Raw genomic sequence first — 72,089 nt, forward strand, 5'->3', positions numbered from 1 at the left:
GTGCTGGCCGCTGATCAGCACCCTTCAGAGCATGCCTGTTCGGACTGTGCTTTCTATCCAACACAAAATACGCCTCCAGCGAGTTTGTTGATAAGTTGCAAGCTGTTTGGAAAGTGGCATCAAAATACACAGGGTGGCTCTGCATTTTTTCATCTTCTTCAGCTGGACTGTCACTTCCAACCAAATGGATGCATCTGTATTCTGATGAAGCTCTAATGGGTATATGCTTAAGGGACACCTGGTTGATTTCTTTTTCTGTAAAAACAAAATTCTTTGTATAAAAGCCAAGACCTATGTATTACTATTGTACTTGGAGTTGATCGTGCTAAGCTAGGCCCCTCCTCTAGTCCCTTCTCCCTAAAATACCCAGACACATTCTGATTGCTGTTAAGAACCTTGGCTCTTGGCTTGAACTTAGGCTCCTCCTCTTATTTGCTGCACAACTTTGAATAAGTTACTTAATGCATTTACTTATTAGCCAAATGTGGATAGTAGCACCTATCTCAAAAATGTATTAAGCTCATTAAAGGACATAATGTTCTGCTGTGTGGCACATAGTAGCTAATAAATGGTAGCTACTTTGCTAATAGAACACCTATTGACATTTGATGATGTGCAAACAAGGCTTTGTGGTCCTCGGGAAGTGCTCTGAAGGGATTGTCACACAGGCCAACAGAGGCAGCCACCCAACCACGTGCTGCCTTCAGGGGGTCAAGGTCTCTTCCCTGTTGCATGCTGGGCCTCACTTCCCAGGCAATCCTTTACAGAACAGAATCTTATGCAGTCTGCCTGGGCCTCCACTGCCTGCCACCGGCACAGAAGGAGGAAATCCCTTCTGGGGAGACGCTGTGCACAGCCCCTGTGACCCTGTCTGAAATGTCAGACAGCAATTTGATGACACCTCCCATCTCTTCCCGTCTTTCCCACTCACGTCTTTCTCCTGCAACTGTAATGTCCGATGTCCTGCCTGAACCTCGGAGGCTCAGCTCTTATTTTTGGTCAAGTAAACTATAGGTGTTGGTCACACTCCTAGTCCTCCTAGAAAAGCATTTGCGGAAGGCCTTGTTCCTTGTATTTACCTAGTTTGCTTCCGGAGAAATAGTGACTCCCTCCTTCGCCCATTGTTGATAATCTCGGGGCTGGCTGTAGCCAGGACTGGCTGTGGCCATTGCAGACGCCGTGCAACTGGCCAACCACTTACATTTCTGTGGCCAGCCTACCACAAGGGCAGGCCACGATAATACCCAAGGAGATGGTGTTTTCTGACTGTCTTGGTATTGGTGAAAAAAAATACTTGATTTCTAATGTGTTCTAAAATTACACAAGTTCATTTTATTTAAACGTATAGAAATTTATTTTAACGATGAATCGATTTCAGTGGACGAAATGTGTTGTGACCACCTCCTATTCATCCCATTCATGAGGGAAGGGTTCCTGCCCTAGAGTTACAGGGACTGCACCCGCACACCTGCCACTGGACAGACAGCAGTTTGTCATACACACTCCCGACCCAGGGGAGGACACTGCATGTCCCGCAGGGCCACACGGGGATGGCGTGAACAGACAGAAGCCGTGGGAGGCAGTTTGTAGTATGGAGAGAGTGAAGTGAGGCCCGGTTTCCCGGGAGGATGTGGCTGGCCTGGGTGAGTAATGCCCCCAGCTAGCGGGAGCTGAAACTCGCCCCTTCGGGAAAAGAGGAACTGCCTCTGGCTTCCTCGATAAGGAGGGTTGTTTGGCTGGGGACCTTATCCCCAGGTGCAGAGTGAGGAGGGGAGTTGAGCAGTCAGGGCCCTCCCAGTGTCACCACAGGTCATGGTAGCGCAGATCTTTGCCCGTGATGTCAGGCCTACACCAGACATGTCCACACTGTGAACCGACCCCTCGTTCTCTGGGTGTGTAAAACCAGAGCAGATGGATTTTCCAAAGATGACTCTCATCTGCTAAAGGACTTTTTTTTGCCGTACAAACTGCACAAGGCTGGGTCATGGTGGTACAAGGTAGGGCAAAAGTAGATTGGTTAGGGGACAGGGGCCTGGCCCGGAGCAGGTCTGGCTGGGGCCAGATGTAGTGTGTGGGTTCTTTGTGTAGGAAGGATTTCACAACACAAGCCCAGGTGACTATGAGGGTATGTTCATTAAAGCTGGGGACAATGAAACGAGGAAGGGCTTAGCATAGAAGCAGCAGCAGGAGAGCCTAGGGTGGGCTGCCTGAGCTCACTGGGAAGTCAGAGGAAAGGGGGCCTTGGGGACAGGTTCAGGGGCTTAGTCTGGGACAAGCTGCCTTGCATTTAGGAGATGCGTTCCTGAGGGGAAAGATGAAGGGACAGGGAATGCACAGGCTGCTCTCCAGGGAGAAACCGTGTGCGCTTGGTCCTTTGTCTTGAGGTTTTTCTCTCTTTATTGCAAGCTTGAATCTTAGGCGAGGCCTCAGCGGGGGAGGGTTCAGCAGAACATTCTTCAGTTCTCCAGGTATGCCCTTTCAGGGTCACGATTTCCTCTGATTGGTCAGTGACAGGGTCTTTAGTCACTGCAGTTGGTTCTGGCATCCCCCACCTGGTTTCACTGCTTTTCTGGGCCTGGAGTTGAAACATACCTGAGGCCCAGATGTTATCTCCAGGGAGGAGAGGCCAGGCGAGGAAAGGTCATCCTGGGGGAGAGCTCCTTGTTTTCCTGGTCTTCCCCCTGCCTGGGTGACCGTCTATACCTGGCGTCAATTGCTCTGCCACTGTGTTCAACTATGAGTCTCAGTTTCCCTATTCTACTCCCAAAAGAGTGTTCCTAGCTTCTCACTATGCTGTCTCAGGTCTACAGCTGTGAGTACATGAAAGAGAGTTTATTCTTATATTACTATTTATTAATTATTGTACTAGTTTCCACACGAACAACTGTAAACCTACTCTTGCTCCTCCCTGTATTGTGAGGAAGAAGCAGTTAGCTGTTTTCTCAAGACAATAGGACAAAGACATTTATTTTATTTCCTTTCCTGACATACGAATGCTGTTCTAGCCCTGCAGACATGGGGAGAAAAACACATTTTTCTCTTTCTGAGTGTAGATACCCTCTCAAAACAACAGGATCATTTGTAATTTTCTTATGCACCGTGTACCGGTGCTTCACAACCTCTTGAAACCGGAAAAAACCCCAGTGTTCCTGCTGCTTCTCACAGACTGCACACAATAAGCAGAGAGAGGGATTGAATCTTTACAGGCACTTTATTCAGATGGCCGGCGATCTGAGAAGACAGTGGTTTCATACCCTAACAGACCATCTTAAATTCCATTTTCAAATGGCCTTTTGTATAAGGAGAACAAATCATAGGTAATGGGTTTGGAATTCAGGGAAAAGTTAATTGGATTTAAAAAAGACAGCAGTATTCTCATCCTAGGCTGTGGTCTTTAGCTGTGTCCTGGGCAGTGGTCAACTCCCCCTGGAGCACAATGGCTCAGATACCATCTTGAATTGCTTGCAGTCCTCCTGAGTCACAAAGGCGGAACTGCTTATGGTTTCCTGGAGTCAAGGTGGGTCATACCTTCAGCTCCTGGAACAATAGCTTTCACGTGCATTGATTACTAAGCTTATTAGCTTATTACTTAAAGAAAAAATTTCCAGCTCTTGAGTCCCCTATCACAACTTCGCCCTTTGAGGATAGGTTATATAGCGCTCACCCATGCAACAGCACCCTAGGCAGCAGCTGACAAAAATCAGCTGGATCTGTAGGCAGTGTTGTAAAAATAAGTCAAGAAATCTAAAGACTGAACTAGTAGAGCAGCCAAAACAGCGTCCAGCACAGACACTGTTATTCCCGTATCTGTTCATGAATGAATGTCAGTAATAGGTATCATTAAAATGAACCAGCACATAGTTCAAAAGGATGAGGACATTTCCATGGAAGCCTGCAGGGCCTGCTGGCTGACACTCAAGGTCAATTCTTAAACTGAACCTTGTACCAGTGTTCTGGGTGCAGATCTTGAATCATCTCCATCAGCATCACTCAAGTTGGTCTCAATCTAGGACATACAGGTTCAGTTTGTCTAGGTCCAATAATCGGTGTTTCAGAAAGCCTCCCAGGCAAGTCTGAAATCTCCTGCTGTTTGAGAATCACTGTGCTAAAGAATGAAATATCTGCCTTTTGAATGTTTGTGTCCCCCTGAAATTCATATGCTGAAATCCCAAGTTGATGGTTTTAGGAGCAGCCTGTAGAAGGTCATTAGGTCATGAGGTTGGAGCCCTCAGGAATGTGTTAGTGCCCTTGTACAAGAGGCCCCAGAGAGCTTGCTGGCCCCTTCTGCCATGTGAGGTTCCAAGGAGAAGACAGCTGTCCATGAGGAAGCAGGCCCTCACCAGGCACAATCTTTCAGTGCCATGAACTTGGACTTCCCAGCATCCAGAACTGAGAAATACGTGTTGTTTATAGCCATCCAGGTTACAGTCTTTTTGTTGTAGCAGCCCAAACAGATTGTGACAGGAGGCAAGAGACCCCTCTTGTTACCAGCACAGGCCCACTGAGTCACCACTTCTTCCCAGGTGTGAGGGCAGGTGTTTTGATTCTCCCTCCACCTACCATACTCTTCTCGCCAGCGCAGGCACATGAATTTCATGATGAAAAGAAATGAGCCTTTGTCCTTTATGAGGTTTTTTAATTCTTAAAATGTACTCACTTTTATTGATTTACTTAAATCTAAGGCACACTAAATGAAATCACCAAAGTCTTTACATTTAACTCCTTTTTTATGGGTTTCAAAATTATTGTCACCTTGGTCTCAGATAGGGTCCCAGTCTGCTTATGGCATGCAGGCCTCCCCAGATGACATGAAGCTCTCCTCCACGGTCTTGGACTTGGTGTCCACATGGTGGAGAGATGCAGTCAGGCAGGCTGGAAGTTCATGAAAAGCTAGTTCTGCTTGAAGACCCTGAACTAGTCATAGTTCGGCTCCTCCCAATTTCTGAGAAAACCTAGACTCCTTTGTGGCGGGGCCGAGGCTGCTGTTTTCATGGGGGAGGGGTTGTGTCCTCAGTCCCCTGGGCTTCTGGTACTCTCTCCTCTTCTTCACCCCTAGTGGTGGCAGGCTAAGGAGCAGAAGGGTGGCGATCTTAGGCTTGACTTGTCCTCCCCAGTCCTATGGTATTAGGAATGACTTCTGGTGGGAATTGTGTCCTGTTCCCATCTCTCTCTCTGGACTTCAGCCTTGGGTTGGGACGCTCTGTAGCTTCTGTCCTGTTCACTATGTAGCCTTCACTCTGTGAGACTGAGACAAGGGGTCCTGCTATGGGACCTGTAACTGTTTCCACAACAGGCTGGCTGGTCATCTCTGGTTCTGCAATCACCACACAAGTGCAGCCCTCTGGGGAGACGCCAGCAGCTCCTGCTGATATGCTGAAAGTATGCACGCAAAGACCCCTGGGGACACTGTAGAAGTACCTGCATGGACATGCTGGCTCCACTTGCTGCTGGATGCACGAGGGCCGCTCCTGCCAGTGCTGTATGTGCCTGCCAAGTCTGTAGACTTGGTTGCCTCCATGCCCACGGCACCTGCTGTTGTGCCTGTTAGTACCACCGCTGCCCCTTCATCAGGCACTGCAGGTGTTGTGATTAAGAGAGTGTGCTTCCAGGAACCCAGTTTGTGCAGGAGGCATGTTGGGTTCCTTCCCCTTCAGCACAGTGAGAAGAGGCACCCCAAATGCCTCAGGGATCACGAGAAGCCTTTTGATAGTGACTTGATGGTGATCCCCTTACCCTTGGTGCTCCATGGTGGCCAGGCTGTGCCTCCCACACAGATGCACCTGTTGTGCCCACAGCTGGGATGGCCTAGGTACAGCGTCCAGCCTCCACTGGTGGTCCTGGGGGGCAAACAGGATTCTCCGTGAGCAAAAGATCTCTTGCATTTGAAGGGGACACAGAGGCAAGTAAAAGCTTCTCCAGCGGCAAGTGTGTAGGTGGGGCTGTTGTTTCTTGTGACTGCAGTTGGCTGTCTTTGCAAATGTCAAGGGAAGCTGCCTGGTTACCTCCAAGGTCTTTGCAGGCTGTGGCCTCTTTCTGGGTGTCTCAGCCACATCTGGCACACTCCTCACAGCATGCAGCTGTTTGGGCCAGCAGCAAGGTGTCAGATATTGCGAGGCTGGAGCTGGTGGACACGAGGCTCAAGGTCAGCATTTGTGCACCAGGCGCATGCTTGTGCCTGCGTCAGTCACTTCTCTCTTGACGATCTGGATCAAGTGTTCCGGGCGCATTCTTGAATACAGCAGTTTCCCGTGAACGTATTAAACGTGCTTGCTGCACTCAGCTTCCCACTGTGTATTAAGGTATTAAGATAACACGGAGTTGCAGCTCCTGTCTGTCTTCTATCAGGATGGCTGTGGGAGGCTCACCACACCTCTGTCACCGCACCAGCAGGCCGCCTGCCTCCCCAGGCCCTGCGGGCAGTGGCTGAGCTGCGGTTTTTGTGGTCCCGTTTTTGTTCTACAGTACCCGGGCAGGGACAGCTAGGAAGGGATCGGCCCTTCGGTGCCAGCTGGGGAGGAGTCTGGGGTGTGGATCCAGACTGCGCCCACTCTACATCACCAAGAGCCAGCGACGCGCTCAATAGGGGTGTCCCTGGCCAACCACACCGTTCACTGCGGCCTCCACTTGAGCCCCGCTCCTCAAGTGCCTGTCTCTTCCTGGCCTTCCACTAAACCACCCCGCGGACGCTTTTGACCCTCTACCTCCCATTGTGATCTTGCCCACTAATCCACCTTTTAACCGTCGCCCCTGCTCAGGGTAAAAGCATGACTCAACCTGCCTCTCCCAACACTGCGACCCTGCCTCGACACCCCACGCCCCTCCTTACCCCTCAGAAGCGGGGACGTAAGCATAGACACCACAACCACGACCCACCTCTGGGGTGGGGGCGTGGCAACGGCGGGGGTTAATTACAAAATCGGATTTCACACGTGGGCCCCGCTGCTTGGTTTTCCACTAGAAAATCATCCAAAAGGCAGGGATGTGCTTGTTCAGAATTACAACCTCTGTGCGCTGAAAGGGACTGTAGAAATCAGGTATTCCCATGCCCTTATCACACACAGACTTGGAGATACTTGGCCCGGGTATGGAGAACCCAGGACGCTACCTCTGGAGAAGACAGTTGGGGCCTCATGGTAAGCAACCTCATACCACCTCGGCAGCTGCAAACTATTCTTGTGCCTGTCAGTGGTGCTGTTTCTTCAGACAGACACAAATTGTTTATCCTATAAACAATTTGAAAACATTCTTTGAAGCAAGTTGCTTATGTAAACGACATAGATGAAAGCTTTGTCAAATCAGTTTTTGCTGGCTACATTTGAGCTATCTAGTTATACTTGGAACCAGATTACTCAGCTACAGCAAATTTAGGGCGGGTGGGAATGGAGTTGTTCAGTTACTGAAAATGCCTCTTCTGCTCCGAAAGGATTGCTCTGAATTTGGAGAAGCATTTTCTATGGGACAGGCCTTCATTTCTTTAGGCCCGAGTTGATGAGTAATAGAGGAAAATGATATGGTGATACTGATGAGGGAACTCAGTTAAAAAATGTTAGTTTTAGCTTATAGTTAGGAGGCTTAGTGAGTAATGCACGTATTAGGAAGCTGTTGTTCCAGGAACTGGAGTGCATGACTAGACCTAACAATGCAGGAGGACTGCAAGCAATCCAGATGGTATCTGAGCCATTGTGCCTCCGGAGAGAACGTCTAGACACAGATAAAGAATCACTGGCCAGCCGGAGATGAGACGGTAAGACCGTTTCTCAGGTATGTAGTCCGCTGTCTTCTCAGATCACCAGCATCTGAATAAAGCGCCCATGAAGAGTCAATCCTTGTCTCTACTTATTGGTTCTGGTAGTGACGGGCCTGGGCAATAAACAAGATTTTCGTGAGCAAAAAGATTTCTTGCATCAGAATGGGACGCAGCTGAAGGGAAAAATTTCTCCAGAGGCAAACGTTTCCAGTTTCATGTTCTGGCCACTCCAGTCAGGACAGCTTTTGGACTCTCCAGTAAGTGTGGGTTGTTTGGCGGGGAGTCCTGTGGGCTGCCTGGACTGGGGGGTTCTGGGGTGTACATTTGGAGACTCCCCAGCAGCTGCCAAGTGATTTTACTTGGGGAATCTCTTTCTCCAACTCTTGGGACTCCCTTTTGCTTTTCACGTTTGATTGACTCACTACACTTGCTGGTTCAGGATTTCAGTCCTGGGTGAGGACTTAGATTGGTCATCAGGAATAAAGGTACCTTCTGGTTTGTGTTTTATTACAGAGATCTGTCTGGTAGAATGGTGAGGGGAAGCCTCTATTCCAGGAGACAGCCCTTTGGAATGAATTTTTTAATTATATTTTATTGTTTATGCTATTACAGTAGTCAGAGTTTTTCCCTTTTTTCCTTTCTCTACCCAAGTCCCCAGCCCCACACTCCCTCAGGCAATCCCCACACTGTTTCCCAAGCCCATGGATCATGCATATATGTTCTTCGGTTACTCTATTCCCTATGCTGTGCTTTACACCCCCATGACTGTTCTGTAACTACCTGTTTGTGCTTCTTAATCCCTTCATTTTTTTACCCATCTCTCTGACCCCCCTTCCACCTGGCAACCATCAAAATGTTCTCTGTATCTATGATTCAGTTTCTGTTCTGCTCCTTTATTTTGGTTTTTACAAACAATTGATAGATATGTATTTATTGCCATTTTATTGTTCATATTTTTTATTTTCTTCTTCTTAAAGAAGACTCTTTAGTATTTCATATAACGTGTGTCTGGTGGTGATGAACTCCTTTAGCTTTTTCTTGTCTGGGAAGCACATTTTCCTGTCTTTTAATTCTAAATGATAGCTTTGCTGAGTAGAGTAATCTTGGTTGTAGGTCCTTGCTTTTCATCACTTTAAATATTTCTTGCTATTCTCTTCTAGCCTGCAAAATTTCTTATGAGAAATCAGCAAACAGTCTTATGCGAGCTCCCTTGTAGGTAACTAACTGCTTTTCTCTTGCTGCTTTTAAGATTCTCTCCTTGTCTTTAACCTTTGGCATTTTAATTATGATGTGTCTTGGGTTCATCTTGTTTTGGACTCTGCATTTTCTGGACTTGCATGTCTATTTCCTTTACCAAATTCAGGAAGTCTTCTGTCATTCTTTTTTCAAATAGGTGTTTAATTACTTGTTCTTTCTCTTCTCTTTCCAGCACCCGCTTGATGCAAATGTTGGTATGCTTGAAGTTGTCCCAGAGGCTCCTTACACTGTCCTCATTTTTTTTTTGATTCTTTTTGTCTTCTTGCTTTTCCAAATGGTTGTTTTTTGCTTCCTTATGTTCCAAATTGCTGATTTGATTCTCAGCTTCATCCACTCTACTATTGATTCCCTGTTAATTGTTCTTTATTTCAATTAGTGTATCCTATGTTTCTGAATGGATTTTTTTTTATGCTGTTGAGGTCCTTACTAAGTTCCTTTGGCATCCTTATAACCAGTGTTTAGAACTCTTCATCTGATAGATTGCTTATTTGCATTTTGTTTAGTTGTTTTTCTGGAGTTTTGTTCTGTTCTTTCATTTGGGCCATGTTTCTTTGTCTCTTCCTTTTGGCAGTCTCCCTGTGTTTGTTTATACATATTAGGTAGAGCTGCTGTGTCTACCAGGCTTGATAGAGTGGCCTAATGTAGTAAGTGTCCTGTAGAGTCCAGTGACACAACCTCTCCTATACCAAATTAAGTATTCCAAGTGTGCCCACTGTGTGGGCTGGGTACATCCTCTTGTATAATATTTGAGCCTTGATTGCTGTTGGTACATCCAAGGTCACCACTGATTGTGTTTTGTCTAGGGTCACACAGCATAAGATACAAAGTGATCTGTGGATGGCTGCTACTTGTGCTGGGCTTGGAGGTGTCTAGGTGAGGTCAAGCTGTGAACCAAGGCCAGCTGCTGCTAGTGCTTGGCCTGGGGCAAATTAGTGAGAAGTATGGGGTTCACAAAGGTAGATGCTACTTGTTTGAGAGAATTTAGGAAAATCTGAAGCATGGGCCAAGACAAGACATTCATATGGAAATGGAATAGCCACTGGAAACAGCTTGGGTGGGCCCAGAAGTTGGATGGGGCATGGCCTCAGGAAATCACCAGGGTGAGGCAAACAGTGTGAACCAGGTGGATGGAGTCTCAAATATGGTACCTGCTTGCTGATTCTGTGGCTCTGTGGGGGGAGAGATCAGAAAAGGAACAATAGCCTCTACCAGCACTTTTGTCTGGGAGAAAGCTGTCCCCAGCTCTCACCCTGATGTCAGACAATTCAGTTCCTCCCCATCTATTTCTAATGCCTTTCAATCTGCTGCCTCAGTGCTGGAGCTCAGAGGGAGTGAGTCCAAGTAAGTGTATATGTGGGGCCCTTTAAAAGGAACTGCCTGAGACTCCAGCAGTTTCTGTCTTCCACAGCCTCAATTCCCACTAGTTTTTACAGCCAGAAGTTATGGGGAATTAACTTCCTGGCACTGGAACCCTGGGCTGGGGAGCTGATAATAGGGCTGGGGCTCTTCACTCCTGAGATACCCTCCTGATTTTTATCCTCCACATGTGGGTGTGGAACTATCCATTCTGTGTCTCTGCCCCTTCTACCAGTCTTGATGTGGTTTCTTCTTTAATTCTCTAGTTGTAGGACTTCCATTCTGCTTGATTTCTGATGGTTCTGAATGGTGGTTGGTCTATAGTTTAGTTGTAATTTTGATATGGTTTTGTGAGGAGGTGAGCCATGTTTACCTATACTGCCATCTTGACTGGAAGGTTGGGCTGAATTTGGCTGATTGGTCGAGCTATGTTCATGAACCTATCACTAAAAAGAAAATGATTTTTGTCATAATACTGCCTGGTTTGTGTATAATCTGTACTTGGGAGAGTGCTGGCTGCTGAACGGGTCTTTAAATTACTATACTACACTGCAATTAGAGTTGTTTTGTCAAAGATCAGGGAAATGCCTTATGTATAGGCTTTTATGACTTTACATAATAAAGGTGCAGGATTAATAGAAAATAGATTAATGGTCCAGAGAAAAGGTTATTTGCCTGTGGCAGATAGCAGAAGCTCAGAAGAAAGGGGTCAAGAAGATGAGGGTGTTTGGCTCCTGTGAGCATGGTCAAGGGTGTCCATGGCCCCTCCAGCCTTGGGGGTGTCTTCCTCCTTACTGGGCTGAGGGAGCCAGAGGAGATGAGCCTGAACTTGTCTCTTCATCTGATAGATTGCTTATTTGCATTTTGTTTAGTTATGAACCAGTCTTCAAAGTTTATAATAACAGAGAAGAGAAAAAGACTGAAGTGACCACTATTTTCTCGGAGCAGATCTCAGGGCAATTCTGTTGTTGGGCAAGAGGCACCCAACCTCCATCTAAAATGCTCACCACTGATCAATGTGCACATTGCAAGGGAAAGGGGCCTTGGAAAAATGAGTGCCCCCAGTGGGTAAGTCAGAGTCTGAGAACTCGAGAGTTGTGCTAAGGAAAGGATACAGCTCCAATGATGAACTACAGGGCCCAGAGGTTCTATTACTACAACAACCCATTAAAGCCCCAATCCCAGGAACCTCAGGTAACAGTGGGAGACAAGTTGCTGACTTTTTGCTTAATAATGAAGCAATATAGTCCATGGTCAATAGACCTCCAACTGAGTGCTTGCGGCATGTTATAACTGTAACTGGAATTTCTGGAAGCCCTGAAAGCCAATTTTTCTTGAAACCATTAGAATGTGGGAGATACAATTTTAAGTACAAAATTTTTATATATTCCTGAGTGTCCAATTCCACTTCTGGGAAGGGACTGGCTGTCCAAACTTCATGCTCAGATCACTTTCTCTCCCTAAGAACAACAGCTCCCCCTGCAGGGCCCTCCAGAGCACACCTGGCAGTTCCTTGTGAAACCATGTGAAGAAGAAGAAAAGCGACCCTGGACAGAAGAAATTGAGAATCGTGTAAATCCCATTGTGTGGGCTGCTGGAAAGCCAAGGAGAGTTAAGTGAGCCTCGTCTATTAAAGTTGACCTCAAACCAGGGTTGGGTACTCCCAGAAAGAGGCAGTATCCTTTGGGAAAGAAGCCCTAGAAAGAATATAGCCCAAAGTTCAGAAGCTTCAGGAAAATGGACTTATTTGACCCTGCTACTCCCCACACAATGTGCCTATATTACCCATTAAGAAACCCCATTCAAGTGAATATTAATTTGTAGAAGATTTAGGGCCATAAATGACATTGTTCAGGACATTCACCCCACTTGTCCTGAATCCTTATGCTTTGGTGAACAGTGTACCTGGGGGCAGCCTCTGGTATTCAGTATTGGACTTAAAAGATGCCTTCTTTTGCATTCTGGTTGATCAAAACCCTCAACCATTGTTTGTCTTTCAATGGCAGGACCCAGAATCTCGGGTCAAGACTCAGTATCACTGGACAGTCTTAACAAAGGGGCCAAGAACTCCCCCATGAACTCTGGGAAGACCCTGAGCCAGGACTTAAAGGACCCAAAACTAGAAGGAGGAACTCTGTCACAATATGTAGGTGACCCCTTAATTACTGGGACATCATTTTAGCAATGTTTAATACTATAGCTACTTCGAACCATCTGGTATCTTGTGGCTATCAAGTATCAGAATAGAAGGCCCAGATTTGCCAACAAGCAGTAACGTTTTTTGGGTTTCTGCTTTAACCTGACAAATGGAGTCTTATTGGAGATGGAAAAGAAACCATCATTCAAATAAGAGTTCCCAATACTAGGAAACAGTTAAGAGGATTTCTGGGAATGGTAGGCTACTGCCGCATTTGGGTTCCAAACTTTGGGCTCGTTGCTAAACTATTGTATGAAGCTCTGAAGGGACCGGAATATAGCCCTTTAGAGTTGACAAAGGAGTGCAGTCAAGGCTTTTGTGTCCTTGAAGGTGCATCTGGCTTCTGCACTGGCCTTGGGGCTTCTGAACCTACTAAAGCCCCCCCCCCTTTTTTTGGTTGTTGTTTTTTGCCCATTCAATTATACTTCATGAAAGGCAGGGCATTGCTCTTGGAGTCCTCACCCAAATGCTTAGTGACGTTCCGCAACCCTTGCATACTTGTCAAAGAAACTAGATCACTCTGTCCAGAGGTTGCCAGCCTGCTTGAGAACTGTGGTAGCCACCTGTAAGCTCTTACAGGGAGGTAGGGAGGTGGGAAGTTTTCCTTGAGACATCCTATCACCATTTATGCATCCCAACAAAGTGTTGAGCCTTCTAGAGCAAAAAAAAAAAAAGAAAAGAAAAGAAAATGAAAAAAGAAAAAATTCTGGCTCACTGCTGGAAGAATGGGCAGGTACCAAGAAATTCTTCTTGACAATCCCAATGTTTCCTTCAAAACTATAAGTAAGTTAAATCATGCCTCCCTTCTCCTGGAGCCCGACTCATTCATGCTAATGCATGGTTGTGCTGAAAGAATTGATGAAGTGTCTTCTAGCAGAATTGATTTACAAGACCATACTCTAGAAGAGGCAGACTGGACTCTATAATGCAGATGGAAGCAGTTACATGGACAAAGGAAACAGAAAGGCTGGATATACAGTTGCGACTCTTGAAGGAATAACAGAGGCTAAGGCCTTATACCTGGGAGCCTCTGCTCAGAAAGCTGAACTGATTGCATTGACAAGGGCACAGGAATTGTCACATGAAGAGAAAGGGAATGTGTATATCGACTCAAGATAAGCTTTCCTAATTTGCATGCACATGGTTTGGTCTGGAAGAAAAGAAGACTATTAGCCTCCAATAAAAAGAAAATTAAGCATGCAGCAGAAAATTTAAAATTTTAGAAACCGTCCAGGTACCTTTACAGTTATGCACTGCCCCAGGCATCAGAAAGAGGACACCGAAGCGGCTAAAAGTAACAATCTGGCTGATCCACTAGAGAACGAGACTGCCAAAGGGACATTTATAATGGTTTTGGTACCTGTTCTAGACATGTCACCATTTGACCCTGAACATTCAACTGCAGACTTAGAGAAAGCTAAGAGCTGGGGTTTTGATGAAGAAGGTCCCAACAGTAGATGGAGAAAAAAAATAAGAAAGGAGACATACTGCTTCTTGAACATTTAGTAGAGCCATCATGAAGCATTTGCATGGGGCCACTCACTATGAAAGGGACTCATTAACCACGTGTATTAAACCATGGCTCACAGGTCCTGGAATTTCTAAAGCCATACAGCTTGGAGACCTCAGGCTTCTGGGAAGGCAGAGAAGGTTGTCAGAATGTACTGGGATGTGGAGGACCTAAGCCACCACCTATGCGGGAACAAAGAAGATATGTGTCACTGGCTGAGTACCTGACCATGAGGTTCCCTATTATCAGAAGCAACTGAGGCATAGCCACAGGCATCCTGCTGGAAACCAGCTGATCCTCACTGGCCCCCGCTTCTCCCTCGAGCCTTTCCCAGAAACAAGGCCCATAAATCCCCCAGACTTTCTGTTGCTGAATCAGCCATCCCTGACCAGAGGACATTGTCTTGCAAACACCTATACCCTGGACAGCTGGGACAGATCAGCCGGGTGACTCACCCTCCCCAGGGGTCTGCTACATTCCCTTAAAAACCCTTCTACCCTTTTCCTTGCAACCATAGTCTGCTCAGATGGATGCAGCCCTCCTTATTGCAGTCCCGCCTTGAATAAAAGCCCTTAATTAGACGTTTTGGCTCCTGGCCCTTTTTTCAGCTATCTTGGCTACCTGGCAAAGATCAATCACACCTTGAAGAAAATATAGCCAAACTGTGTCAGGAAACTCATCTCCATTGGGATCAAGTTTTACCTATTGCCCTGCTCAGGATAAGGGTGGCTCCTCAAAGTGAGATTCAGTTGAATCCTTAGGAAATTGTGTGTGGGCAAGCATCTCAGGCTATGATTGGGGTGGGAGGTATGTATATAGATCAAGAAGTAAAGGTAAAGAACTATGTACAATATTTAAGTAAAACCTTAGCTGTAATGAATGGTGTCACTTACATTTGAGATCTCTCCCACACAGGTTCGCTACATTCATTTGAGCCTGGAGATAAGGTGCTTCTCAAGACCTAGAAGACAGGATCCCCAGAAAGCCAACTAGAAGAGAAGTGGATTGGACCTTGGGACATACTACTCACCACCCCAGTAGCGGTGAAGTTGGCAGGAATAAAACCTTAAATTCACACCGGAATCCAAGTAAAGAAAAATACCACAAGAACAATGGACCACCGGACCGCAAGAATATCTGGAAGTCATTTTTTGAAAACAATGACATATATTCTTTTCATTACTTTTTGTTTAGCCTCGTGTCATGGAGAGCTTACTCCTTTCAAACAAAATGAAAATATTTGGGTATACTTAGCAAAAAATGTTCTAAACATCTCTGACTTTTGTCTTGCAGGAGGAATCTATGGCGAACAAACTTTCACTTCCTATGTTGTAGGTGTTTGTGCTCCCCTGGAAAGCCTTCGAAATTATACTTTGTTTAAGTATATCAATGAGACCATAACCTACTCTGATATTTATAATTTTGGACCTCTGGTAAATCTAAAGGACAGGGAAATGTTTTCCCTAAAGGTCACTAAAGTAACCCCAGCTGGAGAGTGTGCAACTTTTGTCAACTGTACTAAAGACTGTTTTGTGCTCTCAGCAGATATGGAGATGAATTGCACCACCACCACTGACGTATCTTATGCTTCTGCTCACGTTAAATTGCCTGCAGGGTGGTTTCTAATATGTGGAAGGACCGTTTACTCCTATGTTCCAGCAAACAGTTCCGGGGGACCATGCTCTCTAGGAAGACTGACAGTGTCTATGCCTCAGAAGCCCCACCCCACCCAGGATCCACAGGGACTCTCCCTTGCGTTTTATTGTAACGATGATTTGCACATTTTTAGCCCCACTGAATATATATATTTGATTACATTTGTAATGCCAGCCATGGTAACCTCTTTGAATATGGAAATAAGTAGATTATCCTGCACTTTGGCAAAAGTCTTGAATGACACATTTGAAGCCATTCGTGCCATTAGTCAAGAACTAGGACAAGCTGGAGAAGCGGTATTAGAAAATCGTGCAGCTCTGGACTACCTCCTTTTAAGACATAATCACGGATGTGAAGGATTTAAAGGACTCTGCTGTTTCAACCTGACTGATGACTCACAGCTCACAGAACATAAAGTAAAGCAAGTAAATGATGTAGTGTCCAAGATCGAACAAAACGAGGACTTCTTTGGTATTGATTTGTCTATACTAACCTCCTGGCTACCTAGTATTACTGGTCTTAGAGAGGCATTTGTTGTTTTTCTTCTTTTTATCTTTTTCAGTATCATAGCTTGTTGTTACATACAATGTGCCCCCTTATGTGGCTCTGCAATTAAGTGTACAAGACATGCTCAACAGCAAAATGAATACGTCCCGATGAAACCAATCTCAAAACCAATCTCACAGAAATAAGATAGTTAAAAACTAACAGTGGGGAGTGATGGGAGAACTCGAGTTAGTGTTTTTTAGCTTTCACTTGTAGTTAATAGGCTTAGTGATTAGTGCATGTGGAAAGCTGTTGTTCTAGGAACTGGAATGCATGACTGGAACTACCCTGACTCCAGAAGGACTGCAAGCAATCAAAACGGTATATTAGCCATTGTGCTCCATGGAGAAAATGTCAAAACACAAATAAAAAATTGCTGATTGGCTTGAGATGAGATGTCAGATGGTTTTTAGGGTATATAACCCGCCAACTTCTCAGATTGCCAACATCTGAATAAAGTGTCCATAAAGATTCAATCCTTGTCTCTACTTACTGGTTCTGGTAGTGACAGGCAGCACAAAGGCTGACTTTTCCAGTTTCAGTACCTGGACTAATAAATCATCTATGGCCAAAGGCACTGGTAGCAAAGCTCCCCTGGTAATAAATGTACGTGTGAGAAGCTCTGGTTCCCTCCACACCACATACGAAGTGTTGTCACCTAAGAAAGGAGGCAGAGGCAGCGTCTCAGGCCATGAATTTTCACAAAGACCAAGGTAGGAATGAGAGTAGGTTAGTTTCCAGAATTCTGGAGATGCGTATGATCTAGTCAGCTGGGAGTGAGAAGGGTCATCATCAACTGACACATGTATTTGAATATATTCCCAGGCTTCACATTTACTTCGAGCTCTAATCAAGTCATTTCTGACTACAAGGCATCTTATTCAAAGTTATTGTTTGTAATTTGGTTTTAAAGGGGATTAATGAGAATAATTAAGTAGAGACATAAGAATATGTGAATTATCTTACTGGGTTAGATACTTGGACCATCCCACCTGTGTTCTTATCGCCAGAAATATCGAAGTCTGGGCCGTGGGAAAGTGTTATTGTTTTCCTCGACTAAGTTCAGTAGAGTTTGACTTTCCTTAGTAGTATTTTAATGTACCCACAATTTCTAAATGTGCTCAGATATTTTGTTAATTTTTGTGACAACTAATGTTCCCATGCTGAATGAAGAGTCCTTTGTGTTGCTTACTTAATTTATTTCACTTAAGTTTGAAAGAACGTCCCTTCATCTAGCCATTTCAGTGTTGGAAAGGGATCCTTCCCTGGTCCAAGTCCCTAAACCATCCCGGCCTAAAGCATGCACTGGGTACTTAACAAAGATGATCCGTAATGAATATCACCCCGATGTGTTCCATGTTTTCTTCCTCCTAATTTTCCTCTTAACTTTCTCAACCACTAATCTGCTTGTTTTTTCTGCCATTCTGCCTTTGTCCTAACTCTACAGTCTATACACTTTTATGTCTTGGTTATGAACTCTTCCGCTGTCTGCAGTCATTGTCTTTCCTTTTTGGCCCTGGACTTGTGGACCATCTTGGGACATGGATCATCTGGCTTAACCTAGTTGCAGGTGTCTCCATACCTAACATGCTTGATCTCCTTCACCAGGTCAAAGGCCCTCCCCAGCCCACTCACATGCTCCAGTCTTTCAAATGAAATTATTACAAGTATTCACTTTATCCACATTACTATTTTATGAATTGCAATTTTGAATCCTTATGATTTAACTATATTAGTCAGATTCTTCAAAGTCACACAGGAGCTGAAAATGAACCAAACAATTGCACTGCTTTATCCTCCAAACCTGGTGCAGCCCAAGCAAGTGTATAATCCTGGGAATGTACAAATGAGACAAAACCACGTGGGAGGGGGACAGTGGTGGGGCCTCCACAGTATCTGATGGGCATGGGGAGCTGACCAGATTGCCAGGGCATACCTGAACTTTCCTAAAGAGTAAACTCACTCAGGGTTGTTCCCTAGTACTAGTGATTCATTTTCAAGTAAGCTGATATACAATTTTACTTCTACTTATTTTTCTTAAATGTAATTATTAGATCATGTTGTAGGAAGCCATCTTAAAGATTTTATTCCACATCCTTCATTCCATGGACTTCACTCTCCCTTCCAGCTCTGGCCCAGGTGACCATCACCATCCCAAGCAGAAGGTGAGCATCAACCCACGTGTTTCTATGTGCAGCACCAAAGCTTTCTTACCCTTTATTTCAACAATTTTTTAAATTGAGAACCTGTTGTGTGTTCTAGGCACTAAATGTCCAACGGTGAATTAATTAGTTTATTACAGAAAGTTCCCCTTGTAGAATTTATATTCTTTGGGAGAGAAAAACGATAAATAAGGTAAAACATACAGTATATTAGGGATAAACGCTAAAAATAACAGGAAAGAGAGAGAGGGAGAACAGGTAAGTCGCCCCCCACACAGAGGATGTCATTTGCACAAAAGTCTAAAGAAAGAGAGGAAAGTGGCCTTGAAGATATCTGTCACAGAGCATATGAGGCCAGGAGAACAGAAAGGACCAAGGCCCTGATGAGGCAGGTGGGCCTGGAGAGCAATGAGAGTGGGGAGACCAGCAGGAGGTTAGATCAGAGAGGCTGGAGGGCGCGCTACATCAAGTACTGACTTCTGGGACAAGGTCAGGACCATGGATTTGTTTCTGCTGTGTTTCGAGGAACATCCTGTTCATGTTTTAAGGTGATTACTCTGGTTGCTTTGCTGGTCACAGGATGAAGGGGTGTGAGACAAAAGCAGAGCCCAGTTAGAAGGCTGTTGTAGTAATCCAGGGGAGAGTTGCTTGGCCCAGGGTGGTGGCAAGGGAGAAGTGAGATGGGGTGAAATTCTGGATAGAGTATGACGGTAGAGCCAAAAGGACTTCTGGCCTAGCACATGTGAGGTGTGAAAGGAAGAGAGGAGTTGAGAATGTCTCTAATATTTTTTGACCCATGGAGGCATCCTACCAAATCTCAAATTTTCAAAGACTTTCTGATATTCTCAGTTTAGCAAGCATTTCTAACTACCAATTGTAATAATAGATTCTATCCAAATTATTGCTTTATAATTTTCAAATAAGAGCTATATTTGCTATGATAGACTGTTATATTTGTTTTCTTGATTTATATATACAGATATACATGTATGTATATTTTGCTGAATAACTTTATATCTCTTGCCAATTGCAGAATTACTTCTCTTAACCTAAAGAATGTCAAAACCAGTCGTATTATTTTATGAGGAGAGATGCTGGTGGCATAGGCCAGCATGATCGGGGCAACGGGGGGTTGCGGGGATGGAGAATACAGCGAGAAGGGGTCAGATTCTAGATGTATTCTGAAGGCAAAACCTGAAGGATGTGCTGGTATCCCAGATGGGAAGTATGAGAGAAAGAGGGGAGAAATGAAGAAAATAAATTGTCCTAGTATGTTAACAATAATATTTTTTGTCACTAGTAAGAATAAAGAATATTAGGTGATATCATTAATTTGTGTGACTCATTCAATAATGATTACGCTGTGTCTTCACAGTGCCCTCGGTGCTAGAGACACATCAGTGAATAAGATGGGCAGCAATCCCAGCTCTTAGAGGACAGAGAATGTAAAATATAGACACACACATACATGCAGTGTCAGGTGAAAATACGTGCCAAGGGTGGGGGCACAAGGGAGGAGGATAGAAAACGCCAGGGGAATGCATATGTAGTTAATTCTCAGAATTCTTTAACTAATATATGGGATTTATTCACATGTCTATTTCTTTTCTTTTAAAGATTTTATTTATTTTTAGGGAGGGGAAGGGAGGGAGAAACATCAATGTGTGATTGCCTCTCATGCGCCCCCTACTGGGGACCTGGCCTGCAACCCAGACTTGTGCCCTGACTGGGAATAGAACCGGCAACCCTTTGGTTCTCAGGTTGGCACTCAATCCACTGAGCCACACCAGCCAGGGCCTATTTCTTTTTAGCAGCTTGATACTGAGAAATACATTCATTTTATCAATTTGACTACCAATAAAATACAATATGGGTTTCACACTAAGTGTTTCTAGGTTCTTCAGAATGTTAGAAATGAATTCAGCATGGTGCCCCTGGTGAGGCTAGTGCTCCTTGAGTAGTAAACTGTGCTTGGTTAGACAGTAGTCATGGCAGGCAACTGGGCCTATTAGACATCTACTCAGCATGACCTCTAGGCAACCTACTCAGGTTGTCCTCATTAGGGCTTTTCTCTTAGAACACCATTATAGCAATCTTATACTGTATTTTTAGCATCTTATATAAACTTTCCCACAAATGCCCAAGTTATATAATCAGCCCCCCCCCTCCTTGGTTTTCCTCTAGCTTCTCTCGTATTTACAGTAGGGGCAAGGAAGTGTGTTTCAGGGGTGGCTGGGTAAGGGGGAATCCCTGTCCAGTGATGGAAAACATTCATGTTCCACAGATGGGTGCCCCCTCCTCTGGACAGGGCTGGGCGTGTACCAACACACTGTGCTTCCTGATGCCTTCCTCTTCCAGTCCCAGCCTTCACCTTCTGCAGTTACATTCTCATCAGGTGTCGTGTTGCTGTGTTCCTGAGCTGGGAGACTCTCTGCCTCCGCCCATTGTGTTTAAATAAACTCCTAGGGCTCTGCTTCAGGGGCAGAAGCACCTGATAGTTCTGGTTCCCTCCTTTTACAGATGACAAATGTTCAGGGAAGCCAGGTGGCTTCCTGACTGGTGTAGAGGCACACACTGTAAATTCCAGGTCTCTGGATTCTCTCTCTGGTAGGGCATCTTTAATTAACCCAGCATTTTCTCTGATCTGGGTTCTCAAGTATATAACATGAGGGGTGTGAGTGGAGGTCTCTGAAGCCCCTTCCATCTGTGTATTATGTATAGATATGCTACTGGGTATGTCCTGATTACATTACACTTGAGTTACTATTTTCAATGCAGACTAGAATTTTACCAACTGAAATGAATCAGAAAGAGGACATAATTTTGCTTGGCTCTTAAAGCTTAAATTTAGTCTTTTTAAATGATAAGAATGTGAAGAAACAAATGGTAATTCACCCACAGCAAAAAAAAAAAAAAAAAAAAAAGTTCAAGCACACATCTTCGGCTGGCTGGTATTCAAGGAAGGCACTATGCTATGTTACTCTTTTACTCTTTTGTGGGAGTTTACCTAACTCAGGAAAAGTCTCCTTCTCGGGTGGCGTGGAGGGAGGGCAGGGCCACGCAGACAAGGATGGTGATAAGCATTTTCCAAATTAGGAAACAGATATGCTTTTCTTCTTACTCTTACATAACTGATCTATTTTAGAAGACAACACTAAAAACTGAAATGAAATACAAATCTCATGATTTTACTACTGTTAGAAAAGACACAAGCAAGTAATGCTCGAAGGAAAACAGAGGAGAGTCCTTCACCCCTGTCTTCCTCCTGCCCTGGGGGCTGTTTCACAGGCTTCTCCTTTCTCCAGGGCAGCCTGCTGGGTGAGTCAGAGACCAAAGTCCAAATTTTAGAAAAGGAACCAAGAAAGGTACTCCTTCCTCTCTCCTCTGAACTTAAGAAGCGGTGACATCTGAGGGCATACCTTCTTTGAGTGGCACAGAACGACAGGAGAGTGAACAGTCATGGGACCAGTGATTGTTTTGCCCCAGACTTCCGGATTCAGAGGGAAATTATGTAGCACACAAAGGCCACAGAGGCAGTACAGCCTCTTACATAAATAAGTTACATAAATGAGAACCAGTTATGTAAATGTATAAACCAGCAAACATGAATTATGGCCATTCACAAACACCAGGGAGAACACGGCAAGGTTCCTCCTGTAGGCCCATTTATTTTTCCCCCCGGTGATCATAATTGTACCATTTGATTTCCCACCAGAATCCGAGGTGGTTGTCACATTGATTCAGGAAAGAAACTCCAGAGGACAAAAGATACTTCCCATCATTTTTTGAACTATATATTGGGAAAGTCCACAATAAATCCTGATCTAAACTATATTTGATAAGAAATACATGCGTGGTCATCAGTTTGTACTCCTGGTGTAATTTATCATGAACACACTGAGTATTTACTATTGCACATTTTGCAAGTTGCTGTGAAGGACGGGAATGCATCGCACACGTCAATGTCCCTGTGCACAAGGATACTTGTTCCACCGATGATTTCAAGTCTCAAATGAGTATGCAGGCATCTCACTGAAGTCGTTCTTCTGCTTATTGAAGGAACATAGTCATTTCGGAGGTAGAAATAGATTCAAGGTTATGTACATGAATTAATTTCACTATTCCCCTCCTCAAATGATTAGGAATTGCTCCTTGGGTCTTAGCTGTAATACGATTCATGTTTGATGTGAATGATAAATTTGTTTGCATCTGTACCCTGTTGGTACAAGAGCCTCAGCTTTTCCTCAGTGAGCTTTTCCTTTGTTCCTATTGGGGAAATATACCTACATCTTTTCTTAAATTACACTATTTGCTCATTGTGTAGTAAAAACACATACAACTCAAAGTAATTTGAGCCCAACTACCTGTTCTAAATAGAGAGAGATGTTAAACGTTAGCTGGTTTCAGATGTAACGTGCTCAGGTTAACATTTCATCTTAGCAGCTAATTTCAAAAATCTCATGTAAAATATTTCTAAGATATAACATGGTAACATTATAGTGGAATCAGAGTTGTCTTAAAACCTCTGTAAAATATTAGCTGTGTGATTTTGAGCAAATAACTTTCCCTCTCTGGGCCATTGTTTTTAACCATTTGAAAAAGAAAAATTCTAAGTTATACCCAGCAATAACAATCTACTACCCTATAATCAAGTCTATACATAGTTCAACCTAGAGCTTCAAACTCGCTGCCATCAAATTTAAAGAAAAAAATTTTTTTTTTCTGTCAGCAAAACTGCAGGCCCTGCTTGGGTTGTAGCGATAGGGTGACAGTCCTGTGAAAAGCGTTCATCTTGGTGTTCCCTTTTTAAAACCCTCAGATACAGGCCTTAACCGGCTCTGGGGCAGTGAATGAGAGGTGGAGAGTACAGAGGAAACCTTGGGAACCTGTGGGCTTCCTCTCTGGAAGTAGGGATGTTTTAAATAACAAAGGCAGCAGTCACTTGGCATCAGACAAAACTGCCTGGCCCTCCTGGAGTCACCTCAAGAACTGGCTGGGGTATCTTGAGACAGGAAGCTAGCAAAATTCCTTGGTGAGTGGAATAGGGAAACTGAGACACACAGCTGAACACGATGGCCAAGCAGTTTACAGCCAGGTGCAGACACCAGGGCAAAAGGCTCAAGGCCCGCAGGAAGCAAAACTGGGAAAACAAGGACCTCAACCCCCAGGACGATCTTTCCTCGCCTGGCCTCTCCTCCCTGGAGATAACATCTAGGTCTCAGTTGTTTCAGCTCCAGGCCCAGAAAAGCAGTAAAACCAGGTGGGGGACGCCAACACCAACTGCAATGATTAAAGACCCCCTTCCCCTGCCACTGGCCAATCAGTGGAGACCATGACCCTGAAAGACACACCTGGATAATTGATGACTATTCTACTGAAACCCTCCCCTGAGACCTTTAAGATTCCTGCCTGCGCAAGAAAAGCCTCAAGACAAAGGACCCAGCGCAGGAGCTCTCCCTATGGAGAGCAGGCTGTGCATTCCCTGTCCCTGCGTCTTTCCCCACAGGGACGCATCTCCTAAACGCTAAGGCAGCTTGTCCCAGGCTGATCGCCCGAACCTGTCCCCAAAGCCCCCTTTTCTCTGACTTCCCAGTGAGCTCAGGCAGCCCAGCCTAGGCTCTCCTGCTGCTTCTTCTATGCTAAGCCCTTCCTTGTTTCATTGTCCCCAGCTTTAATGAACGTACCCTCATAGTCACCTGGGCTCGTGTTGTGAAATCCTCCCTACACAAAGAACCCACACACTACATCTGGCCCTAGGCAGACCTGCTCAGGGACAGGCCCTTGTCCCGTAACGTTATTTATAAAGTTGATAGACTCTAGACTCCAGGAGTCTCAAAGTCATTAGACCACCTTTGTGCCTTCCTAGGCCCTCTAACCTCTGCATGTCCATCTGTAACTTCGGCGTAAACTAATGAAAATGCAGCCTTGCCCCTGACAACTGGGACACTGCACAGGGAGGCCCCACGGGCCGGGAAGAGGGAGCAGGTTCCCCACTAGGGTGGGCGGGTATATCAGGGGAGGGATGGCAATTTGGGGCTCAGCCCCACGAAGACCTCTCCGCAGAGCAGCACCCAGGAAGCACGCATTCGGAGAACAGCCTCAGCAGGTGGGGAGCGAAGGGTGGAGAGACAAGGGGGATGGAGGACTCGGCTTTGGGAGCTTTGTTCAGTTACAAGCCACGCCCTTCTTTCGAGAGAAGCCAATTAGATCCCGGCTGGGGGATCATCTGACGTCGCGTCCCTCGCCAGGAGGGGCTTCGGGAGGGGCGGAGCCAGCCAGTCAGCCCTGGGGGACCCGGCGGTGCGGGGGAGTCCCGGAGCACTCGCAGAACCGGGCCCCACCCCGAGCCCGCAGGCCCCGCCCCCGGGGCTTCCCGGGCGCGCGCCGCCCCGCCGTGTCCGCGCGCCACGCCCCCCTGCTCGAGGGCCGCGTGCGGAGCCGCGCGCCCGGGAGGCTCCGGGGCCGTGGCGGCGGTTGGCGGCGGCGGCAGCGGAGCAGTCCTCCGCGGGCCATGTCTTTTCCGGCCGTGGCGAGGAGCTCCTTGAGAGGGAGTCGGGAGATGGGCCCCAGGCCGCGGGGCCGGGGCCGGTTCTGGGAAGTGGACGGCGGCAGCGGAGACCGGCTGGAGCGCGCTGCCGCCGAGTCGGAGCGCTGGGAGCTGCTGCTCCGCCGCGGCGAGCTGCTGGCCCTGGGCGGCCACCTGAAGGGAGCGCTGGAGGCGTACGCGGCGGCGCTGCGCCGCGGGGCCCCGGTCAGGCCCGAGTGCCTGGGCACCCTGGTGGACTGCCTGGTGCTCAACTACCGGCTCCGCCACGGGCTGGGCTGGAGCGCGGCGCGGGCGGCGGGCGCGGACAGCGGCGCCGGCGGGCTGCTCAGCTGCCTGGGCTGCCGGGGCTTCCTGAGCGAGCCGGTGACCGTTCCCTGTGGCCACAGCTACTGCCGCCGCTGCCTGCGGAGAGAGCTCCGCGCCCGCTGCCGCCTCTGCCGGGACCGGCTGCCGCCCGCTGCCGCGGCCACTGATGCTGAGGGCACCACCCCGCGGCCGCCGCCTCTGGCCGCCGCCATCGCCGCTTCGGGCTTCAGAACCAGCGTCGTCCTCAACCACCTGGCCGAGAAGTGGTTCCCGGGCCAGCTGGAGCGAGCCCGGGCGGCGGGCCGGCTCGGGGAGCTGCTGCACGAGGGGCGCTACCGGGAGGCCCTGGCCGCCGCCTGCGAGGCGCTTCGAGCAGGTGACGGAGCGGGGATGCGGCGCGGGCCGGGCCGAGCCCTCCCTCCCGTCCCCGACGGGCGGGCTGCCCAGAGCTCGTCTGCGCCCCCGGGAGGCGCCTCTGCTCCCCGGGGGCCGCCGGACTCCCGAGTGTCGGGTCTCGGGGGCCGCGAGGGTGTGGGAGGGGGCGGCGCCCCGGGGTGCTTCGGTCACAACGGGGATGGCCCTCCGAGCTGGCTGTGACGCGGCGTGGGGAGGGGCGCGCGGGCGCGGGGTTCCCTCGGCCGCGGCCTGGCGGTTGGGGGCGCGCGCCGCGAGAACGGCGGGGCCCGCGCCGGGCCGCCCGGGATGGGTGGGAGTGGGGCCAGCCCGAGCGGCCCCTCTCTTCCTGCCGCGCTCTTTCCGGTCATTGGCCGCGTGCCCCGCGGGGAAACGGCAGCCGGGACGCGGGGAGGATCCCCAGCTGAGCGGGGCTTGGCGGGCAGCGTTTACCTTGGTCTCCCACAAAAGTCACCGGGGCAATTGGAAGCCGCGGGAGGGCAGAATTGCATAAGCTGGAGGGGGGCGGCGTTGTGTAACGGGTGACGTCCGGTGGGCGTGGCGGGAGCTCGGCGCCCGCACCCATCACCCCGGGGCCCCGCGGGCCGCGGCGCTCCGGGCGGCTGTCCGAGCGGCCCAGGGGTGTTTTAGTCGTAACCTGAAAACGCCCGCAGGAGCGGTTCCTTTTGAGGGTTTCAGCCTGTCTATTTCAGATCATACTTATTTCATAAACACATTATGTGCTTGCTTTCGAATACACCTAGTTCATGGTCAAGATAAAGAGGTAGTCTCCTGGAATTCTTTGCCACGCTTCAGTTTGCTTTAGCATTCCTGATCAAGCTGTGGGGACTGAATGGCCTTTAGGTCCTTTGTCTGCTTCTCCTTAGCAGCTTCGGCCTCCTAACCTAGGTTAGTACTTTTCTTAGGTGGTTTTAGGCTCTGGAAGGGGCATGTTGCCTGACTTGTCTATGTAAAATGTGGAGTTCTGTAAATCAGTGGTTCTTTACCAGGGAGATTTTGCCCCTCTCCCCCAAGGGGACATTATCTGGAGCAATGTCTGGAGACATTTTTGGTTGTCACCCCGTACGGGATTAGTGCTGGTGCATTTAGCTAGGGATGCTGCTAAACACCCTACAATGCACAGGACTGCCTCCCACGCAATTGCCAAGCCCAAAATGTCAAGAGTGACACTGTTAAACCTTGTGTTAACTAAATAGACCTATTTCAAGCTTAGCATCTATATTTTCAGGAAAATAATACTTGGGGGAATAATCTCCAAGAAAATAGGCATCTAAAATATAAACTGATGTTAGGTAGTAGGTAAATTTATAAACTATGTAACAAAGTATTTTGTTTTGGTTCTTTTACCTTAAGTTACTTAATATCTTCAGACTTCAAAGTACAAGCCTGCTACATTTTCATACACTTTGACTATTTTTTATGGAGAGTAGGCAGTTATAAAATAGAACAGAATGTCAAGTCCAGAACAAAAGAGAACTCTTTGGTATACAAAATTCTGATGCAGACAACTCCACCTCTAGGCCACCGTCCTGATTTTAAAAGCAAAGCAGCAAAGCTAGGGCAGTGAAATGCCTTGTCCTCAAACTAGCTGGTTGTAGAGGCAGCAACACTACGCTCCAGTTCTCCTAAATCGTGGACCAGGGTCCATCCTGCCATTAGAGCTCATCCAGTGAAAATGTGTAACATAAATCTGTAAGAAGGGGTTTTCCTTGTCATTAGTGTAAAATAAAGGATGCAACTTATTGACAGCTCTATTCAATATTATGATTCTGCGATTTGACCTCTTAAATTAGGTGTTTCATAAGAATTCAGGTCTAATCCACGGAAGAACAGTTGAGCAACATTTACTAATTAATGTCTAGCTTTGCATTCTGTGACCAGTAATCCCTTAATTAAGGAAGATTGTGGCCCTTACATTGACGCTATTATTTTTTAATAGAAAAAGACTCTGAAAGGTCTTCTCTCTCTTTTTCAATTTGCATAGACAGCACCTGGGAATTTTTCCCATTCGAATACTCAGTCCTACTTTTGCATGACTAGAACCCAGGTCTCCTGCCTTTCACCTCGGTAGCCTGTTTTCCCCTCATTTTTAGGTTCTTCAAAAATTATTAATTACATACTTAAAATAAGTCTGAATGACACTAATGAGGACCACATTTTCATCCTTTGATTTTTTAGTTGTAAAATACAGGTATGTGCATAACATTTTATGGGCATAAACAAAAATATTTAGTAGAGTTATAAACCTATTTGTACAGTTAGCCTTTAACTTTCCTGAGAGTTGGCTACTTAGGTAGGGATTTGGAATGTATTTATATAATTGTACAGTTGTAGTTAATGATATGGTCATCGTTGGCAGTGAAAAAAGAACTTCACTCAATTCATGTAATTCTTCAAATGAAACAAATATTATTAACTAGAAAAAAATAATCTAGTCTATAGTTAGCCCACACACATTCAAATTTATCTCTGTCAACAAGAAAGAAAAGCTTGAAAACCTTTGCCAAAATCAGAAATTTCCCATTGAGATTACATAAGTTTCTGTTGAATTGAAGTATATTTAGGTAACACTTCATCCATTGATCTTTGGTAATAACTCTCAGATGTTTCATAACTTGCTGTCTTTTTAGTATTCAAAGATATTATGTAAAAGTCTTGTCTGCATTGAGTCTTTATACTTGAGTCTGTTGAAATGATCCCACTTTGCTATGCTGTCTTCTTTTAGTTTTAATGAATTTTTACAGACTTGCATCCTCCCTTTGTATGCCCTTCTTGCCCCAAAGAAGGGAACAGAACAGAATAATTTACAGTTTGGATGTTTTTTTTGTTTGTTTGTTTGTTTTAATAAAGGTCATACATGGGAGAACATTTTGTTTAAAATACTTTGAGGAGGACATTTTTGTGTTTAATGTATTTTGTCTTTATACAGTCCTTGACTATTATTGCCAAGTATTTTTAAACTCTTTACAGCATTTGATCTGTACAAAGAGTCCTGTGGAGCACTGCTGTCCTTAGAAGGAAATTAAGGCACTTCAAGCTAGAGGTGCAGTGTTGCCTAGTGGGTAGCACTGTGGGTAGCACTGTGCATGCTGGGAGCTGACGGCCTAGGTCTGAGTGCCAGTGCTGCCCTCCACTTACTCTCTGACCTTGGGCTTGTGGTCTGACCTCCCTGTTTTGGTTCCCTTATCTGAAAAGAGAGAATAGAATCTACTTCGTAGATAGGTACAAATAATAACAACCACCTAGGTCTGTTGTGAGAATTGAGTCAAAACCTGTAAAGCACTTTGAATGGTGCCTGACAGAGTAAATGCCCCCCCAAAATTAATTAAAATACAGTACTTTTTATAAATGTAAAAGTTGTGCTACAGCTACAGGATGATTTAGCTGAAATTGAAATCTAAATCTTGTGATGTCAAGTCCTGTCCTTTTCTCTGCCACATTAATAACGTGACCAGAGTGAGGGGTAAATCCTGGTTCTGGCTTGCACATGGTAATTAGTAGAAACATTTTAGCCTACATCAATAAAACATAGATAGTGCAAGGCTTTAGGCATACAAAGATTAGTCAAGTTATGGATAAATACTGAATACATTTAAGGAAAATATAAAAGGTTTTTAATGATCAATGAGGTTATGTGAAAAGATTTGAATTCAGTCATACTTTACGAAGGACTCGAAACATTGTATCAAGATCTAACCTCATTTTTCCATCCACTTTTGAAATATTTTGTATTACAACAATAATATTTATTGAGCACTTTTGTGCTAGGCAGTGTCCTAACCGTTCACATGCCTTATCCCATTTAGTCCCCACAACAGTCTTACGTCATAGGTTGCCAGCATTCTGTAGGTGAGAAGACTGGGGTTCGGAGAGCCAGGTGACCTTCCGAAGTGGCCCTGTACCCAGGTCTTCTGGATCCAGTGGTCATGGTCTTCATTATTATGCCGAGCTATTATTCTTGGACTTTATTAATCAATCACTAAGAACTTGTCATAGTTGGACTGTGATAACCAAGTCCTCCACACTGAACTTGAAAAGTAAAAGAAGCAAAGAAATTTGGTATTTTGTGTAGCCATTGAAATTTATGAAATAGCTCCACATATAAATCAAAGAAAACAACACTCAGAATGAGAAAAAGGATATGAATAGTGAGTTTTTATACTGATACATATGCACTGAAGAAATGCATGTATACTGGTTTTGGGTTTTTTTTGTATTTTTATAGGAAACAAAAACACAGCTCATGGAAATGTAAAATGAAGTTTTTTTTAATAAAAGGAGGATTAGAATGTATTGAAAACTGTTTATATAACTTTCTACGCAGTCATTCAGCTTTATAAAAAATAACTAAGGAAATAAACATGTAAAGCCATATAGATAGATGGTCACACTACTATTAATATTAGCAAAAATTGGAAGTAAAAATTGCAGAGTGGGGAATTCTTAAGATTGTGTATATAGTACAATACTTTGCAACCATTACAAATCAAGGGGACTTAATTACATTGACAAAAAAGCAGGTTATAAACAGTGTATGTGGTATATTTTATAAAACTACATTAAAAAGTACAAGTTATATGCCAATACTCGTTATTTCTTTGTGGTGGGAAAAATAATTTTAATTCTTATTTGTCTATATTTTTCAAATTTTATAAGTAGACAATAACTTTTATACTTGTAAAAAATATTTCTTGAAAATGAACTAAAGACAGAACCTATTAATAATCACACATATTCCTAAGGATTGGAAAAAGATGAAGGATCACTTAGGAAAGCCAGGCCTTGGGGGATACAAAAACAGGAAATAATGGAGGAAGCACAACAATAGATTTTAAAGTTAATGCTATGCGCATACAGTGAGGAAACAGCCGCTGTGGCCCGAGCTGTGGCCCGAGCGTTTGGCGTGTGCGAAACTACTGCTTTGGCTGTGCAGAGGGCCTTGAAGAGTGCGTTCGGCTCTTTTTAGGATTAAGAAGAGGTGGCTCTGATCTCTTTTTAAAAAGGATGGAGAGTTTGAACTCACCTGATTTTTTTCACTAATAGTCATTCAATATACTTATTCCACTGATAATTGAAGTTCTCAATAAAAACACGAACTATGAATAATTAGGGAGCAAAAGCTTCAAAATCTGACCCTCTAGTCCTGTCTTCGGGATTCTCGACGGTCTGAGTGTTTTGTGTTGAGCGGAGAGGGGACGTGGGTCGGAGCGGAGCAGTCTCAGAGGGGGCCCGCGTCTTCTCAGGCAGGCCTTCCCCATCACTCCCTCCAGCGCTGCGCCTTGTAACGAAGCCGAAGCCGTGTGAGCAGTGAAGGCACTGATGAAAGGGTGTGAAATTCAGTGGTTCTCAGTGTGCACTGCATCACGGATGGGGCGATGGGGGCGATGGGGACTCGCTGTGCAAGAACAGAGTGGGAAATTTTTTAAAGCTCAGGAAGGGGGCCAGGACTGCTGGTTGTGACAGTGAAGTCCCCTCTCTGGTGGTGCGGGAGCGGAGGCGGCGCTCGAGGCTGCTATTGGACGCACCCCAGCTGTGGGTGGGAATCTGCACCTGCTTGCCCAGCCTTCTTCTCGCAGCTCAGGGCTGCTGGTGCTGATGCATCTACTACTCACTCTTGGGCTGTTTTGGCACATGCTGCTCTCCCCTTTCTGAACTTCAGTTGTGCTTGTCAGGTCAGGATTACACGATGCTGTTTCACAATGAAAAACCCCTTCTAATTAGATAATAAGCTCCCCAAAGGCAGGGATGGAGTACAATCCTTTGAACGCCTACAGAGTCTAGCTTTGTGCTACAACTTTTCATTCTCGGTTGGTTAGTCATATCAGCTTTTGGTTTCCATGTTTTTTCTTTCCAGAGAGAACGATTTTCAATTATATTGCTTTAAGAAACAAAAGACAAAAATAGTCTAGACATGTCTTTCATTTAGGAAGTAAGAAATGTTTTCATGAAATATTAATTTTATTTTTCTTTAAAGATTTTCATTGGTATAAATTTGAGGGAACAGTATCATTTCAATTCTCAAGCACCAGCAATTGAAAAAAGTCTGTTTACTGTAATTTTTCAGTCGAGAGTTATCTGTAGAAAAGCAACCTTTTAAAAACTGGAGTAAACCGTGAAGCAGTTGAGTTTTGTAATAGTTTTTGTTTAATGAGGTATTATACGTTTTTCTGCCCTTCTCACAATTAATGCTTTATTTTATATGCATACTTGTTCGAAAGCGTCAAAGATGAATATCTTTAAAAGAAGAGTCGGGTTAGTCTGTATGTACTGAAAATTATTTTTTTACTTACACTTCCATTATAGAATCTATATACTTGTAGCAGTTGGTTATGGTATGGGGTGAACCAGCTGAGTGTCTGAAGTTGTGGTGGCCATTGGATACCAATTTGGTTTCTCATGTAGAGAGGTAGAGGATAGAGAAATTAAAAACAAAGTTTTTTCCTTGGGAACATTTGAAATTAACCTGTTTTGGAATGGCTTCATACCATTCTTGCTAATGGCAGGGATTAAAATTTTGACATTTTTAGAAAACTGACTCTCAGTCCACCTGTTACCTCCTGCATCAGGGCTGTCGTGGACCTCCTGGGACGGGCTCGTCCGTCCTCGTCACTGAGAATCCCACATGCAGCAGTGACGCATGCTGTTGTTCATCAGGAAGGGTTCAGAAACGAGGCTGTAAAAAATTTAAAATTTACCATAAACAGGCAAATCTAAAAATATCTAAGACATGTATTTTAAATTGTATAGAATGCCCTATTTTAAGAAAACATTTATTTTCTTAGAGGTGATTAATCATATTATAAAAATATTTCCAGTGATCTTACGAACCATAATTCTCTCCCCTAAAATAGTCTAGTCTACTTATGAGTTCATGTAACTTCTAGATAAAATTCACCGTGTACGCAGGTTGCACCTGTACTGTGCTTGGTTCATAACATCTGGTTTGGTGGTTATTGACTGGAATCAGACTAGGTTAATTGTTAAATCTAGTATGATGTATTTTGTGGGTTATACAATAATCTTTGAAAACTAATCAACCTTTATAAAATACTTATTTCAGAGCCTGGCAACTTGACTCTAAAGATTTACAGAGCTGAATCATATGCTGGTCTCCAAGAGTTTAAAGCAGCCATAGAAGATCTGAATGCAGTTCTCTTTCAACTGCCAAATTGGCCTGAGGTAAAATTACTGTTTTACATTTTGCATACATTTAAAAATTTCAGCTGTAAGGAACATGCTTTCATTTATGGTTATAAGTTTTAACAGAATGGTTTGGTTGGCTCAGAGTCCTCAAAATTTAAGTTCAATGAATTACAAGAAATCTTTGTTTCCTAACTAAAGAACATCCTGAATTCAAGGCACAGGAAAAAGAAAGTAGAGACTTCAGTATACAAAATGTCCTCAAAGAGATACAACTGGCTGTATTGGGAAGATGGATACGAACTGACCATCGATGCAGGGAGTTATTAATGGAAAGGGAAGAGGTCCTTGAGGCTGCAGAACTGAGTGGGGCGTCATGATGGGAACCAGATCATTAGGAGGTGATTTCATACAGTAGACGGGGGCAGAGAGGTTGCCTTGCCACGCAGCTTGAAAAAGACTTGTGGTGTGTATGTAATCTGTTTTACTAATTTCCCTATTTAGCCAATTGCCAAGGCAATCAGTCCATCTCCCATACATATTTTTTAAACTAGAGGTTGTGACTTCTTCCTCCATTCAGAACTGTGCCTTTGAAGACAGTATATTAAGGATGGTCCAAAAATTATTAATTAATTACAAAAATTACCTAGAATTCCATGCTAGCATGACAGGTTAGTGCAAGGCACATATATTTTAACAAATAAGAGGGAAAACGCTCTGCATGAACAGCTTAAGAACCCTCTGGACTTACCCCTGGCACGATGGAATTAGGACTGCGGTTCGAAGTCACTTTCTCAGCCTCGGTTCCTCGGTAAGTGCCTCTCCCGGGCAGTGTGTGAATACACCTTTAAAATGCTCTGAGCGCCAAAGAGACATTCAGGGTTTCAAAATGAGCATTTCTGAGCAGACCTTTTCTTTTTTCTTTACTTGACACTAATTTTTTTAAAAACAAGTCTACCAGAAAAGTCACGCGTGTGTGCTTGTACCGAAGGTCTACTTCAGGAAAGGAAAGGTGCTCCGTGCCGCCGGATTTCTGGGCGACGCCCTACAGCTGTCTCTGCAGTGCTTAGCCCTTGATGAAGACTTCGCGCCTGCGAAGCTAGAGGTGGAAAAGGTAATCAGGTTACCGACTTTAACAGTGCAAGGCTGGGCTAAAACACACTTATTCTGAAAAATGCTGATTGGAAAACTAGGGTAAGAACAGAAGGAATCTGTAAGTCAGATTTCGTAGCAATTCGACAAGTGGTTTTCAGGTTCTTATACTTAGTGTTTTGAGTTCTTACTGAAATCAAAACATTTCATTCACAAATATGTAAATGCATTATAGCTTTGTTAAATTTAGATGTTCCCTAATAGTCTGTTTTATCTGAGCCAGACTAATTACCCTTAATTAAACATAGTTGCCATGATGTTTCTGCTCAGGAATTTTTATTGGCCTGGTGTTTGCCTTTCATTTCAGGTCTAAACCTTTGCTTTTTATGGGTGCCAGGAGTACCGCCCCAGTCAAGTTGTTTTCCTGATTTTTTTTCTTCCTTTCTTTTTTTTTAAACATTTTTCTCAGTAGTCAGTATTCCACTTTCTCAAGTTTGTTCTGTAGTGCAGTAGTAGGTGTCCATTAAAAGAGAAAAGGGAGGGGCTTCTCTGATCAAATGACTTCGGGAAACATTAGGTTAAACCAAGTTAAACAGGTTTCTTCAAAGCTTCTCAGAGGTTTTGCTAATGCTGGCGTGAGGGTAGCATTCAGCGTTTGTCAGATTTACTCACAGAGCATCTGGCAAAGACTAGAGATTTTGAAACCGTTCGGGGGAAATCCTTACCCTAACTCCACTTCAGTGCCCGCTCATGATTCTCTCTTCAGTGTCCTCAAAACATTCCTCATCATTCAGTCACTTTGTTGTGTTTCTTAGAGTGCGGCTTTTTGTCCGGATCGTCTGGGGTGCGTGGTAAACACAAAGATTCCTGGGCCCACTGCAGACCTTTGGAGTTAAAATCTCTGGACCTGGGACATAGTTTAAGAAGCACTTCGACAGAGTCTTATGTACCCTGAAATATGAGGACTTTACAATTTTTCTCATGTCCCAAATGTCTTAGGAAGCGGGCTAACAATTGGCATATCCTCTATTAGGATTGTTTGCATATACATTTGAGCCCACTGATTTAACACGAATTTGTTAACCGTTGTGTGTTTTTCTACTGTTCTGTATTTGTTAGTGTTACCTCCCTGGTGAGACTACAGACTTTTTAAGGGCTTATAATTTTGTATTTTCCATGCTGTGGGATATCCTCATATGCCTGTAAATATTTCTTTGTTGGTTAATACAGTCAGGTGAATGCAAAATACCTGATACTTTAAAATATTTGTTTTTCCCCAATATGCTTCTTATAAATTGTGGTATAATTTACATGTAAGGGAATGCATGGATTTTATAATTCAGTGAGTTTTGAGAAATTATAAACCCATGTAACAACAGCCCATCGAGATGTAGAATGTCTTCATCACACTAGAAAATTCCCTCATCTCCTTTCCAGGAAACTCCCTCTCTCTCTGCTTCCAGCGGCAACTACTGTTGAGATTTCTGTCTCTGTGGAGTAGTTTTGCCTGTTCTAGAACTTAATAATACCTGGAATCATACAGGGTGTGCTCTTTTGTGTCTGGCTTTTTTTCCAACATAATATTTTTGAGATACACCCAGCAATTAAAACATTTTTGTTGTTCACTAAGTATTCCATTGTATGCACACCCCACAATTTGTGGTGTCCACTAATAGCAGTGACTTTCATTCGGATTGTTTCCAGTCGCCGCTATAGACATTCTTGTGTAAGTCATTTCGTGGACATACATTTTTATATCTCTTTGGTGTACACCTAGGGGCAGAGTGGCTGGGTTCTAGGGTAGGCATGTGTTCAGTCCATTTTTTCAAATCAAGGGAAATGTGAGAACATATACAGATGTTTGAATGTTTGTTCATTAAATGAGGCATTGCTTGAGTGCCTACCAGATAGGCACATTTACATTGTATAGATTTTCTTTTATTTATATTGTAATGACTAGGAATAATTCTAATTTTTTGTATTTGAGAGATAGTAGAGCTGAAAGATCAAACCTCCAAATTTAGACGTTAAGAAATGCTCTGCTGTACATATAAATACAGCTAATTTGGCAACCAAAAAAATAAAAAAAAAACCCTGTATCCTTCTCATGTCCTCTAGCCAGGTTCTTCCCCTGTCTTGACCTACCCCGTTTCTCTGAGAGTGATAGGTGTATTCCTGATAGAAGTGCCCAGAGATTTTGGTATTGCAGCTACCTCACAGGGTAACCACCAGCTATTACGGGGCAACTGCCGTTTGGTGCTCCCGGCCAGGAGCTGGCACAGTGACTGCCTGAGCAGGTCGGTTGTTCAGTGAGAAGCTAAATTACAAAGCTAATTATATGGAATTTTTAGAGTTCTGTAGTTAGAGGTCCAAGTTCTTTAGTTCACATAAACACTCTTAAGTCCAGCCTTAAAGTAGACATTGGAGGTGAGCCATGAACTATTTTGACAGGTGGGACTCGCTGATCTTCAGAGGTAATTATTTTCTGTTCCTCTAAGATCTCCTCTTTTTACCATCCTGACATTAAAAAGTCAGCCTTTATCTTGGATCCCTTCTCAGGCTTCCAGCTGAACCACTCCTGTGCCTTCCTTTGGAATCGCTTCGCTGAGACGACTTGACCCCATTGAGGCACACGTTGGCTTTGAAGGGCTGTTACACACATTTGGCAGTCCCGCTTATCACTTAATCTCCTCTTTCCCTGCGCATTAAAAATAATGCCTGCTATGAATTTTCTACAAATTCTTAAATATTAGATAACTTTTTATTAACTTGTCCTTAACCAAATGTTTTATATTTTTCATTATTCTTATAATAATTCTCTTACAGATTTTATTTGACTTATTATCACCTGAAAACTTAAAAGAAGGCCTGAAGGATTCTTCCTGGAGTTCGTTGCCGTGCACTAAAAACAAACCTTTCGGTTTCCCATCGGTGATAGAAGAGCCTCACTCTGCCAGCGAGCTTAGCCCAGAGCAGGTAAAGGGTGAAAGAAGACCACCAAGGGGTTAGCGTGTCTGTTTCCTTACGCATTAAGATCTTCACTCCCCTAATTTCAGTTCTGGAACCTGTTTAGGTATTGTTAAGCTATTTAATAATTGTCTCAATAGGATTTTTTGTCTATAACCTTTTATTTTATACTAAAAACTTTTATGTAAAAAGACTTGTTCATGAATCACAATTTTAAGTCGCCTGAATATTAGAAAACTTTTCGTCTACTGGAAAATGGAGAATATTGTATTTATTTTAGCTTCCTCAGGAGAGGAACAGCTATATTAGGATAGCTGCTTAAACCTCGTTGAAATATAAGTGAGCTGGATGTCTAGGGCTGTGTAAGTACTGGCAAAAATCATTCACTAGCCAGGGTTTTAGAATTAAAAGTTGGTGCTGTTAAATGAAGAGGAAATGGACATTACAAGACATTGAAATTTCATTTCAGTTTGGTTCTTGGTGAGAGCACTGAAGGACAGGAAAGAAGTACAGATACCCTTGTTATTGTATTTTTGTAGAATGAAGAAATAGCAGAGGTCCCGTTGGGGCCTCTCAAGGGAAGCTTAAACCGCACCCAGTCAGCACAGGCTATAAACTCCACAGAAAGGCCCACCAGGGAGGATGGCTTGAAAAGAGTGTCCTCAGAGCCTTCACTCTCTGTTCGAGAAAAAGGCGCCCTCCTGAAAAGAAAGTTGTCTCTTTTGGAACAGGACGTGATTGTCAATGAAGATGGGAGAAATAAGCTTAAAAAGCAAGGAGGTAAAAATTCCACTACATCCATAGGAAACATATCTACTTACTTAGAATAACTGTTAAACTTTTTCCTAAAGACAACCCTGTTTCTTTGTTTGAATAGAATCTCCCAGTGAAGCCTGTACGTTTTCCTTAGCTTATGGCGACATCCCAGAAGAACTGATCGATGTCTCAGACTTTGAGTGTTCTCTGTGCATGAGGTCAGTATGTAGCATTTTAGAAAAGATGAATTTTTTATATTAATGTAAATAAAATACAGGGTGGATAAAGGTGACCTCCTCTGTAATAACAGACAGTGTAAATGAACAGAATATTGTACTAAATATGAAAAGATAGGAATTTTACTCCTAGGTTCACCTTTCACACCTTGGACAAGTAACTTTAATGTGTGAACCTTGGTTTTCCTTATTTAGAAAGTGGGGTCAGTATTTGTATACTCTCTATCACAGTGTTGTAAGAATCAAATGCCTTCAATATAAAAAGTATCTGGAAAATTGTACTATAAAAGCTATACTTATTATAATTTAGAAACATCCATGATTTTACATTTGGGTAAGAATTCTAATTATGTATTATACGTATCTGACTCTGTCTTGTTTATGTATTTTAACCATAAGATCCTGTTAAAGTGCAATTGGCTAGGGATTTCCTTACGTAGAATGCTGAGAACCCTAAACGATTGCTAGTTTGGAAAGAACGTGTTCCTCTTATGCATATTGTGTGGAGTCACAGGAACAGCGTACAAAGACTCGGGAGGCCAGGCCCTGGCCCCGCGGGGCTGGCCGTACTCCCTGCATTCCCGAGCAAGGCTCCCAACTCTGAGTCTAGGTTTCTTCTTTTATGAGGTAAAGGGATGAGACCCGACAATTTCTGAAGTACCCAGACATCTAATAATACTTCTAGGAAATTCAGAGGTGTTTTAGGAAACAATTTTTTATTATTATTTATCATTAGCTTTCCCATGTTATTTGAGTATTGCATTTGGTATTAGGCCTAGTATTTCTTTAGGACTTAACTGTAATATTTATTGGATTACTCCTCTTAATGAATTTTATATAGTAAAGCTTTTATAAGCTTATCAAGAAAACCAATTTTAAAGAGACAAGAAAATAAGAATCTATGAAAGCTATTTAATGATTATTGATGATATATTTCACATTACTTATTTCGCATGAAGTCTTTGAAATCTGGTGTGTGTTCCACGTTTCCCGCATGTCTGAGTTTGGACCAGCCCCATGCAAGTGGTCAGTGCCGCAGGGGGCCAGTGGTCGTTATGGAAGTTAGTACGGTCGCAGGGCCTTGTCGGGGCATCTCTATCGGTAGAACACGCAGGGTGCTCTCCAGGAGAGCGAGGTTGCATCACCACTGTCCCTTTGCTCTTTCTCCCGTCAGACCCTCCTTCCTCCTCTAGTGGAGACCAGTGCCGTGGTTCTGCTGCTAGTTTGTCCAGTCGCTCCAGTAGGGAGCTCAGTGTGACAACTAACACATGTTTTGGTTGGTTTCAGGTTGTTTTTCGAGCCAGTAACAACCCCCTGTGGACACTCGTTCTGTAAGAACTGCCTCGAGCGCTGCTTGGACCACACGCCACACTGCCCCCTTTGCAAAGAGAGCTTGAAAGAGGTCAGCACTTTGTCTGCTTATTGCGCCCAACTTCAGTGGCACGGTTTTATTTCTGTGCAGCCATAGAAGTGTGATTACCATGTTCGGGATGAATGACATTATGTGTGCCGAGTGACGGTCAGGGAGAGCGGTTCGTTACCACGTGTTAGTGCTGGAGAAAGTGAGGTTAGAGAGGGTGTCGGGAAGCAGAGAGGTCCTGGAGACCACGCCCCCACACTAAATTTTTTTTAATAAAACAGGTATGGTCAAGTACCTGGCCAGGAATAGGTTCCATTTTAATGAGACAATATTGGGCAAACCCAACTGCCCTGCCTTACTCCCCAGTAACAGGCTAAACTTCTGGCCTAGCTCAGGCCCCTTGACATCGGAACAACTCTGTGCAGTAGACTTTCTGCACAGATGGAAACGCCGTCTTTCTGTGCTGTCCCGTGTGGTAGCCACTAGCCACATGTGGATGTTGCGCACTTGAAATGTGGTTCATGCGACTGAGGACTTGTATTTAAGGAGGCACGTGTGACCAGTGGCTACCATGTTGGACAGGGCAGTGGTAGACTGGCAAGGAGCGGGAGGCACAGCTTCCCACACCACTTCTTGTGTGGTCAGTGATCAGCGCTGATAACCTGTGTTGGGAAAGCGGCTAGATCCCAGGGGGCACCTCCTGCAACAGGTGGGAGGGAGGATCACACCGTCAGTCATGCCCGGGCCGCTGGAGCTCCCCTAAGTGGGGCCAGAGCCTTGTCTTCCTGAGCTCCGGCTGCACTGGTGGCATTGATCAGCAAGAGGTCAGCACTTTGTCTGCTTATTGCGCCCAACTCTGGAGGTTGACAGGCTCGTTTAAAAAAAAAGTGTCTTCCAAATCTGGATAAAGAAGTGATAAAAACCATTTTGCTATTGAACATTCATAGCTATTTCCCGTATACCAAGCACAACTCTGTATGGGTAGCGTACTATTCCGTGGGTTGTTATGTGTGATGTGTGTCTTATATGACGAGCTGATGCGTAAACCACGGAACCATCTAGAGGATGTGCACAACAGCATCGGGAAACAAGGTGAACTTATTCTTAAGGCGTTTGCCGATTACATGTTCAACTAATACACTTCAGGGTTTTCAGGTGAAGTACTCTAGATATGCTCTTTTCCCTCTGTTTCTAGAGTTTTTAGATTGATTAACCATTAGATACATCGCTTTAAATTTAGAGATAGCTCACCTTAAAAAGATGTTTGGAGTTTGAAAGAAAATAAGCATATTGTTTAACAACAACTTTATCCTGTGTCCCAACCATGAGAAGACCTTATGTAATGTAATCTGTATGTATGTATTTAAAAAGTTAAAATTGGTATGCTCTACGGATTTCTTTTTCCTACTTAGGATTTTATTTTGCTCAATTTTTAGTTTGAATATATTTTAAAGATAGAATTTCTATAGCAGTGTATTAATCTAATGATTTAACATTTTCCTATTGTTGGTTATGTAAATTGGTTTGTTTTCTCTTTTTTATATACCATGTTATGTCTTTGAATATTTCCTCAAGATAAATTCCTGAGAGATAAATTACTAGCTTAAAGGTTCTGTGTTTATAAGATGGTTAAAACCAATTACCAAATTACTTAGGTCCCTAGAAGTATGCAAATTTAGATTCCTATTAGTAATTTAAGAGAGGTCATATTTCCCCAAATTTAATGCATGCATATTAAATTTTAAAACATCTTTATTAATTTAGTAGAAAAGTGGTAATAAAATTGCATTTATAGTGCCTATAATTTATTAATTTTGTAACATACTTGCGAGTTGTCTATATGCATATTACCTGTTCAAGAGGGCCCCGGGGCAGTGGGGCTCAGTGTGGGCCCCCAGCCAGCAGCATCTGCATCACCTGGGAGCTTGTTAGAAAGACCAGACCCCACTCCAGAGCCATTAAGTCAGGAACTCCGGAGGGGGGCACAGCAATCCGCATTTTCACACGCCCTAATTCATGCTAACATTTGAAAACCACTGCAGTTACCCATCTCCCAACCTCTCTTATTTCCTACTTCAATTTTCATTGGATGGTGACAAAACTCTTATTTATGCTGGCTCCACAGATTAAAGGATGGCTTCTGTTTATCTACTCTCAACATTGTCTACCAAAAAGTTTTCCTCTTTTATTAAATACGTTTGTATGGGGCATTTTTCTTTGTCTAAAGTTCTGCGCGTACACTCTAACCCGGTTCCAGTGCAGTGTTTGGTCCGGTTACAGAGAGACAGTTGAGGTACCTCTGTCCCTGTGGCACAGTGCAGGGTGTGGTGGTAGCCGACTTTTCTGTGGTGCAAGCAGTAAAACATGGGGTTCTCGGGAGACAGAAAAATAATTAAGGAAGACTTTATGGAAAAGGTAAACTGGAGCCAGACCTTAAAAGACTGGTGGGCTTTTCATAGGCAGGAGTGAAAGAGATGGCCGTTAGCAGTTGGAATAATGACACAAAAAGGCACGTGGGGGGCAGGTTTTCAGGAGTACGAAGGGAGTGGTAGAATGAACCCCCTGACCCGGAGCTGGGGGGATTGTATGGGACATCCCACCTCTTGATGGAGGGGTCTGAGTGGTGGTGAAGTGACGGGGGCAGGGGAATCTGAAAGAGGAAATGTTGTCTGGGAACTCTGCCCCTGGCGCAGGGAACAAAAAGGGGGGAGCGAGTTTTGCTTTTTTAAAATAAGACATGCATCATTTTCTTTATTCCTTATATTATTTTTGTTTCTCAATAAAAATGCCAGTTTCAGGTGCCCATGAGCCCTCGTGTTGGACTTGGCCTTTGGTGTGGGGGACGGCAGGGGCAGGCTGCCAGCTGCTGACACGGGGCTTGGGGTCCAAGCAGGACCCAGGCTCACGGAGAGTGCTGGGCTTGTGCTGCGGCCGGGTGTCATTAAGCTCTTGGGCCGAGCCTAAGACAGCTTTGCCTGCTCGTCGTCATCCACTGGAAGGTCCCCCCACCTCATGAATTCAGAACTGACTGTGTGAATATGTGCTAAAGGCTTTATTCTATTAGCTAAACTGTTTTGCCTGTTTTATCCTGTGTGAAAAAAAGTATTGGAAAGTAAAATAATATTGTCTTTCAGTATCTAGCAGATAGGAGGTACTGTGTCACACAGCTGCTGGAAGAATTAATAGTGAAGTATCTGCCTGATGAGCTGTCTGAGAGAAAAAAAATATATGATGAAGAAACTGCTGAACTCTCACAGTAAGTTTCTTCTCATAAAAACACAATCAAATTACAAACTACTACCTTTTAAAACAGGAGAAGCCTTCCTGTGGCAAGCTGGGTCCTGTCTTTAGTTCCACCCGTATAGTCCGAGGAGTGTTCTAGACAGATATTGGTCAGCTTCTCCTGTCCTAAAAAGAATTTCTAAGAAGTTCATTTGGTAACTTCCAGATGTTCTGCTGGGAATTGCTGACTCAGCTCTTTGTACTGAAGCAGTGTTTGGGGGGGGGGGGGGGGTGTTTCTCAGTCACTTCCTGAGCAGAATCCAGAGTGGAGAAGTGGAGCTGGTTTCTGAGGACAGGGACTTCCAGACCTCAAGGCAGGGTAGGAGGAAGGTAGAGGATAAATGGTCTGGATTGGCAGGGGGTTAGCCAATTAGAGGTTTGGAAGATGAGACCTTGAGGCCTGAGATTGAAATTGGAAAAGGGGGCCAGGACTTAGGGGAAAAACTCTAACTTAATGAAAATGCTGAGTTAGGAACAGGAAAGTGAACACGCTGGAGGTAGCTTGGTCGCCTTGGGACTTAGTGGAACAGACCACTGTTAAGAGCACGTCATGGCTGATTTGGGCTGGGTAAGTTGGACTTGGTTTTGTTCCTCTGTATACCTTTCTTTCTTGTACTTTTCTTTTTCCATGTCTTTCCCTCTTTGACCAGTCACTTGAGTCCCTTTAAATTTCTTTCATAGGTTTTTAATTTCTTAACTCCTTTCCTTTCATTTTCCTTTAAGTAGACACACTAAAGAATAAAACTGCATTTTTTTTTGTATGCTCTTTTTATTGAGCAATTTGGTTGCCATTATTTTTCAAATTATATAAATTGAAGATTTTATATTTCTCACTTTTTAAGAAAAATTTAATCATGCTTGTAGACTCTTTTTTTTTTCAGTAAGTGCTCACCAAATGTCTTCATTGGGCCAGTGGCCTTCCACAGAAGAAAGACTTTTGATCTTTTTTTTCTATAGAAATCAATATTGATTTATCTTCTCGTGGAACGGATGTTTCATTGTGTGATTTTTTTAAAAAGATTTTATTTATTTATTTTTAGAGAGAGGGGAAGGGAGGGAGAAACAAAGGCAGAGAAACATCAGTGTGTGGTCACCTCCCACGTGCCCCTTACTGGGGCCCAGGCATATGCCCTGACTGGGAATCGAACCGGCAACCCTTTGGTTTGCAGGCAGGCACTCAATCCACTGAGCCATACCACCCAGCGCTTATTGTGTGATTTTATGATAAAAAATATTATGATGTGCAGATTATGAAGCATTTCGATCAACACTACAAAAAAGTAGCTATAAGAAAGCTGCAACATACTTTTGAACTCTTAAACAGTGATACGGCCACGCCCCCAGCCCCCAAGGGTGCAGTCCAAGGCATGACAGGTGGAGAGACCCGGGAGGGCCTCCTGCTGCCTACTGGTGAGGCTGTTGTTTAGGAAGGGTACCGCCACTGCTGCTTACAAGGTTTGCTGATGAATAGGTCTGCTGGGGCTTTTTGTCCCACTAGTTCTCTTGCTTATAAGGAGAGTGCTCCGTGATGGTAGAATACAGTTGTAAAAGTAGAGGAACTAGCACTTGTGTATTAAACATTATTTCAATATAGAGAAATGCAGTTTAAACACAGATGGGGTTGTTTTATTTATATTATTCTGTAACCTCTTTTTTTCATTATATGTACTTTAAAATGTATTCCATTTTATGGCTATGTCAAAAATGATTTTGCTAGTACTCTCTTTTTGCTTCTAAGTTTGGCTACTATACACAATACTGTATTGAGCATTCTTTTGGCACTTGTGGGGGGAAAAAGTGAGCCTGTTGGTTCAAAGGATATGAACATTTTAAAACGTTTTTGATGTTTTTAGCCAAATTCTTCTTCAACATGATTGTACTGTTTCAATCTGCCCCCTGCACTGACCACTCCCCTGCACCCTTGTCAAAGCCGGGCGTTGCCTTTGTCCTCCTTACTTTCTGTCAATCCATCAAGGAAAATGCATCATTTTAATTATCTGGGGACGTGTTATTGAATTACTATTTTGAATAGTGAGTTTGAAAATATTTTTAATGATTTCCTTTTTGTCTTTTCTGGGAGCTCAGCCTTTCTTATTGTTATCTAAGAGTAACTAAGAGTGTCTTACAGATAAAAGATACTAACTCCATCATGTTACAGATATTTTAGGCAGGTTTCTGATATGAAATAGTAATTATGGTCAATTGCTTTTGGGTTCGTAAAGGTACTTAGTGCTGTCTGACACTCTGGTGTCTCAAACTCAGATTGACTCGTATACGTAGGAGGGTCAGAAACAAGTTTTTTAGGCTAATATTGTATCTGTGTGAGTGTAATGTAGGCGATGCCAGTTCTTGTTCCTGGCAAGAATAAAAGTCACCTTATGTAGGGCTAATTTCTTTCTGTTTTATATTAACTTATTACTGTTGCAAGCTTCACTCATTCTGGTTGAGTGTTATGATGTATAATAAGCTTCTTTCTTCTTCAGCTTGACCAAGAATGTCCCAATATTTGTTTGCACTATGGCCTACCCCACTGTGCCTTGCCCTCTGCATGTATTTGAGCCAAGATACAGACTGATGATTCGGAGAAGTATACAAACTGGAACCAAACAGTTCGGGATGTGTGTCAGTGATACACAAAATAGGTATGCTTTCTGTGTACTTAAATATTCTTATTTATATTGGGACTTGCCTTGAATATTTTGAGAACTTGCATGCTTGTTGCTTGAACTTTGATATTAACTAGAGTTTTTCTTTTAGTTTTGCAGATTACGGTTGTATGTTACAAATTAGAAATGTACATTTCTTACCTGATGGAAGGTCTGTGGTGGATACAGTTGGAGGAAAGCGGTTTAGGGTTTTAAAAAGAGGAATGAAAGATGGATACTGCACTGCAGACATTGAGTATCTGGAAGATGTTAAGGTACCGCAAAGTATTCTTTCCCAGCACACTTCGGTGTACTCGGTCCTAGGCACTGTACTGGCATCCAGGCTCTTTTTCTAGGCAGATAAAACAGTTCATCCTATCAGAGGCCCTCGTCAATACTTATGCAAATCAGTTCCAACATGCCTTTTTCCTGTCTTGTGCTTCATCATTGTGAGTTCCAAGAGACCGTGGGAGGTGGGAACCTAGACCCTCATCTTTTCTCCAGGCTCAACAGCCAGCAGGGCACCTAGAATGTTCGTGTGCATTTGCATGGCGGGCACTTAACAAGAGCAGTTGGTTGACCTTTGACCATTTTTAAGTATAAGTAGTTCAGTGGCATTAAGTGCATTTACATTGTTGTGCTAAAGTAGATGCCTTTTAAACTCCTATGTTTCATTTCAAATCTTCAAAAGTAAGAAGTACTTTCTCGTCTCTTATGTGCTATAGATTCACCTTTTATATTTCAGAATGTTTTTAGAGTCCCTTTATTGTTTTTATATCGAGTCATCCTTGAAGTGGGAAAGGGTGAGTCAAGCCTAGTGTTTGCTCAGATGTGTTAATGTACAGGGAGTAGAGCACTCCCTGGCAGATAGTGAGGGGGATATAAATGTGTGTTGAAGAAATCACCAGGAGATGGGCAAGTTAATGTTCCATCTTCCCACCCTGGATCTCAGGCTGGACGGCTGGTGCATTTAATTGCCCGTTCGCTGCTGCATGGTCCAGTGGTCTCAAGGGTGTACTGAGGGATGATAGAGGTGGCCATAGCTTTGGGTCTTTCCAGCTGAATTTCGTCATTCCATAATTTATTCTCTGTTTTTTGATACATTGACTTATATGCTAAGTTATTTGGTACTTTTTTTTGTTTTTTTGATCCAGTTCCTTGGTAAAAGATATAATTATGCTTGTCTTCCACCCTGTTACACTTTCCGCATGTTGTCTATACCTTAAACCTCTTCCCCATGATCTTTCATTACATTGTAGCAACTGTATTCTTCTGCTTTCTCAGTTCCACTGCTTTTAAAAAGCCGTTGATCCATAAAGACAAAAGGAATTGCAATTTAGAGTAAACCTTGGTCCGAGAACTCACTCTCAGTCTAACCCCTCCTCCTCCTCACTGGGGCTGTTGGTGGGGCTCTGCCACGCTGCTCTGCTACTCAGAGAGGCCGGGTGGCCGTCAGGCTTCGCCGCCTGTCTTCGGGGTAGCCTGTTGGCATTCTGTGAGGCAGAAGGAGATGATGATACGTGTTGCATAAGCGTAATACTTTCTGATCTAGAACTGGAATAGGTATTCTTTGTTTTTCTGGGGTTCTTTTTTTCTCATTTTAGTAGGGCTGGTGATGTCAGGCAAGGCAGATTAGACGCAGAAGTCTTACTGACGGTTGTATTTCTAGGTTGAGAATGAAGACGAGATAGAGGGTCTCAGGCAGCTTCATGATTTGGTATACTCTCAAGCCTGCAGCTGGTTCCAGAATTTGAGAGACAGATTTCGGAGCCAAATTCTTCAGCACTTTGGATCAATGCCCAGGAGAGAGGAAAACCTTCAGGTATGATGTGATGGCTTTGATGTTGTTTCCAAAAGTCTCACTTTTTTCTATAGACCCAGATGAGTAGATTTTTAAGTTTCTTTTTCATTGCCCTTTCCACACAGCATGTCCTCTGTCCCGCCTTCAGAAGCCGGCGGCGCTCTCCGGTGGGTGGTGCCCGCTGCATGTTGGGTAGGGGCGAGGGCCGAGGGAGGAGGAGGCCTTAACTGAGGGTGCCCTTTTCCAGAAGGAGGACTAAGGAACTACAAATGGGACATGGTACCACCTAGCAAATTGTGACTTTGAGACAACTGTGCCTTTGAGCCAGTCAACTATTCTTCTTTGACAGTTGAGAGATGTTATCATTTTCTATACTTTAAAAAATTCTTTTCTCACATCTACTCCCAACTTTGAGCCTGGCAATTATTTTCATTTTTGTTTCTTCATGTTTAATACTTCACTCCTCAGGCAGCTGATGATTTAATGGTCTAGCCCAGGTACTTAGGGTTTATATTTAAGCTCAGTCTACTTAATACACAGTGAGCACTTTGTAGACAAGCAAACTTGTGCAGCAGGTGCTGTAAGAAGCATAAACGAAGTGTCCCTGTCCTGGAAAACCTGAGTTTAGACTCATCAAAGCGCTAACTGCTAGGCGCAGGCATTCCGAATTGAGTTGAATAAAAACGTTTGTGGTCGGAAGGTAACAGATTTCATGAGTGATGACTGTGAATAAACACGAAGATGGAGAGAAGCCCACTGTGGCGCGCACTGCCTCTCATCCAGTGTTCAAAGGCTGGTTGAAGTCTGTCAGAATCCCGGCTGAATTCTGCACCTGAACTTGAAATTTCAGCCTCAGACCATCTCCCGATTGAGTGCTGTGTCTAGCATATTTTTAAAAAATACTGCCTACCTGAATCTGATTAAACTGGATGGAAATAGCTTTTGATAAACACCAGATTGAATAAGGAAATTTTAAGTGTTAGCAAGCCAACTTGTAGAAAACTTCAACGTTACGTTCGCGTTGCCTTTACCCCCCTCACCTTTCACTGTCCTCTCCTGCCCCTCCGCCTCCTGTGAGTGTGTTTGGGTCAGGCTTCGGTCAGGGACGCAGGAGGGCAGGCTTCTCCGTGGGGTGATGGTCAGGGAAGCCGCTGCCATCCTCAGGAGCCCCAGGGAAGCGCCTGCCAGTGTCACATCTGCCCACACTTGGCGACAGTCTCCACAGAATAATGGCTTCCTGTCTAACAACTGTACACCCCGCAGGGGCGCCTCATTGGCCAAGTCTAACCCGGAACCGCGTGGAGAAGGGGGTCTAGGAAACGTAGTTTTCTGATGTTTCTGATGTGCAGAAGAGGTGGTCGTGGTGCTGAGCTAAGTGCAGGCAGTACTGAAGGTGGCTTAAAAATCCTTTTCTGTAAATTTCTGTCCTTTCAATAGCCAGTAAGTCAGCCCTTGCAACATCAGAGGGACTTCTTTGCTGGACATGTGTTTATGTCCCAAAAGAAGCAAGAGGCTAAGAAGACCTTTTTCTTATATCTTTCCTAGGATTTCACAAGTCTTTGAAAAAAATTTAAAATACCAACTAACTTAAAAAAATGTTTTAAATATCTACTTTAAGAAGGTAGTTATCGCCCTGGCTCGGGTAGCTTAGTGGATTGAGCACTGGCCTGCAAACCAAGGGGTCACCGGTTCAATTCCCAGTCAGGGCACATGCCTGGGTTGTGAGCCAGCTCCCCAGTAGGGGGCATGTGAGAAGCAACCACATGTTGATGTTTCTCTCCTTCTCTCCCCCTCTGTCTAAAAGTAAATCAATAAAATCTTTTTTTTTTAAAGAAAGAAAGCAGTTCTCAAGTAGGGACAATTTCACCCCAATGGGACAATTTGGCAATATCTGGAGACATTTTCAATTGTCACAACTAGGGAGGGGCTAGCTACTGACAGAGGGTAGAGGCACTGCTAAACAGGTCTCAACAGATGCCAGTAGCCTGGGGTTGAGAAAACCCTGCTTACAGGCAGTTCAGTGCAGAGAAAAGTGTGTTGGCTGTGGGGTCAGGTCTAGATTTGAATCTTGGCTCTGCTACATACAAGTTGAGAATTTGTATTAAATTTCTGAGCTTCAGTTTCCCTCTTTTATATGGGCATAGTAATAGCTTCTTTTACATTATTGTTAAAAGAATTTGAGATAGACCTGATAGGGGCAAGTGCTCAATAAAGACTGGCTTTGTGGTTCGTTACTGTATGTTATTACATAAATATTTGTTTAATTAATTCTTTAAAATGTCAATTATTTTTAGGTGACTCCTAATGGACCTGCCTGGTGTTGGTGGCTTCTTGCAGTTCTTCCTGTGGATCCCCGATACCAGCTGTCGGTTTTATCAATGAGGTCTTTGAAAGAACGGTTGACAAAGATACAGCATATACTGACCTATTTTTCTAGAGACCAATCTAAGTAACTAACTGCGTGGATCTTCCTTTAAAGTTACCCTCATCTGGCTGTGCTGACAGCCAGGTTGTCCGCTGCCTTTGCACATCCAGTGCTGGTTTGAGAAATGTAATGAAACTCTTGTGGTTTTTTTTTCCTTCAACCTCCAGAATCATGTGGTTCTGCAAATGAATACCCTCAACTAGGATTTAGACCACTAAGAACTTGCACAGAAAAACACGCAGCAAATGTGTGTTAAACCTCTACATGGTGATGAAGTTGCACTATGTACCATATTCTAAAATAAAATGAGAACTCTGTGTATGTATGTGGGGTGTGTGTGTGTGTGCGCGTGAGTGCAAGCGTGTGGGTAATATGTGTGCATTTTCTCTGGCTTTAAGATTTTAAAAGAAAAAAAAAAAGCCATAGAGAGCAGAACTTGCCGAGGGTCACTTATTGCCCAAGTTTACAACAGCAGCGATACAAGGTTTGGCAAATAGAATTTGCCTCAGATTTCTCCGTCCCAATGCTTATATTTGCACAAGTGTGTAAACTATGGTATTGAGTGTCGTTCTGTTGGAAATCCTGCTCTTGCTGAACTGTCTTGACCATTGACTATGATACCTTCTTATTTATGTAAATGCTTGTGGCCCCGTGGCCGCCAGGCGCTGGGCGCAGGCCCTAGAGCCGGTTTTCAGGAACAACTGCACACCTGATATGGTACTGTGCATCTATTCATAAAACACTTAAAACTGTGAAAATATGGTTTACATTTACTTGTACATAAAGGTGAATGGAGAGCTCAACTCAGTACCACTTTACTTTGTACATGTTAGGAGCTTTTCACATTGATTGCCCATCTATGTAATTTATCGTTTGACATGATGTGTTTAAAAAAATTACATAGTTTAAACCCATTAAGGATCTGAGGGAAGAGAAGAAGCTTAATGTAGAACTAAGCTTTTAAAGTATGTTTTATTTCTTAATTCTGGTCTTGGTGCAAATGTTAGTTATGCCTTATTCACCATAATTAGACCACCATGCTGCGACATGGTGTATATTCATGCTGCCCTAGATACTTTTGTAATTATTCGTTGCAAACTTATAACTGTCCCTATTAACTTTCTTTTATGTAAGTAATTTGTAAAAGTTTCTGAAAAATTTGCTTTTGCTTATTTAATTTTGAATAAAAGCTAAATTCATAATAAATGTTTCCTTAAATTTTATTTAGGTTAATGTAAAAAAAAGTGGAGGAATCCAACTCATAGTAAAAGATCAGATGCATTTTCCTTACTGTTTTGTGCCTTCAGACACTTAACACTGGCTTTCGTGATACTTTCTTTGGTCAGGTTTTTACCAAACAATGCAGTGTTTTGGGAGGTGTGAGGCCCTTGAACCAACCATGAAAGCACTGTTTTTCAACCTTTTAGAAATCCATAGCTCGTTAGGATCCATCCAACAGGAGAGTATAACCCTCGCACACAAGTTGCGCCCAACAGAGGAGCACCTAAGTGTAAAGACAACCTTGGTGGACATTAAGGGAGAGATGGAGAGCAATAGTCATAGTTGGGGCTGTGATGCCCCACTGTCATCGACGGACAGATCTCCCAGACAAAAATACCACCAAGGCAAAGATGACGTTAAATGACACTGGGTCAGGTGGGCTTAACTGATACTTACAGAACATTTTATCCCAAAGCAGCAGAATACACATTCTTCCCAAGTGCACACGGAAGATAGACCACATGTTAGGATACACAGTTAGTGTTACCAAGTTCAAGAAGATTGATACCATATCAAGCATCTGCTCTGACTACAAAGGCATGAAACTAGAAATTAACTACAATTAAAAACTGGAAAACATTAAACATGGAGGCTAAATAGCATGTTATTAAAGAATGAATGGGTCCATAATGAGATCAAGGAAGGAATAAAAAATTACCTAGAGACAAATGAAAATGAACACAACCCCAGATTTATGGGACACAATGAAAGCAGTCCTGAGACGGAAGGTCACAATAGTACAGGCTATGTCAAGAAGCAAGAAAAATCTCAAATAATGTTATGCCTAAAAGACCTAGAAAAATAACAACAAAGTCCAGGGTGAGTAGAAGGACGGAAATAATAAAGATCAGAGTGGAAATAAATGGACATAGAGACAAAATAATAATAATACAAAAGATCAATTAAACCAAGAGCTGGTTCTTTGAAGAGAGACATGAAAAAAAAAGGACACAAAAAAAATCAGAAATGAAAGTGGAGAGATAACATCACAGAAATAGAAAGGATCGTAAGTAAATACTATGAACAACCATGTAGCAACAAATTGGACAACCTGGGTGAAATGGATACATTTATAGAAATATAATCTTCCAAAACTGTATCGGGAAGAATTAGAAAATCTGAATAAACCAATCGCAAAGAGTAAAATTGAGGCAGTAATCAAAAACCTTCCAGTAAACAAAAGTCCTGGACCGGATGGCTTCACAGACAAATTTTACCAAACATTCAAAGAATTAACACCTATCCACCTCAGACTACTCCAGAAAATTCAAGAGGAGGGAAGACTTCCAAGCTCTTTTTATGAGGCCAGCACTATCCTAATTCCAAAACCAGATAAAGGCACTAGAAAGAAAAAATCATAGGCCAATATCACTGATGAACATAGATGCCAAGATCTTCAGCAAAATTATCAGCAAACGAGCCAGTAATACAGATCCATTAAAAAGATCATACACCATGATCGGGATTTATTCCGGGATGGATGCAGGATTGGTACAGTATTCGCAAATCAATAAACATGACGCATCACATAACAGAACCACATGATCATATTAATAGATCTAAGAAAATCAGTTGAAAAAATCCAGCATCCATTTATGATAAAAACTCTCAGCAAAATGGGAATAGAGGGATTGTACCTCAACATAATAAAGGCCATATATGGCAAACCCACAGCCAATATCTTACTCAATGGGCGAAAAGTTAAAGTGTTTCCCTTAATATCTGGAACAAGACAGGAATGTCCACTTTCTCAACATAATACTGGAAATCCTAGCAACAGCCATCAGACAAGAAGTAAAAGGTATCCAAAATGGCAAGGAGGGAGTAAAACGGGATTGATAGATGACATGATATTGTACATAGAAAACCCCAGAGACTCCACCAAAAATTACTAGATCTAATAAATGAATTAGGCAAAGTAGCAGGATACAAGATTAGTATTCAGAAATTGGTGGCATTTTTATATATCAATAATGAACTATCAGAGAAATTAAGAAAACAATCTCATATACTACTGCAACAATAAAAGGTTCCTAGCAATAGATTTAACCAAGGATGTAAAAGACCTGTACTCGGAAAATTACAGGACATTGAAGAAAGAAATTGAGGAAGATTCAAATAAGTGGAAGCATATGCTATGTTCATGGATTAAAAGAATTAGCATTATTAAATGTCCATACTACCTAAAGCACTCTATAGATTCAATGCAATTCCTATTAAAACGCCAACGGCATAGTTCACAGATCTAGAACAAAAAAGACCTCTAATATCCCCAGCAATATTGAGAAAGAAGAAGAAAGTGGGAGGTATCACAATACCTGATATCAAACTATACTACAAGGCCTTTGTAATCACACAGCCTGGTAGGAGCATAACAACAGGCATATAAATTGATGGAACATAGCAGAGAGCCCAAAACTAAACCCAAGCCTTTAAGGTCAAAATTTGATGAAGGAGGCAAGAGTGTTCAATGGGGTTAAGACAGTCTCTTCAATAAGTGGTATTGGAAAAATTAGGTACCTCAAAAAAAGAAACTAGACCACGAACTCACACCATACACAAGAAATAAACTAAAAATGGATAAAAGATTTAAATATAAGTCACAGAACCATAAAAATCCTAGGAGAAAACATAGGCAGTAAAATTTCAGAGATTTCTTATTGCAATATTTCTGCCAATATGTCTCCTTGGGCAAAGGAAACAGAAAAAAAAATAAATAAATGGGACTACATCAAACTAAAAAGCTTTTGAACAGCAAAAGAAACCATCAACAAAATGAAAAGACAGCTCACTGAATGGGAGAACATATTTGCCAATGATACATCTGAATAGGGTTTAATTTCCAAAATATATAAAAAACTTATACAACGCAACACCAAAAAAAAAATACCAATCCCATTTTAAAAAATGGGCCAAGGACTGAATAGACACTTCTCCAGAGAAGACATACAGGTGGCCAATACACAGAAAATCTACTCAACATCATTAATCATCAGAGATGCAAATTGCAGCACTATTTACAATAGCTAAAATCTGGAAACAGCCCAAGTGCCCGTCAGCAGATGTGTGGATACAAAAAGCTGTGGTGCATTTCCACCATGGAATACTATGCAGCCATGAAAAGGGAAATCTTACCTTTTGCAACAGAATGGATGGACCTGGAGTTTATTATGATTATACTAAGTGAAATAAGCCAGTCAGAGAAAGACAAATACCATATGATTTCACTTACATGAGGACTTTAATGAACAAAATAAACGGACAAAATAGAAGCAGAGACACGGATACATGGAACAGGCTTACAGCTGTCGGGAGGGGATTTGGGGCTCGATGAAAGGATGCGACGGGATGAGCAAAAAACCACAACACAGACACATAATGCACAGACACAGACAACAGTGACAACCAGAGGGAAGGGAGTGGGAGGTAGGTGGAGGTGGGCAAAGGTGGACATGGGGACAGAAAGAAACTTTGCTTGGACGATGGGCACACAATGCAGTGAGTAGATGATGCTTTATTGAGTTGTACATGTGAAACCTCTGTGGTTTTGTAAATCAATGTCACCCCATAAATTCAATTTAAAAATAAGAATTAAAAAATCCACGCTCCTTTAGGACAAGGATAAATACATGACACCCATTGGGACTCCTCTTGATTCACCAGACTTGACCACTTCAGTCCCCAGTTTCCCAGCTGGGATTTTTCAAATAGAAATAAATCATCTTTTAATAGTGACTGATTTTTAAAAATGTATTCAGAAATGACTGCCTAGAGGTGTCCTCTCCACCCTCTGCCCCCCTCCATTATGCTGATTGAGAATCTAATCTGTTCATTAGTTCTGCAGAAACCATTGTCTAAAGACTGGGCTGTTCCCCAGAAGTACCTTACCAGTTGCTTCTGAAGTGTTAGATTAGACTTTCTTTGAATAAACTATTAATTGCCTGTTAAGTGGTGTCTGGGAACTAGAAGAGTTTACATGTATAGTTCTCAAAATATGTATTATATTGGGTGGCAGTAGGAGTTCCCTGGTGTTGAATCTATGTCTGTAATGTGTGTGCTTGCACGTGTACACATGAGTGTGCACACAAACAAATGGGCATTAAGTGGTCTCCAGATGCACACATACTAATAGGAACCCTTGGTTTTTATTTGTCGCCTGGCCTTGATTTTGTGATAGATGTTCCCTGAGAGTTGCTCTGTCTATAGATTTTTTTTTCTTAATATCTGGAAACTACTTCTCACTACACTTTCTGTACAGTTTACTTTAAAAATGTGAGCAAAAGAATCTGACACGCTTTACCCCCTTATCACTTTAAGTGACTAAGTTCTGTCATGAATTCGACATTTCAAGCCAAAGTAGCTAGTTGCCGCGCTGGTCTTGTACACCTGTCTCTACATGTCCAGTTCTTCCTGTTCTTCAAGGTCCATCGTGAAAGCCTTCACTCAGCTGCAACTCTGAACTCAGGGTTTTCCTTCTGCTTTGCTTTTGGCACGCCCAGGAGGTAGCTGAACCAAGTGCAAGAACCCACTCCTGGGCAGTGTCTGGCGATTCAGATAGATTGAAGCTCCAAGACACATGCTGACTACAGAACAGAATTGAGATAGATGCCAGTTAAGAAGGGAAATTGGATAAAGATGATTAGATTACCTTTCCTTCCTCCCCAAATCTGGGCGGGGGGGGGGGGGAATGACAGAAATGGAAGTGAAATCTAATGGCATTGTGAAAACAAAAGTTCTGGGATACAGAAACAGATCTGACACAGAAGACCAGAGGAAAGCGTAGCTTTACAGAAATGGAGGACTGCAGGGAAGACCCAAACTTGGAGAGCGTCTTGGAAAGCCCCAGAAGATTCTGTGGGGAGGCTCCCCTTGACACAGCTGGATCACCTGTCCCTCTCCTCCGCTTAGGCCCGGCAGCAGGTGACAGCAGCAATTATTCTCAGGCCAAAGCCCTGATTGTGGGCATTGGGCCCAGGAAGACCCACGGTACCTTAGTGAGCTGCAGATCCCCGATAGGATGGAGAGCCCTGGGCACAGACCCTGGGCTGCTGACCTTACCCACGTGGCAGTGTGTTCCAGGGTCACCCCACAGTGAAGCTGACCAAATGATCAACCCCAATTGAACAGGCATCCCAAGTGACAAAGATGAATAAATAATCAAATCCTAGAAATTTGAGATAAAACACCCTAAACAAGAGAACAAACTCAATATCCTTAGATTTCAGAAGGTACAATCCAAAATAATCTGGGAATCTAAGAAATACTCTCCGAATAGTCATTGACACCATAGAAGCATTCAATAAAAGTTTGCTGAACCAATGAATGAATCACAAAAATAAGCAAGCACATGAGTTAACAGGAGAATGAGTTAAATAATGAATGAATGGGGTGGAGGATTGAATGGGGGTGGTCTCCAAACACACTGCAGAGGCCGACATAGACAAAATAGGAGGGAAAAATTGAGACATGGAAGATGAAGTTTCAATGCCCAGGTAATAGAAGTTTGAGAGGAGAGGGGAAGAAACAAATAATAGAAGTAGTTATCCCAGGGCTCAAGACTAATAAAATAATCTTCTTTCTTAGACACTTATTTGAAGGGAAACAATAAGACAAACTTAGGTGGACCAAGGACTAACAAAATAGCAATAACTCAGTTGAGTGGTCTGCAATGAGGTGAGGGCTCGATTATATGAATTTCCTTCTTAAGCCAATGTTTAAATGCCAACAATTTAAAAATGTTTGTTTGTTTTATAGAGAAGACATTTATGACCTGGCTTAGTAAATGAGCTCTCTTGCAGACCTGCCTCCAAATAGCATTTGGTCATTCACCAACATTAAATGTATCCTTAAAAAATGTTCTTGCCACAGCTGTGTGTAATTTCAAACTGTGGTTAAGCACCACATTTGATTCTCAGAAAAATCCTATAAAATAGGAACTTTTGTACAGAGTTCTGTACAGAATTTTTGTACAGGAAACTGAATCGCAAATTAGTTAAGTCATTTATGGGTTCAACTGTGTCCCCCAGAAGAATATGCTGAAGCCCTAAGCTGCCAGAACCTCAGACTGTGACCTTATTTGGGAAAAAGGTCAATTGTGCAGATATAATTAGTTCAGAGGAGGACGTCCCTTAGTCCGATGTGATATTTGTGTAAGAGGAGAAAAGAGAACGTCCTGTGAAGCACAAGGACAAAGGACAGCCAGGTGGTGCCCAGGGCAGAGACCTGAGTGACCTGTGTACAAGCCAACCGATGCCTGAGGGCGCCTAAGCTGGAGCAGGCAAGCAAGAGTCCGCTCCTAAAGGTTAAGGAAGAGACAAGACCTTGGAGACATACTGATTTCGGACTTCTAGTCCCCAGAACTATGAGGGAATAAATTTATGTTGTTTAAAGCCACCCAGGTGGTGGGACAGCAGCCTCGGAAAATTAGTATAGCGTCTATTTCAGATTGACACAAGGATTACGAGGCAAAGGCCACCTGGAAGTATGCCTGAAACTGGTTGAAAACTTTCTTGGTCAGATTAACATTGATTCTAGTAACTAATCTGTCATCATTTATGCTAGAGTTGGAGAATTTGTAAGTAGAGATTTTATTATTATTTTTTTTGCCAAAAATGAGGAAAGGAAGGGATTTAGGGACAAATAAGCAGACCAGACTGAAAATAATCATGCCTTGAGCTCTAGGAACATCCATTCATAAATCCATTCAGAGTAGCTGGTAAATGCAAGACACATAAGGAAAGCCAGCATCTCACCCCAAGTCAAAACATCTGAGTGATTCCAGCATCTCACATGCATAGTAGTTACTCAGTAACCACCTGCGGAATGACTGACTGCCTATCTGGAGTCAGATGCGTGTGAACAAATGACCTCATGTTACCACTGACTCGGGTCATTTTTCAAAATTAAGAGCTCAGTGGGGTCTGCAGGGAAACAAATTTCATGAAGTGAAAGGTGTCCCTGTATTTGCTGGGACGATGCAGTCTGTCCTTGTTATTTTCATTCTTAACTGTACAGATTCTAATGCTACTTCTGCATCATATTGTCGATGATACGAGGAAATTAAGAATGCCAAATGAAGAAATTCTAGGTCACTTTAAGTAAAACAGAACTATTTTCACAGTTAGATCTTTGGTTCCAAAAGTATTTACTAGCACTTACCTTGCGCCCATCACTGGGACAAATATTGGAAATAGTTGTGTCAGCCCTTTAGAAACTTAGTTTCTGATCTGTTCATGAAAATGCATCCAGAAACACACGTACTTCATTTACCCATGAGTTCATTTGATGATTTGTCAACTATCCCAAATTTCTAAAAATTTATTTCTAGATCGTTGTTACTCATAATCTTTCCCAGTAGAGACCCACAAGCGTCACCTGGTGGCCAGGAAGATCAACTGCAGGCCAAAATGTCAAGCTAAAAGAACTGTCTCATTTTACCCTATTTCCCTGCAAAGGCCGGGGAGGGGGGGAAAAGTGGAGAAAATAGAACTTTCTTGTAGATATCTAGTCTCACATTTCCTTCCTGCCTCCCACTGGTAACCAGAAAGACTTGCAATCACACTGAAAACGCTGCCCAAACACGAAAGAGGGAGGGTTAAGTTCACTGCTCACCACGTGCTGCTTTAGAGGATGGTTTTGGTGGTTTAATATAATTACAATAATAACATACATCTTAAAATAAAATTAAATAATACAGACATATGAAAAACAAAATACGAAATTTCCTCACCATTCCAATTACCTAGCCATGGAAGTGCTCTCTTTGGTGTGGGCATGTTTTTAGACAGAAGAGGATTTCTGGTGGTTTCTTTACACTAAATTGGTAGAAAATTGTAAAAACAAAACAAAACAATTCAGCAGGCAGCACTATCTGCCACATTCTCGCAGTGGTAGAAATGAGCCTCAATCAACCTAAAAATTCCCCTATGAGCTTTCAAACATCCAAAATTTGTAACAACACATATGAATATCACATCTCAAACTTCATGCTATTGAAACCCTGCTGTTTAAAGTCTTATCTGTAGCACATTTTCACCCTCACCACGGTCTTTTACTACTTTATTCCCCGTTTGCTTGAGACTGTCTAAGCCCCAAATTAATCTGTTACTCTTACAAATCGGGTTAGTTGTCCAAAGAAAATCACTCAATAGGTCAATGTCTCTTTTCACCACTAGATGGTGCTACCACATCTGAAGATAACGTTCAATTCAAGTATGAAAAGTCCGAGCCAATCGATCGTCACCTGGAGGTAACAGTTCTCTGTCCCTACACACACACCCTCCTCTGTAAGTTCGTCAGTCTACACAGTTCTCTCCATTTACTACACTTACACTGATGCTATTGACAAGATCCTGGATTTGGCTGAGGAAGATAACCAGAGCATACTCCTTCAGCAATCCATCACCCTGTTATTCGTCTTTACGTCTCTTACTGACTGTATGCCACTGATCCACTCTGACTCTCAAATTCAATCCCCTGGCCAAGACGGAGGCATAGATAGATACACTGTGCCTCCTTGCACAACCAAAAGAAAGCCCATAACAAATTTAAAAACAAAAAAACAACCAGAACTGCCAGAAAATCGAGCTGTATGGAAGTCTGACAACCAATGAGTTAAAGAAGAAACATTCATCCATACCAGTAGGAGAGGCAGAGATGGGCAGCCGGGCAGAGAGGACTCATGCCAAGGTGGTGGCTGGAGGCAGGGGCTGGAGGACCTGGGTTGGTGAGGAGGCAGCTAACGATGGAGCGGGTGGTCCCACATGTGCATGCAGATAAACCAGGAGGGACAACTGGGGAGCAAGACAGACCGCGCAACCCAGGGTTCCAAATAAAGCCTCAAAACCTCCAACTAAAAAAACCTGTGGGGGTTGAGGCAGCAGGAGAAACTCCCAGCATCACAGGAGAGTTTGTTAGAGAGACCCACAGGGTCCTAGAATGTACTCACACCCGCACACCCAGGAACCAGCACTAGAAGAGCCCAATTTGCTTGTGGGAAGCTGTGGGAGTGACTGAAAGCTGGTCTAGGGCTGAGCAAGCGGCATTGTTCCTTCTTGGACCCCTCCCCCCACATACAGCACCACAAAGCAGTGATGTCATTGCCCCGCCCTGGTGAATACCTAAGACTCCACCCCTTATAGGTAACAGGTGCGCTGAGACAGAAAAAAATGGCCCAAATGAAAGAACAGATCAAAGCTCCAGAGAAAATACAACTAAGCAATGAAGAGATAGCTAACCTATCAGATGCATAGTTCAAAACACTAGTAATCAGGATGCTCACAGAATTGGCAGAGTATGGTCACAAAATAGAGGAAAAAGTGAAGGCTATGAAAAGTGAAATAAAGGTAAATGTACAGGGAACCAACAGTGATGTGAAGGAAACCGGGACTCACACCAACAGTTTGGATCGGAAGGAAGAAAGAAACATTCAACCAGAATAGAATGAAGAAACAAGAATTCAAAAAAATGAGGAGAGGCTTAGAAATCCCTGGGACAACTTTAAACATTCCAACATCTGAATCATAGGGGTGCCAGAAGGAGAAGAGGAAGAGCAAGAAATTTAAAACTTATTTGAAAACATAATGAAGGAGAACTTCCCCACTCGGGCAAAGGAAATAGACTTCCAGGAAGTCCAGGAAGCCCAGAGAGTCCCAAAGAAGTTGGACTCAAGGAAGCACACACCAAGGCACATCATAATTACATTAGCCAAGATTAAAGATAAGGAGAGAATCTTAGCAGCAGCAAGAGAAAAAGAGACAGTTACCTACAAAGGAGTTCCACTAAGACTATCAGCTAATTTCTCAAAAGAAATCTTACAGGCAAGAAAGGGCTGGAAAGAAGTATTCAATGTCATGAAAGGCAAGGACCTACATCCAAGATCACTCTATCCAGCAAAGCTATGATTTAGAATGGAGGGCAGATAAAGTGCTTCCCAGATAAGGTCAAGTTAAAGGAGTTCATCATCACCAAGCCCTTATTATATGAAATGTTAAAGGGACTTATCTAAGAAAATGAAGAAGATCAAAAATATGCACAGTAAAATGACAACAAACTCAACTATCAACAACTGAACCTAAAAAAACAAAAACAAAAACAAACTAAGAAAACATCTAGAACAGAAACAGAATCACAGAAATGAGGGTCACTTGGAGGATTATCAGCGGGGAGGGACAGGAGGGAGAATGGGGGAAAAGGTTCAGAGAATAAGAAGCATAAATGGTAGGTAGAAAATAGACAGGGGGGGTTCAGAATAGTATAGGGAAATGTAGAAGCCAAAGAACTTATATGTATGACCCATGGACATGAAGTAAGAGAAGGGAATGCAGGTGGGAGGGGTGCAGGGCACAGGGGAATAAAGGAGGGAAAATGGGACAACTGTAATAGCGTAATCAATAAAATATATTTTAAAAAATTCAATCCAGTCCTTGGTCCTGCAGCCTGAGAGCTCTAGCTACAGGGGCATCTGTGTTTCTTCTCTGCCTGTTGTGAAGCCACAATTACTTCTCTCTATTCATTTATGAAAAACATCTACTATGTCCCACCGGATGTTCAGCAACAAAAATAAATCACACCAAGTCCCTGCCCTCCCTGAGCTCTCATTATAGTGGGGAAGACAAATGCAGAAACAGGTGATTAACACCAGGGCCCCCTGCGGTGATTGGCATCCGCCTGGGGTATTATTACGTAAACTGTAAAGGTGCTCGCTTAATCCACGTGAGGGTTGGGTGGCTCGGAGTGTTTTGCTAGGCTTCTGGAGGGAGGGTCTCCAGGCTGTCTTAAAGATGAGCAGTGTTTAATCGGGCGAAGAGGAAAGCAAATAAACTCCAGAGGGAAGCGGACGAACAAAAGCCTAGAACTCTTCTCTATAAACGACATGGCTACTAAGGAAGACAGGTACACTTCTTCCTTTTGGGCGCCAAACAGCCTGTGGTGGTTCTGCCAACCTGCCAGATAAGAAATGACTCCGATACTGTCTGAAATTGCATCGACTTCACGGCAGCGATAAGCACGCAGAGTTTGATTTGCCACGTCAATGCAAAGACATACATCCGTCTCTGCTTCAAACTTCGTTATCGGGGAATAAATCCTAGACTGCTTATTGGTAAAAGAAACATTAGGAGGTTTACGTGATGAGAACAAAAGCATGAACTTCCTCTGTTCTAAGTTGCCACCTTCTGTCCTCTGTCTTCCAAGGATTTGTGGAAGTCTTTGTCCCCTATGGGTCTGTCTCCAGGTCTCTGCCTTCGTGAATTAGTAACATTTTTATTTCATTAGCTCAGTTTTAGTGCCATTGTCCAAGTAAATAAAATAAACATATTTGCTCATTTTGTTATTAATTGGAAGCCCCAAATTAATTAATCTCTGTCACCCTTAATTAAAGTGGGGTTAAGTTGTCCACTGAAGAAAATCACTCAATAGGGCTATGTCTTTTTTCGCCACTAGATGGTGCTACCACATCTGAAGATAAAACGCAGGGCGCGTCACCTCAGCTGCAGAGGGAGTTTGGAGGATTTGTGCTCTTAAAGGCTGCTCATTTGAACAGAAACAAGCTCTTAAATAAGCCCATAGTGGTTTTTTAAACCAGTTTTTCTTTATATTTTAGGAAAACATCCTCCATATTAGGACACTTTTTTTTTTTAACATTGTCTTTGAAGCCTGAGAGATAAATGAATATTTTTACTAGTATTTCCTAAATGTGAAATCTTAGACGAGTTAACTTTTCCAAGACTCAGTTCTCTCATCTATAAAATAATAAAAGTAATAACTATATCTCATATTTTATAGAAGTAAATATTTACTACACATCTCCCAGGGGCATATAATGAATGCACAAAACATGCTAAGAATGATGTTAGAATAAATAGGCTTTTCAGATGATCCTTTCAAAGGTCAGTGTAATCGCCGGCATCATTAGTGTAAAAATGAATTTTACTGAATTCTTCTCACTCCCATCCCTTGCTCACTTGACTGGCAATGGAGTAGGAGCGTTTGTTTTTTTAAGTGAAGCAACGACTATGGTGGTTGTTTTTTTAATTTGAAAATGGTTGCGTGTGAAAGCTCTGCATACTGTGAAGTGTTCTCTGTCCGCGACCCACTTGAACTATCCCCTCTCTGAGGAAATAGCCCCCGACGTGGGCACTCAGCAGGGCGCGTCACAGACATTTCTGGGCGTGTCTGGACAGCTCACGGGGATTTCTCCTTTGGTGGGAATTGTCTGGGACCCTCAGAGGCGATGTGTGTTTACTCTGAGCTGCTGCCCCAAGGCCCGGTTATTCATCCCTCCGCGAGTCCCCCTAGAAACCACAGCATCCCTCTAGTACATCCCTTAACCTGCTTCCCTTAGCTTCCCTTGGGGTCTATTACTCATAACCAAATGTACTGTAACTAATGCAGCAAGGTGAAATAGTACATTATTTTCACGGCACCAGCATTTCTCTTAGGGATGGAACTGTTTTGGTCTTGAGAAAAATACCTTGAAAAGTAGCTTAGAGTTTATGGTAAAATTCCTAAGCCCTAACTCGGTGGGACAGAGCTAAACAGCTACAGAAGCAATGGGCAAGGTTTGGGAGCCCCGGGCCCTGGGTGCATGTTGCCGCTCTCGGGAAAGGATAGGGGAGCTCCTGCAAGTCCACACGTCCACCAGCTAACCTGCCTACGGAGTTTATTTCAAAGGCTACTTCTGGCCTTGGAATTACACAATTGTGAATAAATGAGTTTTCTGGTTTAAACCCATCGGTTTGTTATTTTATTGTCATGCCTTAATTCCATCTTGTTACATTTCCCCCCCAAATGGTCCACTTAAACTGAACTTCTTAGTAATGATCTCAGTTATCCACCTAATCCACCAAACCAAACGTGCACACTCAGCACATGCGCACAGGGGCTGCGCGCACTGAGCATCTTCCCGGGGCTCGAGGTGTGAGCTGGACGTTGTCTCGATTCGTGGTTCTTAAAGTCCAGCTGGAGAGAGAGAATATTTACTGCAGCAAACAGATAAGTGATTTAAAACTGCGACCAGCACTATTAAAGAATTGACTAGGAGGTCGACATGAAGAATAGGCTGGGTGTTCTATTTTAGAAACAGTCGTCAAGGAAAACATTCTTCGCGAGCATGAGAAGCAGCCCGGTGTGAGAGAGTCGCGGGTGAAAAGATAAAGGTGTGAAGGCTCTACCAGGGAAAGACCTGTCATATCTGAGAGCCAGGGGGGGCCTTTTGGAAATGCAGGTCCCCCAAGTCAAGAGGAGAGGGTGGTCTGGGAAAGGAAGCCCTTTCCAGAAATTTTTCTGTTCTGATGAGCAAAGGGGTCACCTCTCCAGGCATGATAATGGACCTGTTTCCTATCTCGAAGTCACTTGCTCCCTGTATTTCCTGTAACTCAGGGCCAGGCTTGGGGAGCTGCCTTCGCACACGACGTGGTACCGTGGCTCTGCACGAAGCAGGCTCTTCTTGGCTGCACTGCGATGTGCACTGGACAGCGGGAAGGAAGGAAAATGCAGCCACGTGCACGCACTCCACTGAGGCTCCCGCAGGCTGCACGCTCCTAGCTCCTCTCTGCTTCCAGAAGCCACTGTGGAAACCGACCTCATTGTATGTCAGCCACAGCCTGTAGCTCCTGGCAGCTCTGAACAGGAGAACGATCACAGGGGGCAGGACAGCTGTCACCGGACTCATGGAACTCGTCGTTCCCATGAGAAAGGGAGAGATGACCAGGAGCGGAAACCCAAGTCGGGTACAAAGGGGAGATTAAAGGGACCCTGTGGCTATAACAATGGCTCATTGATGGCGAGGATGTCATTTAACTTTTACCGCAATTCCACAACAGCTGGCTCGCAGAAAAGTAATGATATTAAAATTCTCAAGTTTCCAGAAAAGAAACCCTATTCTTCCTGTTGGGAATGTTATCGCCCCTTCCTCGCTGCTTTACTGGAACGTCTATTATCTGGTGAATGGTAGTGGCAAGAGGGTTTTAGATAGTAATCAAGAAATGTGGGTCTTCTCCACAGTGCTACGTGATCTTGGGCAAATCTTTACTGGGGGGGTCATTTTCCCCAGCCATATAATTAAGGGCTCAGACTAATGTTTTTCGAGGTCTCCTCCAGTTCTAAATTCGAGGAAGCTAGAGGATGGCAGAGTGAAACTGAATAAATAGGGAAGACTGAACGCCACAGAGCTCAATCTGAGTTTTGGCTTTATCACTTCATTGTCATTTGATTTTGGAAAAAAATTCTTAACCTTTCTAATCTCAGATTTCTCATCCCTAAAATGGAATTATAAAAATAACACAGGACTTTATTACATGCAGTTAAGGTCAAATGAGATGACTGATGTGAAAACTTTCTGAACTCAGCTCAGCATAAATGTGAGTTTTATCACTATAATTATGATGGAGAAAATAAAAATAAACAGTAGCCACCAGTACTTATTTTTTAAAAGCCTATGACTAATATGTGGTCTCTTTGTCTTCACATCGACCCTATGGGACAGTACAATTGTGATCACCATTTACCAGAGGGGGAAACCGAGGCAGGGACAAGCATTGGCACAACTGACTGAGAGGCTGGGGTGGTGGCAGAAGGCAGAAATCTCCAGGCCACAGCGTGGCTTCTGGATCAGTTCTAACTCTTAAAACTAGATGCAAAGGGCCATTATAGACTTAATGTGACCATAAATGAGGTGGTGGTTCTACTCTTAAAACTTCTTTAGTCATTTCTAAATTGAAAAACCTTTTTGAGAAGGTAAAATTACCCCAGATGATTCATGTATTCACAACCATGCATCAAAATGCATGGTTTTAGCCCTGGCTGGTGTGGCTCGGTTGGTTGGATATCGTCCATTACACCAGAAGGTTGGGGGTTCAATTCCTGACCACAGCACAAGTGGAAGGCAGCTAATTGATGTTTCTCACGTCAATATTTCTCTTTCTTTCTCCTTCTCTCTCTCTCTCCTTCCCCCTTCTCTCTCTCTCTGAAATCAATAAACACATTTTAAAAAAATCATGGTTTTAGAATTTTCCCTAAAATCCATACGGTAAAAGAAATTGGGATGATCACCAAATAACTCTCTTAGTCAAAGAGAGATTCTGGAAGGAAAATGCAGCAAGTTCACACATGTAGTTCCAATACCTCAGAAATCCAAAAAAATAAAACCAGCCAACCAACCAACCAACCAAACAAACAATCAAAAACCACCAGTGCTTACGTTTAAGATTTTGTGTGCAACAACCTTACCCTCTGCGGAGCCGTCCCATTTCCCCGTGCCCACCCCTCCCCCAGCAAACACAGAGGACACAAGTCTGCATCCCAATCCAGCTCAGGCCTCCCGCCCAAAGGCTGCACAAATAGCAGGCATGTTTCTGGGCTGGAATTTCAAAAGCATCAGGCAACAATTTAATTAGCTCTAAGTCCATAAATCTCCATGAACCCCAGCAGGTCAGTAAACCGTAAGCCTCGCTAGCAATTATCAGCAGAAGATTATTCATGTAGAACCAAGATGCCTAATATTTGGTAATCCCCGACGTGAAATAGTCATAATTTTCTGAGAACAACTAACAATGGAGAACGGCATTAAAATGCATCAGACTTTATTCTGCTAGAATCCTTAATTTAGAAAGAACTCACACAAAAGGATGTAAAACACAGGAAAACCCCAAATGATAAATGGTTGAAGGAGAAATAAATCACAAGATGATTTCACAGGCGTTTTGTAAAGTTTTTCTTTTAAAACGTGGCTGCATGAATAGTTTAAGTGTTTAATAGGAAAGTGTTAATCCTGCTGGGAGTGGGTAAGTCACACTGTGTTACTTGCATATGAGTTATATATAACTACCCATCATATGACAATTCTCTCACTTGAATAATTCCTTACATTAAGCAGTCCCTAAAATCTGCCTCAAATCTCATTTATGATGCTAAACACTGCTTTAGGTTAAGAGGTGATTTTGGCTTCAATATAATTTGAGAATTTGTGATAGTTTTGATCAAAGAATCTACTAAAATGAGACAGATAAGCATATTTACCAGGTACCCAGAACAATTCAAATCCAGCAAATGTACCGGAGTTCTTTAGGGCTGACTCCCCAACAATCTAGAGAAAGTAGAATACAAGATTTCTTCCTACACAGTCATGAAAGTAACTCTAAATTTTGAAGAGTGGTAGGCTAGTGGAATGCTATTTTTCCTGCATTTCTACCTAATTCTCATAGGATTACCTTACTGTCTCATCTTTTTAGGGTTTTCACTGCCTAGTCCTGCTGACCTTGCTAATTGCTGTGGATTAGGTTCGGCTGTGAGTAATGGAAAACTCAAAATATAATTCTCTTAAACAAGAGAGAAGTGTCCGAGTAGGCGGAAAGGTCTGGTGCAATGGTCAGTAGTGACTCAGAACCCTTCGGCTCAGTTGCTGCGGCACCCACCTTGACCTCTTGGGCCAGGGTGGAAAGAGCTGTTTTCCAAGCAGCAGGACGGAGGAGAGATGAAGAGAACAGGAGTTCATGTACACACACTGCTGCTGGAGGGAGGGTCTTCGCGACAGTTCCAAACAGACCCACAAAACCCTGCCACTCACATCAAGTGGAGGTTCACATGTCCCCTCCCCTTGAACCTGGACAGGCCTTTAGAAAGTGGCTGAAGTGATTCTGTGCGATTTCCCAAGTAGGTGGAAATGGTTATGAAACGAATGGCGGTTTCTCCTGGGATATTCATTCTGAGAGCCTTCAGGCATCATGGAAGAAGGCTGACTACCATGAGATCCCCCTGGGGGAGGGAGAAGAGATGGGTGGTAAAGAAGCAGGGGAGGGGCTGAGAGCTCCTTTGCCCAGAGTAGGTAAAGGAGGCACCTGTTTCCTTATGTAGCTCCCACACTAAGCAAATGAATGAAGGAAACCAGATTGGGATCTGGTCCAGCTCCGGGCACCTTCCTTACACCACTGAACGTGGTCCTGAAAGTGGCTACTTCCAGAGAGAGGCGCCGGACCAGCAACTCCGCCGTCACACATTCAGGAAGTATTCTTCGGGCACCAGCACGTCCTGGGGGTTTTGCTTTGCTTTGGGGCAAATTCTCTGAACTTGAGTTCCTCTCAGTCTACTTCTAGCTTAAATGAAATTTTCTAGATATGGTGCATTCCAAACAAAATATAGAAATGAAATGGGTAGTGAGGGTAAAAATAGAGCTGATGGTTCGCTTAGTCGTCTAAATTAAAATGCATTTACTGACCTCATGGACGGCCTTTTTAACAAGTGGAAGTAATGCCTTAAACTTAAAAATAACTTAATAAAAGAGTATTTTATCAGTCTTGTATATTGGGGTTCCATTGCAAAATAGTTTGGAAACCACAACATATAGGAATACCCTTCCAACAGCCTGCATCGGGGGTCCTCTGTCTTGTTCCTCCAGTGACAATGTAGCCCATTCCGTTTTCACAAGTTCTACTAGAAAAGTTTTCTTTTTGCCTTTGTGACTTCACATCTGGTTTTTGCTGACCTGCCACTCACATTGATCTCCATGAAATCTCAGGGAGGCACCGGTTTGTGGTTTTGGCCTCGCATGGCTGTTAGCGGAAGTCCCTCTACTGTTACGGTCTGGAGAGGCTTTGCACAAACAACAACCTCAAAACTCAGAGGCTTAAAACAAACGCAGTTTAGCGGCCTCATGATCCTGTGGGTCCACTGGGTGGATTTCCTGCTGGTCTCCCCTGGGGCGACTTGAGGGCCTGCATTCATTGGCTGGTCAGCAGCCAGGTGCCTTGCTTCTCCCTCTCACGGCTTTTCTATGTCCCTTGTTTGGGTGCTTCACTGTGTGTTGATCTTGATGTAGTTGGAGTTTTTAGGCCACAACTGACTTCCAAGAGGGAGAAGAAGTTGTCTCTTAAGTCCCAGGCTCAGAAGTTCCAGAACATCATTTCTGTTGCATTCTGACAGGGGCAGAAGTTAAAGCAAGAAAAGCACGTTACAAGGCCAAGCCGGATTCAGGGGAAGAGGAAATAGACTCAAATTTTTAGTAAGAGAAGCAGGAAAGAGGGAATTTTTGGAGGTCCTATTTGCATACAACCAACCACATCCTGAAAAGCTTTAAGACATTTTCCTCTCATGGATTCTAATGGCCAAGAGAGGTTTATACCTGGTTGTACCAAGTCTTTTCATCCAGTAGGAGGATGACTTGTTCTTCTAAGAGCTTTAAAATCAGGGAACATTTTCCTCCTTGTTAGTGTAAGAGAGGTAAAACTTTACCTCCATCATTTTGGGGGTCTCTAGCCTGGCTTGAGAATTAAAAGACATAAGATAGAGTATAAACACATGAAAAGAATGGAATTTTTATTTTTAAATGTGCATGAAAGTCTCCACAACACAATGAAAACTCAAAGGAATGGCAAAACCCCGATGCTTGTATCCTAACTAGAACAACAAGAGACCATGGTGGGACAGGAACTATAGTGTATGGAGAGGCTGAAGGAGAAGAGAATTATTTTAGCAAAGTCTGTGCACAAAATTTGCTAGTCCTTGACTCCTGGTCTCTGGTGATAAGTATGGTCCCAGGAGGACATTTTTCACATGGGAGCTCTATCTCCTGCTTTCAGGGGAAAAAAGGGAGGTCAAAATATACTTTGTATACCTTCTATTCATCAAGTATCTTTAGCTCCATATGATTCTTATGCCGAAGTAGCATATTTTGGGGTGCCATATTCAGCCACCCTTAAATGCTATAAATTCTTACACCTGTTTCCAAGTCAGATTGGTTTTAACTATAAGGACAATCTGGTGGGCAGGTATCCCCTCTCCAAGGGACTGTCACACGTGTTGTGGGATGTTAACCAGCTGTCAAATTTGTATATGCGCAGGCTGGTCAGCCACTGAAGCAGTGAATGAGAGCCGAATGCCTACCCTCCTTCCACTCCCTGAGCCCCATTCCCCGGTGTGACACTGAGGGACCTGCCGAATTCCTAGCCGCTCCATCTGCTTTGGACGCGGCACCGCTGGCTGGCATGTTGAGCAGATCTGAAGAAGCCTGGGCATCTACTGCTTGTCGCCGAGCCACAGTGGCTTCCTCCTTCGGCCGTGCTGAGATTTTGGGTAACCGCCTGGCCTGTTTCTTAAACCTGCAGAGCTCATTTTCTTTTTCAGTTTGCTAGTTATTCTTTCTAATCTTCTGCTAAATATTACTGTCATTATTGTATAATTTGTGAAATTATTTATTGATTTGAGAGGCAGGAAGAGGGAGAGAGAAAGAGGAACATTGATAGGAGAGAGAAACATCAATTGGTTGCCTCCTGTACATGCCAACTGGGATCGAACCCAAATATTTATGACGCATGGGACGATCCTACAACCAACTGAGCCACCCAGCCAGGGCGACAGCCACCCTTGTTACACATGGCTTTGTCACACTAAATTGTTCCAATGGGTCAATGAGTAATGTCTATAATATGTCTAAAAATGTACAATTTTAAAATAATTTTTCTATTATTTCTACTGTTGTTTGCCATTGTAATTGTGTGCTTCTTTGAACTAGCACGTTTAACAGCCTCATTGTTTTTGTGCTTACTGCAGATAGTGGAGCAAAGCCTGCTCGTAAAAGTACCTCAGTGTTAAATGTATACACAGCAGATACATGCTAGGCTAACGGCTAAAGCCACGGGCAAAATTATATTCAGATAAAAATGATGGTGCGTAACTGTTACTGCCATCTGTTGGTAGTAGGCAGAGTCAATGTATTTTGGTTCTGCAAAATAGTTGTGCTCCTGTGTATGATGGCTTACAAGTTACGTTTGTAAGTACAGTAGTCCCCCAATCCAGTTTTGCTTTCTGAGGTATAGTCACCTACAGTCAACTATGGTCCAAACATATTAAGTGGAGAATTCCAGATATAAACGGTTCATACATTTTATGTTTTGAGCCATTCTGAGTAGCATGGAGAAATCTCCATGTCTCAATGTGTCCTGCCTGGGACGTCACTCGTCCCTTTGTCCAGCTTATACACGCTGTAGACCTTCCCTGCCTGTTAGCAGCCCTCTCGGTTATCAGAAAGACTGTCACAGTATTGCAGCGCTTATGTTCAGGTCACCCTTATTTTACTTTATGATGTCCCCAAAGGGCAAGAGTAGCGATCTGGCAGCTTGGATACGCCACAGAGAGGCTGCAAAGTGCTCCCTTTAAGTAAAAAGGCGAGTGCAGTACAATAAGATATTTTGAGAGAGAAGAGAGACCACTTTCACACAACTTTTATTATGGTATATTGTTATCATTGCTTTATTATATTATTAGTTATTGTAATCTCTTAGTGTGCCTAATTTATAAATGAAACTTTAGCAAAGGTACGTATGTATAGGGAAAACATAGTTTAGACAGGGTGTGGCACTGTCCGTGATTTCAGGCATCCGCTGGGGTTTGGGAACTACGCCCTGTAGGCCAGGGGGACCACTGTATAAGAGTTTCCATAACAACCACGAAGCTTTGGAGAACAGTCAGTCTTTAGGAGACACTGTGGATATGATTCACTATTTTATAAGCACTAATTGTCTGCATTTACAGTGCTTAAGTAGTCACGCTTGCAGTCAATTTTTAAAGTAATTGAGTTTTTGTAAAAATAGCATTTTATGAGTTAAATGAGTCTTGAAAACATTAATTAACAGTTATGTCATCCCAGTGAAATAATAAAATGCATTTTTTTTTATTTTTTGGAGAAAGAAGATTGTACACCATTTACAGCAAATAATTTCTGGATTAACTTCCAATATCAAGACATCTACCTCTTTGGTGTTACGGTGTAAGGTCATTCTCTCTCCTCCTTTCGCGTGTAACTAGGTCTGTATTTGTTCTCGAAGAGCCACTCCTTGGCTGCACAGACGTCTGCTCTCACAACGACCGCTGTGAGCCTCTCTCCCCTGGGGGACTTGGCCCTTTCTTCCTCAGGGCCCTATTGGGCCCCAAACCTATTTCTGACGCACCACTTGAGTCGAGTTAGTGAATGTGTTTGGGGCGTGTCTGCCTCCCCTTACTAGCCTGTAAGTTCTGTTGAGGTCTGCCATTTCTGAATTTCTACAGCACCTACCTCAGTGCCTATTGTACTGAGGACAATAATCGCGCAATTAACAGTCACAGAAGAAATGTGTCCTTAACTTTCCCTCGGAGCTCTGTATGCCACTTCCTCCTCAGTTTCTAGGTCGCCTTCTAAGTCCTGCCAAGTCTCCAACAGCTCTTTAGAAGGGGAGTAGGTGCCATTCTTTCTTCTGATGATGGCAGCTACTTCTAGTACGATTGGTGTGGCTTCGTAATGAAAACCCAGTCTAGGGGACTTGGGAAGGTCTTCCGAATAAATGAAGTTTGACTCGACCTCTGAAGGGTGAGTGGGCATTCCCTGGGTAAAGGGAGCAGGGGCCGCCGCAGGCAGTTAGAACGGTGTATGGGCAGGAGA

The 72,089-nt window shown here is 43.4% G+C and overlaps 1 protein-coding gene across 2 annotated transcripts; it reads left to right on the plus strand.

The window, feature by feature from the left end:
• The first annotated feature begins 24,730 nt into the window (after nucleotides 1–24,730).
• LONRF1 (LON peptidase N-terminal domain and ring finger 1) lies at nucleotides 24,731–50,608 on the plus strand. 2 transcript variants are annotated; one of them, XM_053916540.2, is made up of 12 exons: nucleotides 24,731–25,660; nucleotides 32,759–32,877; nucleotides 33,830–33,952; nucleotides 36,757–36,906; nucleotides 37,437–37,677; nucleotides 37,775–37,871; nucleotides 39,177–39,291; nucleotides 42,384–42,505; nucleotides 45,015–45,173; nucleotides 45,289–45,451; nucleotides 46,846–46,998; nucleotides 49,272–50,608. In XM_053916540.2, exons 1-12 carry the CDS (start codon nucleotides 24,943–24,945, stop codon nucleotides 49,428–49,430), a joined length of 2,319 nt encoding a protein of 772 aa, XP_053772515.1. In that variant the 5' UTR covers nucleotides 24,731–24,942; the 3' UTR covers nucleotides 49,431–50,608. The 2 variants fall into 2 exon arrangements, with proteins under 2 accessions (XP_053772515.1, XP_053772514.1); XM_053916539.2 differs by having other exon boundaries at nucleotides 24,815–25,660; nucleotides 37,629–37,677.
• Nucleotides 50,609–72,089: the final 21,481 nt, after the last annotated feature.

This window comes from Desmodus rotundus, chromosome 13 (assembly GCF_022682495.2).
Source record: "Desmodus rotundus isolate HL8 chromosome 13, HLdesRot8A.1, whole genome shotgun sequence".
NCBI classification, from domain to species: domain Eukaryota; kingdom Metazoa; phylum Chordata; class Mammalia; order Chiroptera; family Phyllostomidae; genus Desmodus; species Desmodus rotundus.

Coding starts and splice junctions, on each gene's coding strand:
- LONRF1 (XM_053916540.2), top strand. CDS start 24,943: ATGTCTTTTCCGGCCGTGGCGAGGAGCTCCTTGAGAGGGAGTCGGGAG. Junction 33,953..36,756: donor CGAAGCTAGAGGTGGAAAAG/GTAATCAGGTTA, acceptor ATTCTCTTACAG/ATTTTATTTGACTTATTATC. Junction 36,907..37,436: donor GCGAGCTTAGCCCAGAGCAG/GTAAAGGGTGAA, acceptor GTATTTTTGTAG/AATGAAGAAATAGCAGAGGT.